At 40.9% G+C, this 72,089-nt stretch overlaps 1 protein-coding gene across 1 annotated transcript; it reads right to left on the bottom strand.

Moving 5' to 3' along the window:
* Nucleotides 1-22,899: 22,899 nt before the first annotated feature.
* Nucleotides 22,900-64,707, bottom strand: SLC30A8 (solute carrier family 30 member 8). The gene is made up of 9 exons (XM_045162757.1): nucleotides 64,637-64,707; nucleotides 53,264-53,429; nucleotides 44,821-44,845; nucleotides 41,363-41,540; nucleotides 36,700-36,852; nucleotides 32,202-32,352; nucleotides 29,740-29,845; nucleotides 24,328-24,466; nucleotides 22,900-23,158 (listed from the first exon to the last, which is right to left on the bottom strand). The coding sequence occupies exons 1-9, from the start codon at nucleotides 64,705-64,707 to the stop codon at nucleotides 22,900-22,902; spliced, it is 1,248 nt and encodes a 415-aa protein (XP_045018692.1).
* Between the last annotated feature and the right edge of the window lie 7,382 nt (nucleotides 64,708-72,089).

Genomic DNA, 72,089 nt, shown 5'->3' with positions numbered 1-72,089 from the left:
TGAGCAGATTAAAACTTCAAACAAGCCATCCAAGATGGAAAATTCTGTATGTACCATTCTATCTTGAAATCCCATAAGAAACACCCTTATTAGTGGCTCCTCTGCTTTAGGAGCCTAAAGTGCTGCTCAGACCCTGACACCGGGAGAAAGGCCCTCCATTTGAAGGCTACAAGTCATGATTTGGCAGGAGGACAGGATGACAACCATATCTAATGAGGGTCACCATGCCCCTGTCTGTTCTTCACTGGTCCCAAGAGCCCTGGGGTGAAGTTGTCTATGCTCTCAAAGGATAATATTAAAAATCGACTCCCAAACAGGAGCCTGTATGTTTGTACAGGAAGATATATCATATGTGTGTTTATATACTTACAAAATGGATTATTATGAAAAGGAAGAGTATCCACAAGAAACTCACCGAAATCCTGCTTCCTGCTGACTTGCTAGTTGGTGGAGCTAAACTTTTAGGAAATTTAAAAAGCACACTAATTTGTGAAATAGACAGCAAGGGCTTCCATGTGATTCTCAACTATAACTTCCAATTTACAAGTCTTTCATCTGTCTTCACTTATTATCTTCCCTTTTCTCCTTCAACATTATATGAACCACAACATTCCCATCAGCATGGAGATTCTGAAGAATTGCCTGAAGGCTTCCCTAAGGAGTACAGAACCATCTATTCAGATATTTTAGGGTACTTTCAACCATAGGACAATGGTGTCTGGACACATGCCATATGTCATATCGATTGGTGAAATCCAATCAGCTCATGATCAACTTGAAATAATAATCGTAGTACGTATTAATAACAGTAGTAGTGGTAGGAGTAGTAACAGTGGTAGTGGTAATAATAATAGTAATAGTAGTAATAATACTTGCCAACATCTTGATCATTTTATACACATTGTCTCATTAAATGCTGTTGACAAGCTATAAGACAGCGCTTTTAAAAATAGAAGAAACTGACTTCTAAAGCCATGTAGCTAATACATGGCAGAGGCAGAATTAAACCCAGGTTCAGTTATTCATACTCTTAACTGCTTCTCCATGTTTTTCCTTGAGAGACAAAGATCAAGCTGATTTGCATGTTGCACAAGTGCTAGACTGAAACCCTGGACCGAGATTATTGGCGGCTTTACCCAGAGATGCTCAAGCTGCAGCTCTTAGGGACCCAACAGTCACAGGCAGGCAGAACACAGATAAAGATAAACCATACACCCGGCATGAAGCCCCATCACGGCGCTTAGATCATGCCTGGGAAGAAAGACACATTGGAGGATGTGGAAACTTGAGAGAGGCTGACTCTGAGTGGAAAGTATTTTGAGAGCAACCAGAACAAAGGAGCAGAACAGAGTGACAGGTGACATGCAGCAGAGGGCATGGCTCCTTACCAGGAATGTGGCATGGCCAGGTCAGATGCCATGCTGTTAGCCTTGGGCGCTATCAGCACTCAGATCATTGTAAGTCACAACACCCCTAAAATGTCAACTTCTAATTTGAGTTCATGCCCATCAGACTTTCCTTTATAGCTGTGATTGTTGTTCACTAGGCCAGGTGGCTGTGTAGAACACAGGTTAACCAACCTTGTTATTATTTTTCATTTAAATAATTCCTGCATACTTTATATTAGATTCAATATATTTCCGCCCCTGGCTTCTGTCTTTGAAGACTATAGAATCTAGTGGGGAGTTAGACACATAAATAGCTACTAGGATCTATAAAACATGTTAGAAGCAGTGTAGTTGAATTTTTTTAGAACCACTTTATTGAGTTATGGTTGACATACAAACAGCTGTACATATTTAATGGGTACAACCTGATGAGTTTGGAGGTAAGTGTACACCCATGAAACCATCACCACAATTTATGCAGTAAAGCTATCTATCATCTCAAAAAGTTTCTCCAAAGACTTGTAATAACAGGTGCATATTGATAAACTGAAAACTGTATTTATTATTATGTAACACAGGGTACCAACCGTAGCCAAATAGCATTTATTTATTCATTTATTCAGCCAAAATATATTTCTCAGGTCTCTGTTAAATGTCAGATATTGCATTCATTGCTTGTATATACTTACAGTCAACATAGGGTAACATGGAACAGATATTTTTAAGGTCTATATTTAATTAATGCTACAGAGAGAAGTTCAAGAAGCTATGGGGGTGCAATATGGGGGAATCTACACCAGGCCTAATTGAGTGTCGTTTAAATCAAGACTTGGCTGAAAATTTAGCCCCTTTTTCATGAGAAAGAAGATAAGAATCTTCCAGGCAGGGAAATAGAAAATGCCAAGTCCCTGAAGGAGAAGGCTGGGATGAGTAGAAATGTGGCTGAAATAAGAACAGAGGGAAAAAAGAGGTACCGGGTGAGGCTGGAGACAAGGGTCATGGAAGACATTGTCAACTGTAGTTTATCCTATGGTTGACAAAGGAGTTTATTCTAAGAGCACTTTATATATGTTAACTCTATGGGTGGTAATCTGATCTTCTGTCTTTTGTACTTGGGGAAGCTCATCATTAGAAAATTTCGGTGAGAACTTGGATTTACACCGAAGCAGTCTGGCTCCAGAACCCAGCTGAACTTGACACGACCTGTAATGATTAGCTTTGTGTTTCAGAGAAGAGTGCATGGGTAAGCATGTTCTATACATCAGTCATATCAGTTGGATATGTGAGTGAACAAGAGTAGACTCAGATTTCAAGAAGAAATTACTGTTCATCTATCTGCCTTGAGTACATAAAGCTAGAGGAGACCTTTTGACAAATGCAACCATCACTGGCCAAAGTACTTTCTGTGTCTATAAGACATTTTGCACTTAAGAGACTCTGCAAAAATAGGAGTAGTCCATATTTCAGAACTTCCATTAAGCTGTCATACACCTTCTCTGCATTTTCTGCCTTATAGCAAACCTTGGATTAATAACATTTTCTATACTTAGTGAGGGTTTCCCCTCTCACCTGCCCAACCATCCTGTGCTCTGCTTCCACTATCACAGTCTAATAATTTTAATGTGAGCTGCACAAGATCAAACCCAGATCTTGGGCCCTTGAGTAATTGTGAATCATTTAGCAACTGCAAGCCCATCTTTAATGAAGGCTGGAAAGGATTGAAAGTTTTGAGCTTTTCTTTTCCCCACATGAACTGTGCCATAGAGTAGTGATAATCATTCTGATAAGCAAATGTGCCTTTTCTGAAATTCTAGATAAAACTCCTCCCCACCCCAATACCTGAGTATGAGAAATTGTAAATAAAAGCTAGTCATTTAATTTTGTTTTGTGTATTTTATATATATGATAAAGTTGAGACACTATAGATACTCTATAGATGTAAATATATTTTAATTAAGCACTTCAGGCTATTGAAAGTGACTGGTTTTCAAAGTGTGTTTTTCAATAAGTAATACAGTCACTCAAAACAATTTTCCACCCATCTCACTGAAACATTATGTATATTTATATCCAAATACATATATATATATATACACACACCTATGTACATAAACCAGAGAAGGCAATGGCACCCCACTCCAATACCCATGGATGGAGGAGCCTGGTAGGCTGCAGTCCATAGGGTCGCTAACAGTCGGACACGACTGAGCAACTTCACTTTCACTTTTCACTTTCATGCATTGGAGAAGGAAATGGCAACCCACTCCAGTGTTCTTGCATGGAGAATCCCAGGGACGGCAGAGCCTGGTGGGCTGCAGTCTATGGGGTCACACACAGTCGGACACGACTGAAGCGACTTAGCAGCAGCAGCATGTACATAAACAAAATTCTAGTTTCTCATTCTTTAAGTAGAAAAATTGAGGCCATATTCAAGATCAGTGAGTTATTTAGGTCATTCAGTGTTTTCAAGAATGTGTGGGTTGCATTTATAATTCTATAGCTAATGACCCTCAGTAATACTGTGAGTATTATTCAACAGCTGCTAAAATTTCCTCTGAAGGTGTATGGTCATCATCATCACCATTATGATCAGTACAATTGCCTTTTTCAAATGAGGCAGAATTCACTACTCCTCAGGATAGTGGGTCCAGAAGAGAGAATGCAAAAAACGAAAAAAAGCATTACTTGACTTTCTTCACTTCTAGTCTACTCACCTCAATCCCACCTTGTCACCTCACCGAGAAATTTTGCTTCTTTAATGTTAAACAAGGGAACTGAAGGCCATCTCTCTCTCTCTCTCTCTCTTTTTTTTTTTTTTTGGCCGCACTGTGCAGCATGTGGGATCATAGTTCCCCAACCAGGGATTGAACCCTCACCCCCTGCAGTGGAAGCACAGAGTCTTACCCACTGGACAGCCAGGGAACTCCCTGAAGTCCTCCTCTTGACCCTCAACTCAGTTTTCATGTTATTTATGTAGCTATAACAAGCTGGGGAGGGGCATAAAGTTTTAGAGCGTGCATTTTGGAATATCACAAACATGGGCTTGAATTAGTTCTATTATGTGTTAGCTTTGGGAAGTTCATTTATACCCTCTGAGCTATTTCCCATCTGTAACATGGAGGTTGGGCTTCCCAGGTGGATCAGCAGTAAAGAATCTGCCAGCAGTGCTGGAGACCCTGGAGACTTGGGTTCAATCTCTGGGTTGGGAAGATTCCCTGGAGGAGGGCATGGCAACCCACTCCAGTATTCTTGCCTGGAGAATCTCATGGACAGAGGAGCCTTGAGGGTTACAGTAAATGGGGTTTCAAAGAGTCGGACACGACTGAAGCGACTGAACACGCACGCATGAACAACATGGAGGTTATCATACATACGTCATAAAATTTAGCTGACAGTCAAATAAGAACATTTATTTAATTTCTCAACCCAGTACCTGACACCTTGCCAGGCCCTAATAATGTTATTATCAACGTTATTGTCAACAACGTATCACTATTGTGACTATCCTTTAGAAAAGGTTAACCGTAGTCTCTCCTTCCAGCCATCAATTCAGTGTCTCCAGTCCTTTCTCCAAGACTCCTGAACCGACATGCCAATTTCAGGCTGTTAGTGCAGACTCACTGAGCACTAAGATGGGGTGGCATTTGTGGGGCACAGAAGGAGGTGGGGGCAGCCTCTCTCGCTCTGAGTGAAGCTGGAACATGAAGCTGGCTGGATGTGTGGCTGAGGGTAGCACAGCCAAAAAAGGCCATCTGGACCAGTGCAGACAGGGCCTTCAGGAAGCCTGTGGGGCCTCTGACTAAACCAAGTTATTTGGCTTCTAATCAACTTAATGTTAAAATTCTCCAAGCCCTCCTGTCTGAGATGCTAATTCCTCCTAAAGAGGTGTGTGATGTATACCGAAGCCCACATCAATCAGGACGGTGATTTTTCTTCTGCTTCACTTCACTCCTGTCAGCTGGACTGATTCACTGGAAAGTAGAGATTTTCCTTTATAATAAAGCAAAACCCTAATTTGAATAAACACTGCTGCCAGACCCTCACTTTAAGAGCCTGAACACGTTTGGGGTGGGGAGGTGGTTTGTGGCTTTGTCACTCCAATAATACTTCTCATAGAATAGATGCCAGGTTCGTTTTCTTGTTAGGAAAGTGGTCAAGCTTTTTTGAGCCAACCGTACCTTCTGGAAGCACCCAGCCCTTGACTTCCAAACCTTCTAAAAATTGTCTGAAGGTCAAGAGTATCCTGAATTCCAATGTAACATTAGTATAGAAGCTGTCTCCTCCAACATGTTAATTAGTGATAGAATTCTATTTTAAGTCACAGAATGCATCCTGTAATTACTTTCTTAACTTCATTACCTGCTTCAGCCAGGTATATGGCATTCAGAGATGTCTAATTGTGTCAACATTCCCACAAGTTAATCAAGACCTTCCAATTAGAACCCTGTATTATAAAGTTAGCCTCTGGTGCTAGGGCAGGGGGAATTTGAGATCAGACACTCTACCTCATTTTCCATTGCATCACCTTGAGTTCCCCAGATACAGGGCTAGGCATATAAAACTGCTCAGTCAATGTTTACTGAAATGATAACAGCAGTTGCCACCGGAAGATTTATTTCTGAGTCTCCATGGATTTGCAGCCTTATGATCAAGTAGCCTTAAAGGAAGATCTCAGTAAGCCATTCTCTGCAACTCAGACAAGCAAATAGTGTGTATGTGTGGGTTTTAGGTAGATTGAAGGTTGGAGAGAGGAGGCAGATATACTCTTGTGGAAAGAGATAAATCTATTATATAATCTCTACAATATAGTGCCTATAGTAATTGCTGCAGTTAGTAATAATAATAATAGCTGCTGATTATATGATGGTTTGGGGCTTTGATATGCAGATGATACCACCCTTATGGCAGAAAGTGAAGAACTAAAGAGCCTCTTGATGTAAGTGAAAGAGGAGAGTGAAAAAGTTGGATTAAAGCTCAACATTCAGAAGACGAAGATCATGGCATCCGGTTCCATCATTTCATGGCAAATAGATGGGAAAACAGTGGAAACAGTGGCTGACTTTATTTTTGGGGTCTCCAAAATCACTGCACATGGTGATTGCACCCATGAAATTAAAAGACGCTTACTTCTTGGAAGGAAAGTTATGACCAACCTAGACAGCATATTCAAAAGCAGGGACATTACTTTGTCAACAAAGGTCCGTCTAGTCAAGGCTATGGTTTTTCCAGTGGTCATGTATGGATATGAGAGTTGGACTATAAAGAAAGCTGAGTGCCAAAGAATCAATGCTTTTGAACTATGGTGTTGGAGAAGACTCTTGAAAGTCCCTTGGACTGCAAGGAGATCCAGCCAGACCATCCTAAAGGAGATCAGTCCTGGCTGTTCATTGGAAAGACTGATGTTGAAGCTGAAACTCCAATACTTTGGCCACCTGATGTGAAGAGCTGACTCATTGGAAAAGACCCTGATTCTGGGAAAGATTGAGGGCAGGAGGAGAAGGGGATGACAGAGGATGAGATGGTTGGATGGCATCACTGACTCAATGGACATGAGTTTGGGTAGGCTCTGGGAGATGGTGATGGACAGGGAGGCCTGGCGTGCTGCAGTTCATGAGGTCGCAAAGAGTCGGACACAACTGAGCAACTGAACTGAACTGAACTTAGGGCTTCGTGAGTGGCACTAGTGGTAAAGAACCTGCCTGCTGGCGACGTAAGAGACGTGAGTTCGATCCCTGGGTCAGGAAGATCCCCTGGAGGAGGGCATGACAACACACTCCAGTATTCTTGCCTGGAGAATTCCATGGACAGAGGAGCCTGGTGGGCTACAGCCTATAGGGTTGCAGAGTCAGATACGACTGAAGCAACTGAGCATGCAGACATGCACATGTGACGATTTACAGTTCACCTCTGATATCCCATTTGGTCTCCATAACAACTGAAGGGAGATTCTTATTCCCATCTTAGTTATGGGGAGATAGCACTCCAGAGTTAGCTGTGAATAATTTACAGAACACAATTGGCTCTGTTGATGGCTATTCCGATTAACTTACTTCCACCTATTCCCGTCTGCTCCCTACACTCCTTTTCCTTAAGGGTGTGATCAGAGATCATGAGCCATTCCTATGTTTTAGAAGTTGATGATGTGAACTTGGGCAAACTTTGGGAGATGGTGAGGGACAGAGAGGCCTGGCGTGCTGCAGTCCATGGGGTCACAGAGTCGGACACAACTAGGCGACTGAACAATAACATATTCCATAATCATTCATTTGACAAACTATCCCATGATTACTTAGATGCTAGGCACAATGATAGTTTCTAGGGGAAAATAAAAAGCTACCATGGGCTTCCTTGGTAGCTCAGCTGGTAAAGAATCTGCTTGCAATGCAGGAAACCCCAGTTCGATTCGTGGATTGGGAAGATCCACTCCAATATTCTTGGGCTTCTCTGGTGGCCCAGACGGTAATGAATCAATGCAGGAGACCTGGGTTCTATCCCTGGGTCAGGAAGATCTCCTGGTGATGGGAACAGCTACCCACTCTAGTATTCTGACCTGGAGAATTCCATGGACAGAGGAGCCTGGTGGGTTACAGTCTATTGGGTCGAAAAGAGTGACTTTCATTTTAATATAAAGATAATTGCTTTTAAGGGACTCAAAATCTAATTGGAAAAGTCATAATTATAAATAAATATTTTTGTGGAATGTGATAAGTGCCTACAAACAGTCAAACAAGCAAGGAAGGTAGATGAACTAACTTTCTGAGAGAATAAGGCAGAAAAACATCAGATTCAATCTTTGGCAAGACTCTGGAGGATGATTAGGAGATTTTGTTGTTTTGGTTTTCTTCCAGTTTTATTGAGATATAATTGACATATAATATTTTTAAGTTTAGGGTGTATAACATAATGATTTAACATATGTACATGTTGCAAAATGATTACCACAATAATTTAGTTAATCTCAATCATCTCACATAGTCACTTTTGTTTTCTTATAACGAGAACTATAAAGATCTACTCTTTCAGCAACTTTCAAATGTATAATACATTATTGTTACATATAGTCACCCTATTGTACATTATATCCCCAGAACTTGTTTGTTGTATAACTGGAAATCTGTAGAATATGATTTTTTTAGGAAGAGAAAAAGGGAAGGGAGGGCATCTTAGGGAGGGAAATGAGCCAAAGCCCAGAGCTGTGAACTGTGATGGCCTGCTCATGAACAGGTGAGATGCTCAGTGTGTTACAAGTACAGAATACTTGTGAACAGTGATAATAGATGAAACTGGAAGGTGAAATCAGACCAGACAACCTCAACTGAGCAGGCTAGTTTTTAACCCTGTGTGAGATTAATATATTCAGAATGTAGTTTCTTAAAAGGCAATAAGGTTTGTAAATAATAAACTTCACAGTTCCTTCTCTAGAGAAAGGCCAAGTTGTCCCAGACCAGGTATGGATAGGCTGTGGGCCTTGAAGTCAATGGTGGGGATTGTATGGGTACTATGACTTTTCCTTGGTGGTTGCATGGAGAAAGGGGACAGCTCCTACAGACCCAGAAAAGGAACTCATGCCTTAAAATTCACACACACACACACACACACAGTAAGCTAAACACCACACTCAGGGAACTACAACCCATAACCAGTGTCAGGAGGGTCATTAGGTAGAGGTGGGAGCCAGGTTGACTAAATGACTAGTGAATCTCCATGATCCTGAGACGGATCTCCCCTCCAGAGCTTTTGTGCTGTCTGCCATCAGCACCATTTAAATAAGATGGTAATAAAATAAAGGCTTCCCTGGTGGTGCTTGTGGTAAAAAACCCGCTTGCCAACACAGAAGCCATGAGGGACTCAGGTTTGAGCCCTAGGTCAGGAAGATCCCCTGGAGGAGGGTATGGCAACCCATTCCAGTATTCTTGCCTGGAGAATCCCATGGACAGAGGAACCTGGTGGGCTACAGTCCATGGGGTCAAAAACAGTCAGACACGACTGAAGCGACTTAGCATGCACATACGGGTGTGATAAAATAAACCCATACTTGGTTTTATTTTTCCCTGTTTCATTTTATTTTCACTTTTAAGGCATATCTGTGTCTGTGTGTGTTTGTATTTTTAAAAACAAAGCATTTCTTTACAGGGATTTTTTGATACTTGGTAAATCTTTGATGAATTTGTTTGAAAATGTATTTTGCCAAAACAACAAAGCTGCAGAATTGTAGCAAACCACTTTTCTGCTCAAATGGTAAAGAATCTGCCTGCAATTCAGGAGACCTGGGTTTGATCCCTGGGTTGGGAAGATCCCCTGGAGGAGGGCATGGCAATCCACTCCAATATTCTGGCCTGGAGAATCCCATTGTCAGAAGAGCCTGGCCGGCTACAGTCCATAGGGTCACAAAGAGTCGGGCACGACTGAGCAACTAAGCGCAGCATACACAGCACGTTTCTGCTGTAATTCCTCCTTCCATCCAATGGAGGTCTTCCCTTTGACTAAACTTCCAGCGTTTCTCCCTGCGGTGTGCAGGGCTCTGTCCAGCTGAGCCCAGCATGCCCCTCTTCCCCTGGCCTTATTTTCTTTTCTTCAGACACGCCCAGTTCTTCCTGCCTCGTGCCTTCACACATGCTGCCTCCCCTTCCCTCCACCATTGTGCATGACTGGCTCCTTCCTAACATCTGGGCTAAGCCAGGGACCTACATAAAGGTCCTACATGATCATAAAGGACCTACATGACCACCCTGTGTAGATATCCCACACCGGTCAGTACCATATCATCTGCTTTTATTTGCTTCTTGCCACTTGGCACCATCTGAACATGTCTTATTTATGTCTTTATTTCTTTATTGTCCATATTCCCTACTAGAATATAGGTATCATCATCATCCCTGGATCCTCATGTCTACCACAGAGCCTGGCACATCCTAACTGTTAAAATCACTTTAAATAAACAAGTAGATTAAAAAGCAAAATCAGTTTTAGGGTGACTTAAATTCTGCCCTACCCTGGCATTAGTATTAAACTGCTCCAATTTCTATTGGCTTTGCTAGTAATGGAGGGAAATGGCCATCTGTTACTGTACTTGCATCAAGTTATTTCAATGTCCTCTATCCAAGATATGTGTAACTTATGAATCATTTTACTCTATTATCCTCAACCTCCTACCCTTCTGTCTACTGTATCCCATTCTCCATCCCATGTCCCCAATTTCCCAGTTTATTCTATTTTTGTGCACAATCAGATCAGATCAGATCAGTCACTCAGTCATGTCCGACTCTTTGCGACCCTATGGATCATAGCACGCCAGGCCTCTCTGTCCATCACCAACTCCCGGAGTTCACTCAGACTCATGTCCATCGAGTCAGTGATGCCATCCAGCCATCTCATCCTCTGTCGTCCCCTTCTCCTCCTGCCCCCAATCCCTCCCAGCATCAGAGTCTTTTCCAATGGGTCAACTCTTTGCATGAGGTGGCCAAAGTACTGGAGTTTCAGCTTTAGCATCATTCCTTCCAAAGAAATCCCAGGGCTGATCTCCTTCAGAATGGACTGGTTGGATCTCCTTGCAGTCCAAGGGACTCTCAAGAGTCTTCTCCAACACCACAGTTCAAAAGCGTCAATTCTTTGGCGCTCAGCTTTCTTCACAGTCCAACTCTCACATCCATACATGACCACAGGAAAAACCATAGCCTTGACTAGACAGACCTTTGTTGGCAAAGTAATGTCTCTGCTTTTGAATATGCTATCTAGGTTGGTGATAACTTTCCTTCCAAGGAGTAAGCGTCTTTTAATTTCATGGCTGCAGTCACCATCTGCAGTGATTTTGGAGCCCAGAAAAATAAAGTCTGACACTGTTTCCATTGTTTCCCCATCTATTTGCCATGAAGTGATGGGACTGGATGCCATGATCTTCGTTTTCTGAATGTTGAGCTTTAAGCCAACTTTTTCACTCTCCACTTTTACTTTCATCAAGAGGCTTTTTAGTTCCTCTTCACTTTCTGCCATAAGGGTGGTGTCATCTGCATATCTGAGGTTATTGATATTTCTCCCAGCAATCTTGATTCCAGCTTGTGTTTCTTCCAGTCCAGTGTTTCTCATGATGTACTCTCCATATAAGTTAAATAAACAGGGTGACAATATACAGCCTTGACGTAGTCCTTTTCCTATTTGGAACCAGTCTGTTGTCCCATGTCCAGTTCTAATTGTTGCTTCCTGACCTGCATACAAATTTCTCAAGGGGCAGATCAGGTGGTCTGGTATTCCCATCTCTTGAAGAATTTTCCACACAGCCAAAGGCTTTGGCATAGTCAATAAAGCAGAAATAGATGTTTTTCTGGAACTCTCTTCCTTTTTCCATGATCCAGCGGATGTTGGCAATTTGATCTCTGGTTCCTCTGCCTTTTCTAAAACCAGCTTGAACATCAGGAAGTTCACGGTTCACATATTGCTGAAGCCTGACTTGGAGAATTTTGAGCATTACTTTATTGGCATGTGAGAGGAGTGCAATTGTGCAGTAGTTTGAGCATTGTTTGGCATTGCCTTTCTTCGGGATTGGAATGAAAACTGACCTTTTCCAGTCCTGTGGCCACTGCTGAGTTTTCCAAATTTGCTGGCATATTGAGTGCAACACTTTCACAGCATCATCTTTCAGGATTTGGAATAGCTCAACTGGAATTCTGTCACCTCCACTAGCTTTGTTCGTAGTGATGCTTTCTAAGGCCCACTTGACTTCACATTCCAGGATGTCTGGCTCTAGGTCAGTGATCACACCATCGTGATTATCTGGGTCGTGAAGATCTTTTTTGTAAGTTCTGTGTTTTCTTGCCACCTCTTCTTAGTATCTTCTGCTTCTGTTAAGTCCATACCATTTCTCTCCTTTATCGAGCTCATCTTTGCTTGAAATGTTCCTTTGGTATCTGATTTTCTTGAAGAGATCTCTAGTCTTTCCCATTCTGTTGTTTTCCTCTATTTCTTTGCATTGATCGCTGAAGAAGGCTTTCTTATCTCTTCTTGCTATTTTTTGGAACTCTGCATTCAGATGTTTATATCTTTCCTTTTCTCCTTTGCTTTTCGCTTCTCTTCTTTTCACAGCTATTTGTAAGGCCTCCCCAGACAGCCATTTTGCTTTTTTTGCATTTCTTTTCCATGGGGATGGTCTTGATCCCTGTCTCCTGTACAATGTCATGAACCTCATTCCATAGTTCATCAGGCACTCTATCTATCAGATCTAGGCCCTTAAATCTATTTCTCACTTCCACTGTATAATCATAAGGGATTTGATTTAGGTCATACCTGAATGGTCTAATGGTTTTCCCTACTTTCTTCAATTTAAGTCTGAATTTGGCAATAAGGAGTTCATGGTCTGAGCCACAGTCAGCTCCTGGTCTTGTTTTTGCTGACTGTATAGAGCTTCTCCATCTTCGGCTGCAAAGAATATAATCAATCTGATTTCGGTGTTGACCATCTGGTGATGTCCATATATAGAGTCTTCTCTTGTGTTGTTGGAAGAGGGTGTTTGTTATGACCAGTGCATTTTCTTGACAAAACTCTATTAGTCTTTGCCCTGCTTCATTCTGTATCCCAAGGCCAAATTTGCCTGTTACTCCAGGTGTTTCTTGACTTCCTACTTTTGCATTCTAGTCCCCTATAATGAAAAGGACATCTTTTTTGGGTGTTAGTTCTAAAAGATCTTGTAGGTCTTCATAGAACCATTCAACTTCAGCTTCTTCAGTGTTACTGGTTGGGCATAGACTTGGATTACTGTGATATTGAATGGTTTGCCTTGGAAACAAACAGAGATCATTCTGTCATTTTTGAGATTGCATCCAAGTACTGCATTTTGGACTCTTTTGTTGACCATGATGGCTACTCCATTTCTTCTGAGGGATTCCTGCCCGCAGTAGTAGATATAATGGTCATCTGAGTTAAATTCACCCATTCCAGTCCATTTCAGTTCGCTGATTCCTAGAATGTCGACATTCAGTCTTGCCATCTCTTGTTTGACCACTTCCAATTTGCCTTGATTCATGGACCTGACATTCCAGGTTCCTATGCAATATTGCTCTTTACAACATCAGACCTTGCTTCTATCACCAGTCACATCCACAGCTGGGTATTCTTTTTGCTTTGGCTCCATACCTTCATTCTTTCTGGAGTTATTTCTCCATTGATCTCCAGTAGCATATTGGGCACCTACTGACCTGGGGAGTTTCTCTTTCAGTATCCTATCATTTTGCCTTTTTATACTGTTCATGGGGTTCTCAAGGCGAGAATACTGAAGTGGTTTGCCATTCCCTTCTCCAGTGGACCACATTCTGTCAGATCTCTCCACCATGACCCACCCATCTTGGGTTGCCCCACGGGCATGGCTTAGTTTCATTGAGTTAGACAAGGCTGTGGTCCTAGTGTGATTAGATTGACTAGTTTTCTGTGAGTATGGTTTCAGTGTGTCTGCCCTCTGATGCCCTCTTGCAACACCTACAGTCTTACTTTGGTTTCTCTTACCTTGGGCGTGGGGTATCTCTTCACGGCTGCTCCAGCAAAGCGCAGCCATTTCTCCTTACCTTGGACAAAGGATATCTCCTCACCGCCGCCCTTCCTGACCTTCAACATGGGATAGCTCCTCTAGGCCCACAGTAGGAGAGGAATTTACACTTATTATCTGGGCTAGCAAACTTGATACTATGCTAAGCATTTTATATGCATGATCTCAATGCAGTTTACTTTAAACACCTTCCAAATTTTGTCAGGTCCTACAAATTTGCATTATAATCACCTTCGGGGTTATATCCAAAACAGTTATTGCCCAAACCTATGTCAAACGATTTTCCCTATGTTTTCTTCAAGTAGTTTTATAATTCTTGATCTTCCCTCTAAATCTTTAATCCATTTTGAGTTGATTTTGTACACAGTGTGAAATGAAGATACAATTTCATTTTTCTGCACATGGATCTCCAGTTTTCCCAATATCATTGATAAAAGAGACTATACATTCCAAATTGTGTGTTCTTGGTACCTTACTGGAGATCAGTTGGCCATAAATGCATGGATGTATTTTGGGGCCTTTATTCTGTGGTATTGGTCTATAGTTTGTTTTTATGCCAGTACCATATTGTTGATTCCTATTGTTTTGTAATATATTTTGAAACCAGGAAGTGTAATGCCTACAGTTTTGTTTTGCTCAAGATTGTAATTCATTTTTTTCAGGGTCTTTTGTGGCTCAGTATGAATTTTAGGATTTTTTTTCTATTTCTGTGATAAACTGCAATGAAATTTTGATAGGAATTACATTGAATCTGTAGATAATTTTGAGTAATATAGATATTTTAACAGTATTAATTCTTCCAATCTATGAACACATGATACATTGCCATTTATCTGTGTCTTCTTCAGTTTCTTTCATCAGTATCTTATGGTTTTCAATGTACAGATTTTTTTTACCTCCTTAGATAAATTTATTACTAAGTATTTCATTCTTATATATTCCAGCACTAACATTCCAAGCTTATCTAATCCTCAAGTCATTGCCCAGTAATTTCTATTGTACAGTGAGAAGCACTGATACCTCAGTAATTGGAGAGAGAAATGAAGTGAAATATTTTAGAGCCATCAGTAAAATTTCATTAGGAAATGGGGCTGATTTCATGATTTGATTGCACCTGAGCAATGCTTCTATAAAATACATTTTTTAAGGAAGAATGCAGATATGTTTACTTCTCAGAGTTGATGTCTAACATATGAGTATTAAGATGTTTTTCAGGACCTCTGAGGTTTATTCAGTCATTTCTTAATCTTCGATATAAGAAAAGTCTTCTAGATTATGTATCTAAGCGATATTACACTCCCTTACACTATGGCTGGTGTGTTCGATCAATAAATATTAGTAAAATCAGTTGAAAAAATGGATTACATGAGTTAATAAATTAATGAAAAGTTTCAGGGTGGAATTAGAAGTTTTCTTTAAAATCTGTATACTGAAGTATATATTGTGCAAATGTTTATACCCACATAAAACACCATCCATAGTTGGAGTATAAATGGTAAAGTCTAGGGTGTTTAAAAGCTATCAAAATAATATTAATTATGATAATAAGAAGAAAAATAATTGCCCCTCTCAGAATTTTCTCTTTAGTCAACATTAAAGATGATCTCATCTCAAGATCCTGAAAAATCTTCTCCATGGTTTTCTGTTTATAAAGGAAAGGTGATTGAATGGAAAAAGAATCTGCTTCTTACTTATGAATTCAGGGCTTACTGAGCCAGGTGAATCTGAACTGTCCTTTCCTCATCCAAATTCATACAAGGTGCTGAACTCTATGAGACAGTATAAACCAGAAAAGGAGGCTTCATCTTTTTGGGCTATTAATTATTCATAGAATGTATTCTGCTAATGAAATGTCAACACAGGGTACTCATATTTTTCTGGTTGTGGATTCTGCCATGTCAGAGACACATTTGGAGTGGAGAGTGGGACAGTAACAGAAATAAAATCCCAAGTTCAGGCCAAAGAAAATCCCCTATTCATCACTGCAAAAAATAGGAGAGGGGATGGGAAAGAAACAGGGAGTTAGTTGATGAAATTCCTACTGAATTCCATTTGAAAAATGCAGTTCAACTCCAAACAAAACCCCCAAATCACATCTGATGCTGATTTTATTGTACAGGTTAACTCACCATGCTTTACAATATCTTCAGAATGGCTGGCACCCTTGCTTCTGTAATAACCCCAAACACTCTGAAACTCTACAGGTCTAGGGACATAACATTTGATGGTGCCACTGGACTGTGTACACCAATCATATGGTTTTAATGGCTGCAAATAGGACAATTATGTTTTCAGCAAATGGGCACCCCTTTGAGGAAAGGAAATGTAGGGCAATTATATTGATACATTGTCCCCTGGGGCTTTCTTGACACACCTGAAAAGAGTGCAATTCAGCTTGACATCTCTCAGCACTTCCTGGCCTTTATGGCCGAAGAAGCTCAAGTGTGTTTCAGTTTTTAACAACTGTCAAGGGCTACCATAGATTCTGACCACCAATGTCTAACCCCCACTGGGGCTTCATAGCAATGACCAGCATGTTCAAAAGTGCCTCTGATTCTTAGATCACCTTTGATCTCTCTTAGACCAATCCGCTCCTCAAATGTGTTCTTCCCTCCATTAAAAGACTGAGAGTGGACATGTATGTCCTCTCAATACAGTCCTGATTGGTGTCACAATAAATATTTTCTGTCATGATTTTAGTGATCAAAAGATGACGACTTAATCCAAACTCTCTTTTTCCTCATTTTGTCTTAAACATACATTAACATTTTAAAATAGAATTTAAACAGGTGCCCAGTAACAGAATGACAAACGTTAAGTGTGAAATCTGAAAGTTAGGAAACTGAACCACATATGGTCACCTTCTTTTTTCCCTTAACATCCGCCTGCGCTGGACTGTTAAGTGGTTTCATCACTGTCAGGCCAGGCAGGACTTGTAAAACTGGGGATGTGGGTAGTCAAAGCCAACATTTGCTTGGTGCCTTTAATGATTTCTGTAATTAGTCATTTAAGCAGATTGCCCTGTGATCCCAAACAGGGAATACAGGGAGATGAGCTGAGAAAATGATTTCCTGAAGGTATTTGAAAGCTAATTGTGGAAAATGAGGTCTGTCTCTTTGCAGGGTTCTCTGGCTCCCATTTCATTGGGTGGGGATGGCGCTGGAGAGCGACATTCTCCAAGAACCTATAAAATGTGTATGCCCAAGCACACTTTTTTTTTTTTTTTTTGATACTAGAGTGCTAAAAGCCTTTGTTGGCTTTCCAAATTTAACAGGTAAATATGTAAAATAGATGACCAGTGCAAGTTCAAGGCATGAAGCAGGCATCCAAAGCTGGTGCTCTGGGACAACCCAGAGGGATGGGGTGGGGAAGGAGGTGGGAAGGGGGTTCAGGTTGGGGGGACACCTGTACACCCATGGCTTATTCATGTCAGTGCATGGTGAAAACCACCACAATGTTGTAAAATAATTAGCCTCCAATTAAAATAAATTAATTAATTTTTAAAAATTTAACAGGTAAGTAAATGATCCAAATACGGCAATGACAATTGAGACCAGCAGAAGGAAATGCACCTAGCAAGAGCAAGTCTCAACTCCCTGAGAGAAAGAGACACCAAAAAACCAAGGAAGTGATGTTTCATAGGAACAGGGTACAAGGTCTGGTCGGGGGAGGGGTCCTGTGACTGCCTTCATGGAACTGGACAGTTAAACAGTGCTAATAAATGCACTCGGAATGCCTCATTCAGCTTTTACTTCAAAGATAAAAGTAGAAGTTTTCAGAGCATGTCAGAAAGGGACTTAACTATTTTAATGATTCCAGGACTCCCTTACTAGGTAACGCTCTCTCAGATAAGCCTTTATCTCAGCAAGCCTCAATCACTCCCTGTGAGAGAAAGGGCTGTTTAATTCTCACCAATAATTTGACCACTCTCTTGCGGGAGTATGTTGATGACTCAAAATCTTTTAAAAGTTGGCATGATACGAATTTCGGTGACATATACATACAGACTCACTTTGTACACAACAACAGTAACAGTTAAGATACTGAGTGCTAACTACCCGCTATACACAAATCCAACCTCTGAGTCCTTATTTATGAAATTCTCATGCAACCCAATAGGGAGGTTTTACTGATCAGGAAACAAGGCCAGAGCATTTAAATCACTAGCTGGAGGTCACGGAGCTAATGAAGGGAAGGGCTAAGACTCAGACTCAGGCAATCTACAGAACTGCTGTTCAAAGGATAAGCATTCTTTCCTTCATGTCCTTCAGCATTCCCATTTTCCATCTGTAACCAAACATATGGAACACATACATTTCTTTTCTGGGCCCTAACCTCACCACGGAGCCCTAGGTAAATCTTGACTGGTTACTGGATAACAGTGAAGCATAGTAAGGATGGAGGGTGGCAGTGGAGTTGGCTATTTTAGTATTCTGCAGAATAAAGCCTGTTGCTTTGAAAGACATGAAAGATCATTAATGTTTCAGTAGCCAGAGAAAATACCATGCACTAAGTAAAGAATTCTACTGCACTGTTGCAGTCAGTTCAATGGCCTGGAGTTCTGACCATGCCAGGGAGGGGGGCAGAGAGAGAGGGGGAGACCTTGGGCACTGATGCCTGGCACATGAAATCCCCTGGTGGTAGCTGCTCTTTCATCTCAAATCCTTAAAAACCCCACTTCAGGTTGTCTTGACTTTAACACAAAAACATCTACCATCCAGAATTTTCAATCTAGTTGACTAAAGAAGGAGAATTTCAGGGAAAGAGCAGAAATGGCTGGGAGCCTGAGGCGCTGCCTTTGGTTAACATACAAGTCCATCTCCCTTGGGGTGACCTGGCATTCGATGTATTTGTAACATAGAATTGAATATTAACACAATTTCAGAGAAAAGTGGAGCAGACAGTGCCCCTAGAACGTGGGTGCTTGCCAGGTCGTCTATCCGTTAGAGCTCCGTCCTGTACAAAGTATGGAAAAGCAAAACCACACGGCAGCCCTAGAGACGGGAGACTGAGTTGGCGTGCACCATTCCTTCTGTTTCGAGAGCCAGCTGAGGCAGAAGCCACTAGGAACCCCAGCACCTCTCGTTCTGGTTGCCTAAGCTTGTTTCCCCAGGTGGGGGGCATGCCTGGCCGTCTCCACGGAGCAGGGCGAGCCCTCAGCAGAATGCTAAGTAGGTCTTTTGGCGGTGTGGATTGATTTGCAGAGATGGCACACATGTGACCTCCTCAGTCAAGGTCAATGTTTCCTTGGCCCTCAGAATTTCAGAAAAACACAAACGTAAATAAAAAATAATGACAAGGCCCCAGAATCATTGCCTCAGCAATTATTAATGCCTGCCAGGTTTCCAGCACCCTGACAATGTCAGAAAAATCATCAAAGGCAGAACTCCTGTTCTCTTCAATGTTAATAATGATAAAGTACCAAAAATTACATTTTTAAACATCACAGAGTTGATCGTTTTCTTTGCCACATATATTCTGCTTTTCAAATTAAAAACCAGCAGGAAAACACAAGCATGATTTACACGTAGCTTTTTTTTGTCTAGAAGACCTTTTTCTTCATCTGCCTGGAGAAACTTCCTATATCATTCAAACTCCAGTGTGGCTGTCAGCTTAATGACGTGAAGTCTCAGTTGCCAAGCCCACAATCCTCACCACTCTGTGCTCCCTTCCTACCCCATCCACATGGTTGCAACTTTAGATATCATTGTAGGTTCCTGGGTGTGTGTCTGAATCCCCCACTTAGTGACTTCCTTTGGCTGAGGCTCTTCTAGACTGTTCTTTAGAATCATCTCTGGGTATGTTAAAACATACAGAAGTTCAAGTTCCAAACCAGACCCATTGAGGCCTGCACATCTTTACTTTATGATACTCTCTACAGGTGAAAGACATGCAGAGAATAATAGCAGAATACAAATCAAAGTTCCACATCCTTAAAATCTGAAGCAGGACCCAGTAACCCAGTGAAGTGCCTCCCGGTTTAGAACGCACTGCTCCAGCTGGAAGCTGAAGTGAGACTTCCCTTTCCTTTCTACTGTTTGAATCTTGAAACCAGCACATTCAGTTCTCCCTGGGCAAAGACAGAGTGGGCTGGGGAGGAGAGATGGATGGCCAGATTTGCACAGAAGGCCTTGGCCTGACTTACCTACTCAGCTCTCTGCTCAGAGGGGTTGGAAAAGGAAAAAAAAAAGAAAGGAGAGAAGCGTGACTGGCCTGGAACAAGGAGACACTTTTTTCTGGGTTTATCTACCAAAAAAGCAAGAAGAGAAAAAATGAGATTGTGTGTCCATGGCAGTAGACACAGGAACCCTGTCTAGGAGAAAACCACAGCCCAAAAAATGTTCTTGCCTCAGATGAGTCATGTTAAATGCTCCTGTCCCCTTGTTGGAGAGTCTGGAACGTGCACAGAAGTGGACCTGGCATGTAAGGAGCAGCCTCAGATTACTTCCTCTCATCCCACTGACTTCTGGTCAAAAGGCACTTTTAGCGGTGCCTAAAGTGCCACTTCTGAGTCATCCTGAGTGCCAAGACCTCCATGCCCCAGTCAACTGCCATTTTCCTTTTTAGTCTGTGTGTGTGTGTGTGTGTGTGTGTGTGTGTGTGTGTGTGTGTGCTGGAGAGTGCTTGCAGTAATTAGTGGGTAGAGCCCAGGGTTGCTGCTCAACCTCCTATGACACACAAGAATAACTTTCTGCCATTGTGTTGTAACAGTCCATCCACAACAAAGAATGATCCAACCCCAAATGATGATTCCTATGGTTGAGAAACTCTGGATTGAGAAGAATATCTATGGAGCACTCAATTTTTACCACACAAAGAACCTGTTCTTTACATTTTTACCCCACATAGTTCTAACAGAAACCCATTGATGAAAATATAATTCCCATTTTCAGATGAGGAATCTGAAGCTCAGAGAAATGGAATGGCAGTGGAAGGTCACAGATCTGGAAGACAACGGAAGGGACTGACCAGATTTCTCATTCCTTCTAACGTTCATTCCTTACCACAGAGTCCCCTGTTTCCACCGCCTCGCTCCTCTGTCCCTTTCATGTCCCACGTCACTGGCATGACTCAGGGTCTCCAAGGTCGAGGTTGGCCCACAACCACTTCCAGTTCTTTAGGCTTCCTCTTTCTTTAGCAGACTCCTGCGTGGACACAGTACTAGTGCCTCCTAAGACAGATGTATTACAGAAGCACCTGTCAGGCCTTTACTTTTAAACACAGCAATTTGTTCATCTCATTCCTCTGAGGAACATAGGCTCCTCTTTTGCAGGCACTTCTGAAATAACAGCTGATTGTCAATGCGGATTACTTGATCAAAAAGAAACAGCCCCCCCACCCCAACCAAAATAAAGCAAAAGTGTTCAAAGAGAAAGCATAGATGGGATTTTGGTCAAAATAGATCTGGTTTAAGCTACTTTCTTACTTGGACTTGCTTATTTGTCCTGCCTTTTTAAAAACTCTTTTAGCCATGCCATGTGGCATGTGGGAATCTTAGTTCGCTGGCCAGGGATTGAACCCTTGCCTCCTACATTGGGAGCACAAAGTCTTAACCACTGGACCACCAGGAAAGTCCCTCTCCAGCTTCTGGTCCTTCATATTCTTTAACTCACTCTTTACTTAGTACATTCTAGCCACAAGGACCTTCCCCAGTTCCTCAGATGCACCCACTTCTTTCTTCAGGGTGTCCCCTCATTCTCTTGCTTCTTCTGGAATGTGCTTCCTTCTACAGTGCATTTGGCTTTCACTTACTTCTTAGATGCCATTTCTTAGAGACACCCTCCATGGACCTCCCCAACCTCAGTCAGCCCCTCTTCTTTCATATCCCTTGCTGCTATTAGTAGTATATTCTTGGTGGTGTTTATTAGTGTAATGACTGTCTCTTCCCAAAGGGGAAAGACTTCTGTGAGGGCAAAGAGCATGTCAGCTTGGTTTACTGCCCATAGCCTGTGTTGAAAAAGATGTTTATTTTTTTTTTTAATTTTATTTTATTTTTAAATTTTACATAATTGTATTAGTTTTGCCAAATATCAAAATGAATTCGCCACAGGTATACATGTGTTCCCCATCCTGAACCCTCCTCCCTCCTCCCTCCCCATTCCATCCCTCTGGGTCGTCCCAGTGCACCAGCCCCAAGCATCCAGTATCGTGCATCGAACCTGGACTGGCAACTCGTTTCATACATGATATTTTACATGTTTCAATGCCATGATTCACTTAACCTTTATGGCTTTATCTATACAATGATGGTATTAATTTCAACTTTTTAAAAGTCATTAGAATGAAATATGGAGAAGGAAATGGCAGCCCACTCCAGTGTTCTTGCCTGGAGAATCCCAGGGACGGGGGAGCCTGGTGGGCTGCTGTCTATGGGGTCGCACAGAGTTGGACACAACTGAAGAGACTTAGCAGAATGAAATAAGGGGACATATCTAAAGAGCCATGCATGCGTACTTGTGTGCTCAGTCATGTTCGGCTCTTGCAACCCCATGGACTGTAGCCTGCCAAGCTCTTCTGCCCATGGGATTCTTTAGGCAAGAATACTGGACCTCCAGATTCACTTTGACCCCTGATTCGGCTCTCCTTACTTTTGCTTTTCATGTTTTGGAAAAATTTTTGTGACTCTTTCCTTGCCACTGATTCCTGGTAAGACTCCTTCCTGAGTTTGGCTTTGCCCATTCAGCCTGGGGATGCATTACTGAAGGGAGGTGAACTTTCTATTACCTGTGGTTACAAACAGCTGTTATTTCAGCCCCAGCCAAGAATAATCTATACATACATTTCTAGAATGAACACAGCTACCCATGAATGGAGAATCCAATTGACTGATGAATCTAAGCACGTTTTCATTTATGGTGGATGGAGCTACAGTGTGCATCATACTGTATCATGAGTTTCTCAGACTTCTTCTGTTGGTTTCTTAGAAACTGTGGAGCAGCACGCAGTGGCCTGTCAAACTTGGGGAGCTGGCAGAGCCACTGGCTAGCCCTGAGGGTCTTCGCATAAAAGGCAGGCGGGATCCTGGTCGGCTGGCAGCTCCATCTGAATGGTGAGTGAGTGCACAGGAAAGCGACTGCTGAGGACTTTCTCAATTTCTCTCCGAACCACCTGGCTCTCCCGGCTGGCTGCTGTTGATAAAGAACTGAGAGAGATTGGCACTGATTGCACACACACAGGCGACGGCTCATCTCCGGCTTCAAGTACTTTGTCTCTGCTGCTGGGGTAGGGCCCGGGCAGTGCACTTGAAAGGAGCCATGATAGGTCTGACAATCAGCTACACTTATACAGACGCGGCTGCAAAGCGCCCTGTTACTATGGGAACTTCCTGCCCACAGTCCTCTCTGGGGTCTGGCGTCCTTAGGGGCTGAGTGTGACAGAGGAGATAAGCCATGAAAAAGCCAAGTCAGAACTACTGTTTCTTATACAGCCCTGCTCACTGGCTCCCTGGGTTCTCTGAGTTTTCAGCCTTATAGATAATCACAATTTATCTCAAGGATGGTGACAAGAGCCAGGAAACATTTAGAGCAGCAGCCCTCTCTGCTGTCTTTTTCTCTTTTCCCAAAAGGTATCAGGAGGCTGTGAAGTTCCCTCCATAGTAACCTGAGTGTTTACTAGATCCTTCCATTTGCAGTGAAATATTGGTGTAGGGGAGGCTGTAAATTCCCTGCAGCCAGACCCAAGCCTCTCAGCTGAGATGAGGATGTCTGAGAAAGCACAGTCCTCCAATGACTCTTCCTGTATCCTGCCTCTAAGTAACTTCATGAGTTATTTCTCAGCAGCCTAATATATCATTCTTGGTCTGAGCTGTCTCCCAAGCCATTGCCCATTTTCTCAGCCCTAGGATGTATCATGAGCAAAATCACCTTCTACTTGACAAAGTAGTTTTTAGGGTAAACCTCACATCCCAAGAGTTATCTCACATGGTTACAGAATTGCTAACCATCCAGTAATGGAACCATCATTAATTCTGACTAGTATATCTTTTACCTTTTTGGAATCTTAAGGATGGGACCTGTGTCTCCTTCACCTTTCTCTCTTTGATGCTAGGGTAAAACATCTCACACACTAAAGATAATCAGTGAAGGTTTCTTGTTAAATTCATTCCACTCCTTTAACCAATAGGACATCAAGTCAAACAGAATTTAAGACCTGGAAGCTTGGGTGGCTTTTTATCCTTTTATTCTACTCTCTAAACCTCTACCTTTGACCTCCAGGGTGGTCATTAAGTAGCACTGTTGCCATGATGACATTGGCACGGGGAAGGGGGTTTCAAAGGCCCTTGGTCACATAAAACACATTACAATTGTTATGGCATGCAACAGACACTCAGGGCTGCTCTACCAAGAGGAGGGAAATTATTGACGTTATAGGATATGACTGAATTTTTGTCCAGGATGTTTACAAACTCACTGGCCTGCAGCAACGTGAACAGAGAGAATCACTTGGTTCATTGTTAGCGACCAGACATGCAAACTGTGCGCAGACACCACCCCATCCACTGCTAAGGTGAGCTCTTTCACGCCATTGTAGCTCAGGTGCTTTGGCACACCTGCCAAGAGGAGAGAACAGGAGGCCGGGGTTAGTGGGTTATCTCATGAAATATGGCTCAGTGCAAAGATTAATTGGGGCTGCAAAGTCCTTACTAAAATACTACCTTGCCCTCTCCATCTATGGTTTCTCTTTTCAAATGTTTATGAAAGCAGATTCACCTGTTTTTGCCATCAGCCACAGGTTCACAAAGAGCATTTGCAGATTTTACTCTGCAGCCATCAAGACAGTCATCACCCTTCACTTCCAGAGTGTATTATTTCCCCCAATTACGTTTGTAATTATCTGGAAAGCAAAGTGAAATCACATGGGATTTGGTATTGAATAATCTTAGGTTGGCATTCTGACCACAACTATTGTGAATTTTACCCAACACTTGGAACTTCTCTAATCCTCAGAATATTTGTAGTAAAATAGGTATAATAAAAGCAATATGTAGTTAACAGAGTCCTTTGGGGACTCTGAAAACATATCAGAAAAAATCTGTCCTTTGTAAACTCTATTGCTATACAATTGTTAGTTATCCAACCAGTCCCTTAGCGAACTATGATAATAGGAGATCCTAATGTTATAATACCCTTTCATTATTCTGTCTGTAGAATTTCTATTATTTTAAGTACATTATTAAGGGTTTACTATTCAAGCCACAGAATGTAGTAGTTTGACTCTCATCATTGTTTCTAGAGGAATAGTGTGGGACATGCATGAAGGTGGGGAGTTTGGCAGCCAGTCAGCTATGTTTTAGGGCTGAAGGAATTGGAGTGTCTCCACCTGGAGATGGGAAGGTGAAGGGAAGTAGAATGATCATTTTCAAACATTGCAAGGATTGTCACATAGATGACAGGATTTGAAAATATAAAGGCGCTTGCTTTGGCTGGCTACAGAGAGAAAAACCTAGTCAATGGTTGGTTAAAATCATAAAAAGTATCAGGTTGATATAAGAATTTTTTGAAAATCAACTCAATTAGCACCACAGTGGTAAAGCCATCTGATGCGATAGGTAAATCTCTGTCAACTAAAGATGATCCAAAGAGGATTCCGTAGAAAAGTTTTCTAAGGATGAACATTTTTTAGCTTCCACTTCAATTATATACATACAACATAAACACCTGGTGTGTTGGTTGTAAATAAATATGCCTTGGCTCCATTAAAATTCTCCTAAAGAAAACATCTCTGGATGAGGCTCTGAAATCCATATGCTTTCAGAGTGGCTCTTGACCTTGGATGCACATTAGTGTCACCAGAGATTTAAGAAATCCCAATGACCAGGTTACACCCAAGACCAATTAAATCAGATTTTCTGGGGATAAGACCAGCATCAGCATTTTCTTAACTCATTTGTTGATTCTAACAGAGCCAAAGTAAAGACCCATTGTACAAGTATTTACAAGCTACTGGGCACCACTACTTTGAAGTGGTTCTCAAGCTTGCCTACATGTTAAAAAAAAAACATCAAAGCCAGCTTCTATTAAATCTGTCAAGATCTATCAAGATCTCTGGGTCTAGGGCCTGGGCATAAGTATTTTTCAAAAGCTTCTCAGATGATTGTAATGAGCTGCCAGTTTAGAACCACTTTCTTAAAGGGAATAGGGAATCCTTAACCCTCCTTTTTCAGGATTTAAGAACCTTGCTTATAGGGATTCCCTCCTTGGAGCTAACTTAAAATTCAGTACAGTTTGAGTTTAGTTTTATCCCATTTTATATCTTTTCATAGAACAAACAGCTGGTCAACATGATTTTTTACTCTATGAGCGCCACAAAGCTCAGGGTACTAGAAACAAAGAAATTCTTGTCTCAGATTAGCCATAGAATGTGCATATAGTCATGGGTGAAAATGTTACACAATAATAAAATAATTAATAATATTAGCACCTTTATTGAGAAGCTACTATAGGCCAAGGTTTGTGCTAAGCACTTTCTAGTAATGATCTTATTTAATAGTTATAAAACTTAAAGATCTAATCAGTGTTAGAACTGTTTAGAGAAGAAAGTGGGAGTCAGAAGGGTTAAGAAGAATTTGTAAGGCCATATGGGTAAGTGGGATGCCAGACTCTAAGATCCCTCCTCTAGGTGTGAAGTCTTATGTAAACACTAGACCCCAGGTATTGTAACACAAAGGTGACAATTATGCCTAATGTGTCATCCCTGGAGAGTTTCCTTTGACCTTCTGCTGTCATTCATCTGGGACTCTTGAGATGAAGTCAAGATCCCACTCCTCTTTTTTCTCTTGCCTCCTTTTATCACTTTACTTTTATGGAGAATGCAAGTCTACTCCTATTTATTTTCCTCTATGAAACAGTACTGACAAGCAAGAGGACATGTTCCCATGGACCTCAGTGTTCATCACATCCTAGAAACCTTTTTCTTTCTGATGGAGAGCCTGCAAAAATATTAATGCATCCAGAAAAATACCCAAATTAGTGTTCAAAAAAATAATGACCCAGGCTAATACGTATATGAAAAATCACTCACTAGGTTTCATAATTAAAGATTCACATATACAATCAATAAGATATAATATAATCACCTATCAGATTAGAGGAGAATCAACAGTTTGATAATATCCAGTGATGGTGAGGTTGGGAAGAAATGAGCACTCTCATACACTTGGTGGGAAAAAACTAATATGGTCTGTTTGGTAGAAATGACAGTATCTATCAAATTTTAAAAGGTCCATAACTTCTGAAACAGCAATACATGTCTAGGAATTATTCCACAGATATAAGTGCTAAGAATATAATTGAAGCATTATTTGTGATGTCCATCAATAAGCAAGTGGATGCTAACAATAGAATACTTTGTACCCATGAAAAAGAAAGAGGTTATCTATGTGTTTACTAATATGGAAAGATTTCTAGTTGAAAAAAACAAGGTGCAGAACAAAATACGTGTATAATCTTGTTTGTATGAAAAAAAGACATATACACATACACTATACACACACACACACACACACACACACTCATGTATATAGACACACATATGTATACACATATTTAGGGTTTCCCTGGTGGCTTGGTGGTAAATAATCTGCCTGTCAAGCAGGAGACATAGGTTCAATCCCTAGGTCAGAAAGATTCCCTGGAGATGGGAATGGTAACCCACTCCTGTACTCTTGATTGGGATGGGGTTGCAAAAGAGTGAGACACAACTTAGCAACTAAGTAGCAACAGCATACACACGTGTGTGTGTGTGTGTGTGTTTTATTACATATACATATATGTGTAAATGCATAGATGTTTTTGGAAAGATATATGTCACCTTTTACCTTATTAGTAGATGTTAGGCTTGAAGAATAAGATTGAGAATTTAAAGGTGAAAAAATGGGGAGACGTCTTATCATTTTATGCCTTTCCATTTACATATATATGTGTAATATCAGAGAAGGCAATGGCACACCACTCCAGTCCTATTGCCTGGAAAATCCCATGGACGGAGGAGCCTGGTGGTCTGCAGTCCATGGGGTCGCACAGAGTCGGACAGGACTGAGCAACTTCACTTTCACTTTTCACTTTCATGCATTGGAGAAGGAAATGGCAACCCACTCCAGTGTTCTTGCCTGGAGAATCCCAGGGACAGAGGAGCCTGGTAGGAGGCCGTCTATGGGGTTGCACAGAGTTGGACACGACTGAAGCGACTTAGCAGCAGCAGTGTAATATGGGTTTCCCTTGTAGCTCAGCTGGTGAAGAATCCACCTGCAATGCAGGAGACCCTGATTCAACTCCTGGGTTGGGAAGATCCCCTGGAGAACAGATAGGTTACCCACTCCAGTATTCTTGGGCTTCCCTGGTGGCTTAGACAGTAAAGAATCAGCCTGCCATGTGGGATATCTGGGTTTGATTCCTGGGTTGGGAAGATCCTCTGGAGGGCATGGAAACCCTCTTCAGTATTCCTGCCTGGAGAATTCCATGGACAGAGAAGCCTGGCAGGCTACAGTCCATGAGGTTGCAAAGAGTCAGACATGACTGAGCAACTAAGCACACACACGCACACACACACATATATATTTAAATTTTATCAAGTACAAGTATTATTTTATGCTAACCTAATTTGAAAACCTAATTTAAAAATAAGTATATTCCATGTAGGAGTTACCTGCCTATCTGATAGGACTTTCAATAATTAGCTACACTTTTCCTTACATAAAAAAAAAGATAATCATGAGAGAAGAGGTGTACTGAGAGAGAACACTGAATATAGTCATCCTAAATTGTATATGCGTTTGTCTCTTTTCGATAGCTTCTGTAAAAGCAGCAACAGCTGCAGCTCGGCACTCAGCCCCCAGAACAGGAGGTGGAATCATCTGGGACCTAAACAAATACACTGTCCCCTGCCAAGCGAGGGCGTTCACTTGTTACACAAGGACTTTCGACTCCATTTCCTGTTTCGCTGTGGTCAGCACCATCACCTACCAATGATTACAGTGCCGGCCGAGAACAAAAGCCTTCATGTGTCCTCTGCAGTGAAGGCTAAGCTAGGCAAGGAGGAACTGTTGCGAAGGCAGCTGCCCTCTGAGACTGTGTCCACCTTCTATCACAGTGTGCTGGACAGAAGAGAGCAGCTCAGCTAACATCTGGGTGTTTTTGATCATCTGAATGTTTGATAGGATGCAAACCTCTAGCTGTGATTGGATTTTCCAAGGACCCCTCCCCGTGCCCTCGTGGAGGAACCCCTAAAGTGATATGAAAACACTAGTCCAGTGGTTCTCAAAGTACGGTCCCCAAGGCAGTAGCATCAACATCTTGTTAAAATTCAGATTTCTCAGGCCCCATGCCATCCAGGCCTACTGTCTCAGGAACTGTCCGGTGGGCCTCACAGTCTGTTTTAACAGCCCCTCCAAGTGGTTCTGATGCCACTAATGTCTGAGAACTGCTGGCCTAGTCTAACAAGCATTTTACCTTTTCAGTATCATAGTAGTTATAATGCTGCCCAAAAGAGTTACACAATCTTTCTTAGGTAATTTCCATATATTTAGGAATAAATGTATCATTTTGCTGTTTCTCCCTCACTGTTTGTCTCTAGTATTTGTACATATTGCTTTTATACTATGCCATATGATATGATAGTTGCTAGAGAAGAAATAGAAGCCAATTCTTTTTTGTTTATTCCCATATGAATAAAACTCATAGTACTTGGATTCATAAAAATTCCTTCTAAGTTTACATTTTCCTTATAATGCAGGCTCACAGTGAGCATGCCTTGAGGTCATTTCCTTTTGTGGTTATAGGGAAGAGAAAACACACATGCTGGAAATAATACGAAAATCACTCCTACCTTCCATGAGTAAGATGGAGAAGTCCTTTAAGAGAGTGACGGTGCTGGCCAAAACCAGGCCAGAGAAGATCAATGTGCAGATCGGGTCTGCCATCTTATACTCTGGCTAGGGAAAAAAAAAGGAATTTCAGTTCATTGAATCCAGGCCTCCCCTGCAGAAAGTCTGATTGATAAAGTAAGTAAAGCCCCACGCTTCCTTCCTTTCCTGTCACCCATTCACCCTCCTGACACTTACCATCCCAATCAGAGACAAGGCTTCCTAAAGACATAATCCTTCTTCTAAGCTTTCAACTCTCAATGACTAAAGAAAGGGAGACCGTAGGACATGTTCTCCTTACAATTTAAGAGGGAAGGAGAGGGATTTTCCCAGTGGTCCAGTGGTAAAGAAGCTACCTTCCAGTGTTGGGGACTAAGGCTTGATCCCTGGTCAGGTAACTAAGATCCCACATGCCATGGAGCAACTAAGCCCACACAGCACAACTACAGAAAGCCTGCTCACTGCAATGAAAACCCAGTGCTGCCAAATTTTTTAAATTAATTTATTTATTTTAATCGAAGGCTAATTACTTTGCAGTATTGTGGTGGTTTTTGCCATACATCAACATGAATCAGCCTCAGGTATACATGTGTCCCCCCTTCCTGAACCTTCCTCCCACCTCCTTCCCCACCCCATCCCTCTGGGTTGTCCCAGTGCACTGACTTTGAGTGCCCTGCTTCATGCATCGAACTTGCACTCTATTTTACATATGGTTGTATACATGTTCAGTGCTATTCTTTCAGATCAGGAAAAGCCAGTGCTGCCAATTTTTTTTTAAATGAGGATCAAAAAGAAGAGGAGCGATATCCTTGAGTGCTCCCTCAAAAGGCCTTGTTTAATGTCTCTCAAATTAATAGAAGTAGAGAGGATGGATGAAAATATGCACGCATGGGCACAGCATTCAGTGACTTTTCAGCCTTAATTATGATAAGAAAGGGAATCATCTGCTCAGAGGTTGCATGTGACCAAGGTACAGCCAGAGCTTGGTCTTGGCAGACTGGGTCAGTTTATATCTTTCTCTCTTAAGTATGTTACAGACTCAAGGTAGGCATCTTTGATACAGTCCAAAAAGTATACACTGAGGCCTCATTCTCACGCCCTCTCACCACTGGAGCCCTTGGCCTCAGGGTGAAACATTTGCTATTCTGCCCTTGATGAAGTTCTGTGCCACAGAAAACTCTGTGCCCCATTACTTCTAAAAAACTCGGCCAGGGGGACCTTGATAAGAGTACTCTCAAACTCTACTCACCTGTACAACTTGAACAATTTTGCCTTAAGCTTAAAGCTTTCAGTGAGGATTTCCTCAGTTGAATTCAGACATGTCTTTGTAATTTTTGTTCACATGTTTTAGTTTTTTAGTAAAACAATAGAGTCCCTGCTAAATGGAGAGTCATGATGCAAATGGACAGAGATAAATGTCCCTCTCCTCCATTACCTGCCTGCCTGTACCTCTGGCCTCACCCACCTCTTCTAGTTCTTGTAATTACCAAACAGAGAGCTATAGTGAATATTTGTTTAGGGTCAGAGGCTCACCCAGATCTACTCCAGGTTTCCATTAACTCAGTTCTTTTGGGAAAGAAGTTCTCTCCCTCCCATTGTGGAAGAGTCAGTCAACGGCTCTACCCTCCCCAGCCAAGCAACAGATACAAGACCCAATCTACATCAATTGGGTTCCATTTCCCGGAAACATGAATTTTCAGCAGAGTGACAAGAAGAGGAAAAAAAATTAGCTGAATCACATTCATTTCAGGCTTCCCAAGTGGTTCAGTAGTAAAGAATTCACCTGCAAATGCAGGAGATGTGGATTTGATCCCTGGGTTGGAAAGATCCACTGGAGGAGGAAATGGCAACCCACTCTAGTATTCTTGCCTGGAAAATCCTATGGACTGAGGAGCCTGGTGGGCTACAGTTCATAGAGTTGCAAAGAGCTGGACACCACTGAGTGAGCATGCACACACATGTACATTCATTTCAGCATGGTGCCTGGGATAGAAGTTGGATAGTTTCTGACATCTGAATACCAAAAGTTTCCCTTATTTCTACCTTGCTTTCTTAGAGGAGTACCTCTAATAAATTTCAGTCAGTGAATCTATGTTTTGCTTAAGTGAGCTAGAGACCTTTTCTGTTGCTTGTAACCTAAGAACCCTAAGTTTTTCATGGTCCGGTTGCTGTCCACCTTAACCCCAGGACAAAAGAACTGCTTTCTTAAAAGACTGGCAGCCGTATAGTTAAAGACATAGCTCTTATGAATTTGGAAAATCTAAGGTTTCAAGCTTTGAATGTTTTGTTTGTTTACACCTTGTAAAGTAATTTGTGTAGGCAAATCGGCAGTCCATCCCCATTTAAAGTAATAATGGAGGGCCAGATCATGTACCACCTAATCTATAAAGTCACTGGAACAGTGAGTTGACTCCGATATACTCACCTTAAAGTAGATAATAAGCGTGCTGGTTAACACACCAATGCTCTGAAATAGATCTCCAAGGGTATGTACAAAAGCAGCTCTGACACTGGCATTGGCTTGCACTTCTTTGTGATTGTGGGCAGGGCATTTCTGGCGTAAAATCACACTTAGTCTGAAAGAAAAAACAATGTTCTTGGCACACATGAGATTAACCCTTAAAAATCTTTGCAGTATCATGTTGACAACAGCCTGTGTTATCCAAAATGGCAATGGATTGAAACATTGCTGCTTTATAATGGACTATTTTGGAGTAATTTTGAACACAGGGGTATCACAGAATTTAAACATTTTCACACAAGGACAGACATTGAAGATTCACATCAGTTTTCTCTTTCTAATTAATGCTGTGCTGCGCTTAGTTGCTCAGTCATGTCCGACTCTTTGTGACCCCATGGACTGTACACTGCCAGGCTCCTCTGTCCATGGGGATTCTCCAGATAAGAATACTGGAGTGGGTTGCCATGTCCTCCTGGAGATCTTTCCAACCCAAGGATCGAACCCAGGTCTCTCACATTGCAGGCAGATTCTTTACCATCCGAGCCACCAGGGAAGCCCAGGAATACTAGAGTGGGTAGCCTATCCCTTCTCCAGAGATCTTCTGACCCAGGAATCAAACTGGGGTCTACTGCATTGCAGGCAGATTCTTTACCAGCTGAGCTACCAGGGAAGCCCAGTTAATGCTACTGTGTTTCATTTTAAAACTAGAGAGTTACATCTGTTAGGTAAATGCCAAGTATTTAACAATGAGGTGGGGAAATATCATTTATCAAGGGTCCACGGAGCTAGACTTAAAGGTGAGCTTTGGTGGGAGCTTAATTAAATGTGCTGGTTTCAAATGCAAAAAGCAGCAGAAAGCAACACAACAAAATAAGCAGTGAATTTCATCAAGGTTGAATTTTTTAAACTTTTATTTTACTAGATTTTATTCATTTCCACTAGAACTTGAAATGTGAATCACTCCCTAATGGCCAATGATGAGAGTAATGTGCTTGTGTAAATATGTAGCTATTTATCAAAACTGCAATATATTCATGTATATAAATGTTTTATGTTTGTATAACATATTGCAAAATTTAACGTCTCTAATCCAATTCCAAGAGATTAGTGGTAGGCTTTCTAAATTATGTACCCAATTCTGTTTATCTACAACTTTAGGAGTAATATCTCTTAACGTTTTGCCAAGAAACACTTTCTGAGCATTTTGGAACAAAGGTGTAAAAAAAATAATTTTTCAGTGCCACATACCCCAGTCTGTTTGCAGGTAAAGTGTCTATTAAATCTCAGGCCATCGTCACAAAGCAGAGTGACTTCTATTCATCAAGATTTGACCATTACATAATCTAAAAGGTTTTATATTGTTAGTGTTTGAGCAGAAATTCACCTTCTATTAGAAGCTACCATTTAAAGTTCTTCAGACAGCCATGTATGCCTGGCATTTTCTAGGCCTGCCATGTATGCTCATTCCATTGTCATTCATTCTTTTACTCATTTTATATTAAAAAAAAAAAACTTATTTAGGGATTTTATATGCCAGGCACTGTTAAGTACTTGGAGCATAATGGTGAAAACAGACATGGCCCCTCCCCATTATAACTTTAAGTATGATGGAGATGGCGGAGCTTCTAAAAAGACACACATAAATGGAAAATTCTAATTATACTAAGCCTATTAAGAACTGGTGCTACAGATAGTACAACAAGGGAGTCTGATTTAGTTAGACAGACAAAGCAATTGAGTTGGGTTTGAAAGGTTATACTAGAGTTAAATGGGCTAGGAGAGGAGGAAATGTTTCAGGCAGAGAAAACTTAGCCTTAAGGCTCTATCAATAACCTTCATCCTAGAATCCCTTAGCAACTTCTGTTAGAACTTTCTGCCCTGATTTTGGGCTCCCAAGGAATAGATTTATTCCCAAATTATGGTTCATATATCTCTGTAGTCAGACAATGCAGCATCTAGCACTTGAAATCTGTAATCCCAGTTCTCTAAGTAAACGTTTTAGTCACTCAGGGTGTTTATCCATAAAAATTACCTCCTTGTGCAGGGAAGTCAGTGCTTTTCAATTCCTTGGTCTTTGTAAGTATGAAAATCACCTGCAATGTTAGGCTCAGAGTTTGAAAGCAGTTGCAGTAAAAAGAAGATGTGGATGGTATCTGTTCAGAAAGTCAGCCTCAGTCATCAAGGTGCCAGGTTTATGTGGTAGTTAACTGGTGCATTTTCATCTTTAGGCAGCATGGACACATCCTATATGACAACGACTCTTGGGAAATTATTAATATTTTTATTGTTACTGCTGTCCTGGGGACATATTGTTCTTATTATGCAAAGATGATGACAGTCAGCAGGACATGTGGCCTGGCTTATTTGTCTCCTAGGACACGACTGAAGCGACTTAACAGCAGCAGCAGCAGCAGCAGGAGTGATAGACTTGTATTGATCTCTCCATACTTTTTATCCCACTGCCAATGTGAAATGCATTTTCAAGTGAACTGGGTGGAATTAGGGATCTCATCAGTGACAGCAGATCAAATACCACTCTTCTGATTGTTAATCTTAAAGATTTTGAGCAATGGGTCCCAAACTAAGAAGTAAGGAACTGAAGCAGGTACAAGGTCAGGATATGAGAGTACCTAGAGGAGCTTATTCAAAGTATGCATGCTCAGATTGTCCTCTAATTCCAGGGACTCCTTTATACCCTCTCTTAAAAAAAAAAAAAAAAAAAAAAAACTGTTTAAAATGCCACTCTACTCTCACTGTCTTCTTCACTTTTATGCGTGAACCTACCTGATTGCATATATTATGTTACATTGCAAGACAGGTGATACATAGATGGTATCTGGGTTTCCTGTTGCTGCCATAACAAATTACCACAAAGCCTTTGTGGCTTAGAACAACATAAATGTATTATCTTATAGGTCTGGAGGTCAGAAAGTGGGCAGGACCGCATTCCTTCTGGAGGTTCCAGGGGGAATTCATTTTCTTACCTTTTCCAGCCTCTAGAGGTCACTTCTGTTCATTGACTTCAGGCCCTTTCCTCCATCTTCAAAGTCAGCAATGCACCATCTTCTTTCCCCTCTGACCTTATGCTTCCCTCTTATAAGGATTTTTATGGTTATGTTGAGCCTGTCTGGATAATCCAGGATAATCGTCCCATCTCAAGATCCATCCTTAACCACATTTGCAAAGTTTCTCTTACCATGTAAATTGACATATTCAGGAGTTCCAAGGGTTACAATGTGGAAACCCCTGAGGGGTCGTTATTGTGTCTACCATAGATGGTAGGTAGGTAGGTAGGTAGATAGGTAGATAGATAGATAACAGAGTTTTAAGTAAGGTTACCCCAAATCAGACTATCAAATAGGAAAGATAAAATCAACCAAAAAGGGTCAAAGTCCTGGCCTCAATGCCCCATTGTCATGAGTAATCAAACAGTTCATCTAAGAAGACCAGACCAATATGGCAATGATCAGATGTCCTATGAGAATGATTCAAGACTGCCTGGATAAGAGAATGAACCAATAGATGGAAACTAAAGAGAGAATTTAGCTAACTCAGTTTAAGGAAGAATTTTCATGCAGTCATAATGATGCAAAGATAATATAGGTTGCTCTTGAGAGAAATAAATTCCCTGTTATTCTGTTAAAATATATATAAAACTAATGACCATTTGGGCTTCCCTGGTGGCTCAGAGGTTAAAGTGTCTGCCTGCAATGCAGGAGACCTGGGTTCGAACCCTGGGTTGGGAAGATCCCCTGGAGAAGGAAATGGCAATCCACTCCAGTACTTTTGCCTGGAGAATCCCATGGATGGAGGAGCCTGGTGGGCTACAGTCCATGGGGTCGCAAAGAGTCGGACACAACAGAGCAACTTCACTCTTCACTCAATGACCATTTTATGGGAATATTGCAAAAGGGAATTCAAAAGTAAAAAGGGGCTGAAGTAAACAAATTTATGATCCTTTCCAACCCAGGTCTCTGGGAACCCATAATGTGTTCATGTAGCAAAAACAGGAGAGGGGTACGTCACATCCCACGTGGAACTCTCACACTGTTTGTGTGAGAGAGTAGAATGGCTAGAAGCTCAATTCTGGGTTTGGTGGATCTGTTTTCAAATCCTCCTCTGCACTACCTCATTGGAAATTTATTTAACCTTACTGAGCTTCAATTTCCTAATCTGTAAAGTATTTGTGTTGTGAACATTGAGCTTGATAATGTAAATCAAAAGATCTTAGCAGTCTCTGGCACACAGGAAGCATTCAAGATGGTAGCTTTAGAAGAGAAGATTAAAATGCATGTTAACTAGCACAAGCAGCCTGCTCTTCGGTCGTAGAGCCATTTGACCACTCTGTCAGGTCTCTACCATCCTCACTAGTGGAGGAATTGGAAACAAGCAATAACAACAACAAAACCCCCACAAATCTCTGTCCTGATAAGCTTCATGGGCAGAGTGCAGGGCTACTTACATAATGTTGGCTGCCACTGCACAGCTCGAAACGATGATCATCAGAGTCGCCTGGATCTGGTAATTGGGGTACAGCAGGCGTTCACATGCCAGGTGCACCAGCACACCTGTCACCACCCAGATGCACAGGATGGATAGCAGGGCCCAAGGATCTCTAGGGATACAAGCACAGAGACACCCATGCACAAAGAATCCGAGAACCACCTTAATCTCCCCAGGACTCATAAGACATTAATGCTCCACCTCCCCACCAAAGAAAAGAGGCCCCACAGTACTTCCCTTAGTCATTTACAAAGCAGAAGTGTGGATGAATTTTAGTACTAAGATGAGACACTTTCTTGTTGCATTCATAAAATACTAGTTCATTATGCTCCATATTACTAAGTAATTTTCAGCAAAATTTTAAAGCATATTAATTGCTGCCTGCCCTTGCTGTTTTCCTGAGGGATTTTAATTTAAACAGGTGCTAAAATGATTGAAAGTTATTAAGAGATGAAATAATGAGACACAAAGGGTAAAATGTGTTTAGAAACTCTTAATTCTGCCATAAAACATTTACAACTTGCCAGCGCTGTAAAATAGTAAAAAGGGAAGGTTTCAGAGGCTTAATGAAAATGAGTTTCATTTGCCAACCCAACATACTATAAATACAGAGGCAAACTCCAAGGTATGTCAACACTCTAAATGCATATTATGGGCAAGAGTAAGGAAGAAAAGTATCAGAATAAAGGCATTTGCATGACTATTTAAAGATAAGACAGTGTTCAAGCTTTCCACTGAGCAAAGCATGCTTGCTTACTTAGAAGCTCCTTAAGCCTCACCTTGATCTTTTCACTCAACCTTTTAGATCAGTTCTAAAACCCTACAGTTCAGTTCAGTTCAGTCGCTCAGTTGTGTCCGACTCTTTGCGACCCCATGAATCGCAGCACGCCAGGCCTCCCTGTCTCCGGTGAACTCCCGGAGTTCTCCCAGACTCACGTCCATCGAGTCAGCGATGCCATCCAGCCATCCCATCCTCTGTCATCCCCTTCTCCTCCTGCCCCCAATCCCTCCCAGCATCAGAGTCTTTTCCATTGAGTCAACTCTTCTCATGAGGTGGCCAAAGTACTGGAGTTTCAGCTTTAGCATCATTCCTTCCAAAGAAATCCCAGGGCTGATCTCCTTCAGAATGGACTGGTTGGATCTCCTTGCAGTCCAAGGGACTCTCAATCATCTTCTCCAACACCACAGTTCAAAAGCATCAATTCTTTGGCACTCAGCCTTCTTCACAGTCCAACTCTCACATCCATACATGACCACAGGAAAAACCATAGCCTTGACTAGACGGACCTTTGTTGGCAAAGTAATGTCTCTGCTTTTCAATATGCTATCTAGATTGGTCATAACTTTCCTGCCAAGGAGTAAGCGTCTTTTAATTTCATGGCTGCAGTCACCATCTGTAGTGATTTTGGAGCCCAGAAAAATAAAGTCTGACACTGTTTCCACTGTTTCCCCATCTATTTCCCATGAAGTGATGGGACCGGATGCCATGATCTTCATTTTCTGAATGTTGAGCTTTAAGCCAACTTTTTCACTCTCCACTTTCACTTTCATCAAGAGGCTTTTTAGTTCCTCTTCACTTTCTGCCATAAGGGTGGTGTCATCTGCATATCTGAGGTTATTGATATTTCTCCCGGCAATCTTGATTCCAGCTGGTGCTTCTTCCAGTCCAGTGTTTCTCATGATGTACTCTGCATATAAGTTAAATAAACAGGGTGACAATATACAGCCTTGACCTACTCCTTTTCCTATTTGGAACCAGTCTGTTGTTCCATGTCCAGTTCTCACTGTTGCTTCCTGACCTGCATGCAAATTTCTCAAGAGGCAGATCAGGTGGTCTGGTATTCCCATCTCTTGAAGAATTTTCCACAGTTTATTGTGATCCACACAGTCAAAGGCTTTGGCATAGTCAATAAAGCAGAAATAGATGTTTTTCTGGAACTCTCACTCTGTGAGTCAGTGGTCAGCCACATCCCATAATTTTGACCCTCCCCCCTTTTAAGTAGAGTAATGTAACATTTCATTTCCCAGACTTCAGTTATTTACATACACAATTTATGATTTTTGCTATATCCACATGCCCCCTGTCTCATTGGCAACTTAGCACTCTACTCTTTTATTGAGGTATGGTTGATGGACAAAGTTATATTAAATTTCAGGTGTATGAGATAGTGATTCAAAATTTTTTAAAGTTATATTCCATTTATAGTTATTGCAAAATGTTGGGTAGATTCCCTGTGCTGTATAGTATATCCTTGTAGCTTATTTAATGTATAACAGCTTGTACCTCTTAATCTCCTATCCCTATCATGCTCCTCCTCCTTCCTTCTCCCCTACTTTGTTTTATTTTTTAGATTCCACATATAAGTGGCATCATATAGTATTTTTCATTCTCTGTCTGGTTTATTTCACTTAGTAGAATGTCCTCCCTGTCCATCCATGTTGATGCAAATGGCAAATTTCCGCTTTTATTATGGCTAAGTAGTATTCCATTGTGTGTGTGTGTGTGCGTGTGCGCGCACGTGCGCCCATCTTATCTTTATCACCTCATCTGTTGATGGACACTTTAGGTTACTTCTATATCGTGGAAATTAAAATATTGTTGCTATGAACATTGGGTGCATGTATTAACATTATCTTTACCTAAACTCATTTTTTATACTTACCTTCTTCCTAAACAAAGTTATCCATGAAATTATATGTTTGATGTACTAGTTGATTTTCACCTATATGTCTGTGGCTGCTGCTGCTAAGTCACTTCAGTCATGTCCGATGCTGTGCGACCCCATAGACGACAGCCCACCAGGCTCCCCCGTCCCTGGGATTCTCCAGGCAAGAACACTGGAGTGGGTTGCCATTTCCTTCTCCAATGCAAGAATGTGAAAAGTGAAAGTGAAGTCGCTGAGTCTTGTCCAACTCTTAGCGACCCCATGGCCTGCGGCCCACCAGGCTCCTCCATCCATGGGATTTTCCAGGTAAGAGTACTGGAGTGGGGTGCCATTAGGTGCTGCCTAATATGGTAGCCATCGATCCAATGTGGCTGTTTAAATTTAAAGTAAAATTAAATATCCAGTTTTTCACTAGCACTAGCCACATTTAAGTTGCTCCATGGCCATAGTGTACTATCTATTGTACAACATTTCTCTTGAAACAGAGAGTTCTGTTGAGCAGCCCTGGCCTTCTGGAGTGTCAGTTCTCACTGACCTCCGTGGCCAGGAGGAGAAAGTTCAAGTAGCAATCTAAATTCTGAGTCCTCCCTGTGTTTACAAAACAGCTTTGACCAATGGTATCAGAAAGGGTAAAATACATGTAAAAATTTATGAGGATCAATGATGGGTACTCAGTCAAAGGTACATGTTTGCCAAATGTAGCCCTATTAGGGACTGAAGAGCATCTTTAACTCACAATGTCACCAAGTCCTTTTATTGATGTTTATTTCCTCAATTCTCCCTCTCCCTCTCTTTCTCTGAATGTTAAAGGAAAGACAGTGCAAAACACCTCTGATGATAAATTATTTGGCATGAAATTGTTGTTATTGTTCAGTCAAACCAAATCATGTCCAACTCTTTGCAACCCCGTGGACTGCAGCATGCCAGGCTTCTCTGTCCCTCACCATCTCCCGGAGATTGCTCAACTTCATGTCCTTTCCGTCAGAAATGGCACTCAACCATCTCATCTCATGAAATTAGAACTTTCTATCATTCTAAGCGTGAAAAACCACAGTTCATAATCATCAGGCTACAACCTGTGGTCTGCGTCTAGTGGCACCTTTTAGTGAAGGCTGTCTGTGTTAGCATGTTGGCCAAAGCCCTGCCCTCAGGTCTCTTTCACGTTGATCTTCTCAACTGGTGTGAAAATATGGAGTTGTAACTCTTAGTATAAATGATTTTTACATTCATCCAGAAGCTCCTCTTATTCCTCTGACATAAGAAATAATACAAAGGAGGAGAAGTAGAGAGGCAGTATGTGTTGAAGAGATGGGTGGACTGTAAAAATGAGCCACAGTAAAAATTTGCCAGACTGTAAAGCCTCATCATGCCTGGTCCCCTTCCTAGACAAGAGCAAGCCACCACCCATCAAAGACCCAGCTCTAGGAAGAGATGAAAAGTAAACTTTCCTCCCCTCTTCCTCCTCTTCCTTCTCCTTTTCTTATGGTTGTTGATGGTTGTTTAAACAAGATATCCAGCTGAGCCATCCACTGAATGGCTAAATGCCATGTGAACTGGAAAGTCCATATTCTATTCCCAACCCCTCTATGGGAAGTTCTTCAGTCTTTCCAACTCTCTAGGCTCTCTGTGCTTGATTTTGCAAAATGTCAGAAGCTTCACCCCACCCTCTCTCCCAGATGCCAAGTCGTTTAATGAATAACATCGTGGCTGTTACCACACACTGAGATTCTTGGGCTGAGGTGGCTGCTAAAATGACGCGCGTGTTCCTGTTGCCCCATCGGTGCAGAGGTAGCCGCCATGAATCTGGCTATTAGTGGCGTTAGCACTGAGAGCACACAGCCCCATATGCATGTCTATTTCACTCTGTGCACCAGAGGTGTGCCTCTAAGGGATTTTCAAACAAAGCTTTGCTTCACCCCTTCCATTTTTGTCCTTGATTGGACTCTGCAGCATTACTCTGCCTCGATGCTCAGTTGATGAACTATACCTGCTCGGCGCCATCCAAAGGTTAGCTGCTTGGAGGGGGGCTTTGATGACAACCACAAGGAGAAGAGACTGAGCAGGAAACTGGTCAGGTCAATTAAGAGATGGGCAGCATCCGTGATGACAGCAAGACTCCCAGCAAAGTGCCCACCTAGGGGGATACAGAATAGGAAATGGGTTAGGGCCCCACGGTGCCACCAGATCATATGTGTACTAACCACAGTTTGGTGAAAACGCCTCAGACTCACAGAACTGAAGACGAGAAAGGGTCTTAACTTGGATATAATCTACGTTGTTTTGACAAGTAAGGAAACTGAGACGGAGAGGGTGAGTAGAATTTGAACATGTAGAAATGAATTGCACAAGAGAGGCCATTCCTGGGAGAGCTAAAGTACAGAGATTAGAAAGTGGGGCACATTTGAAGAACATTCCAGTTAGATTGGGGCAAAAGGATTCAAAAAGGGAAGTATAATAGGATGACACTGGAGAGGTGCAGGCTGGATTGAAAGGGTCTCCAGACTGAGGGCCTGGACTTTGTCTGTAAACCGGATGACACAGTCCGGCCCACTGATGTGTTATTGTTTGATGTGTAATTTTACCGTAGTCTTCACTACTTCCTTCTGCTCCATTAGTTTATCTTAACCACCTGGGCTTGAAATGAATATTGGGGAGGAGTAAGAAGAAAAGACAGGCACCTGCCAATGAGATCCTTTTAACAAATGTTTATTCTATATTGGAACATAGTTGATTTACAATATTGTGTTAGTTTCAAGTGTGCAGCAAAATGACTTAGTTGTTCACATACATATACCTATTCTTTTTCAGATTCTTTCCCCATATAGATTATTATGGAATATTGAGTAGAGTTCCCTGTGCCATACAGTAGGTCCTTATTGATCATCTATCCTATATATAGTAGTGTGTTTATATTAATCCCAAACTCCTAATTTATCTCCCCCTGGCTTCCTGGTGGCTCAGACAGTAAAGCGTCTGCCTGCAACACAAGAGACTCAGGTTCAATCCCTGGGTCAGGAACATCTCCTGGAGAAGGAAATGGCAGCCCATTCCAGTATTCTTGCCTGGAAAATCCCATGACAGAGGAGTTTGGCAGGCTACAGCCCATGGCGTCTCAAGGAGTCAGACACGGCTGAGCAACTGACACACACACCTTCCCCCTTGGTAGCCATAAGTTTATCTTCTGTGTCTGCAAGACTGTTTCTGTTTTGTAAATAGGTTCATTTGTATCATGTTTTTAGATTCCATGTGTAAATAATATCATATGATATTTCACTTTCTCAGACTTATTTCACTTGGTATGATCATCTTGAATGCAGCAGCAATCCAGTAAAGCATAGGAAGGGAACCCAGACCATAGGAGACCCGCCTTGTTGTCTGTTTGGTTTGTTCCCTGCACTCCCGTTTAGTTCTCCATTGAGAAAAGACCTCCAACCTCTAAAACAGAAGTCAAAGAGCAGCTTTGTCTTTTCTCAAACAGGGCTTGTTGCTTGAGTGCGATAACTTTTATTGCTCTTGTTCCATCTTCCCAGCAAAGCGCTTCTGCTGATGGATTAGTCCTCCCGAAGCTGTTTATCGCCCTGTGTATTGCAAAGTGGTGGAGTCTGTCAGTCATCAGCCCCTCCATCATCAGACTCACCTTGTCTCAACTAATGATTTTAAAAAATTACATATAAGGTTCATAATTGCAGTAATCCCCACAGATTGCTGGCTCTAGCTGTAGTTAATAACTGGTTTGTCAAAGTTTAATGGTCTGAAGCAAAATCATCTTCAAGCTTGTTACTGAGCCGTCAGGGCAAAAATCGGAATGATTCATTAGCCAAAAAGCAACATTTTGCTAACAAATCAGTTGTCCTTCCAATTATCCTCTAATGTTGCTCTGTCTGCCAAACTTGGGCCTGATAATAAAGCTGTGTTAATAATGCATTATTTCTTCCCAGAGGAATGACTACATGCAGATAAGCAGCATGCTACAATCTTAGCAATGAGTGATGGTGATGATTCTGTATGCTGGGCTAAAATCGTAGCTTCAGTCAAGGAAATGACATCTTATAGGAGTTCTTCCACAGACTCAGCCAAGTCAGGAGGCACCCGGGAAAGAAAAAGGACTTACTTTGGAAGAAGCATGTTTGTATGGAGACCCAGGAACTGAGAACCATTTTACAACCATCTGAGCTTCTTATAATAACAGTCCAGAAAACTGTGGGCCCTCATTCTGAGTCTTATGGAGTAAATTGTTTTTAAGAGGTCAGCTTGGCTGAACTGGCATTTGCTTCTGAAAGCGTGGGGATATTATTGACAATTAATTGAATCATCCCGCCTGGATGTACGGAGCCCTTATGGTGCACAGTGCAGGGGCAGAGTGTACAAAGATAAACAAAGTGAAACGAAGCACAGGCCCTCTCTGCAGTGATCTCATCGTTTGATGCTCACTGTCCAGAAGACAGGCGACATGAGCAAAGGGATCAGAAAGCCACTGTCACTGGGAGCCCTGAAGAACTTTCCACAGAAGGGATGAGTAAGAACTAACTAGAAAGGAAGTGTTTTTCAGGAAGCGATAAGAGCCGGAACAAAAACAGAGAGAATTGAAAGAACAGGGCACCTTCGTTGAAAAGTAAAAGGGGTGAAACTTTGCCAACAAAGGTCCATGTGGTCAAAGCTAAGGTTTTCCCAGTAGTCATGTACAGATGTGAGAATTGGACCGTGAAGAAGGCTAAGTGCTGAAGAATTGATGCTTTCCAATTGTTGTCCTGGAGAAGACTCTTGAGTGGTCCCTTGAGAGACTGCAAGGAGATCAAACCAGTCAATCTTAAAGGAAATCAACCCTGAATATTCATTGGAAGGACTGGTGCTGAAACTGAAGCTCCAGTACTTTGGCTACCTGATGCAAAGAGTTGACTCATTGGAAAAGACCCTGATGGTGGGAAAGATTGAAGGCAAAGGGAGAAGTGGGTGGCAGAGGATAAGATGGTTGGATAGCTTTACTGACTCAATGGACATGAATTTGAGCACACTCCAGGAGATAGTGGAGGACAGAGGAGCCAGGCATGCTGCAGTCTATGTGGTCACAGAGAGTCAGACACGACCTAGCAGCTGAACAACAACACCAGGAGGGGTGGAGTGTTGGAGGAATAATGGGCAACGAGACAGGAAGGGTGGCTTGGGCCCATTGTGAGGTGTCACACATCACACTAAAGGACTTGAATGTTATCCCGTGGGGGAGAGGGATCTTTCTATGATTTTGAGGCAAGGTTATGCCATGCTCAGGTCTGTATTTAAGCAGGAGATCTTTGCCAGTAATAGGGAGGATGACTCGGAGCCAAGAGAAGCTGAAGGTTAAGACACAGCAGGAATAGCCAAAGGGAATTGCAATACAGGCATGAAGCGAGGCAGCAACAGTCATATTCCTGGAGTACTTGACACAGTGTAGAGAGCGAGGCACTGAGAGAGAGCAATGTAGGAGAGGCGTTAAGGACTGCGTCCTGGAAACAGACTCTTCTAGGGCCTGGTGGGTGGAAACGACCTTAGACAAGCAGGGGAGATGTTGGGTCTGGGTCTCATATTCACCTCAGATCTGGAGAGTTCATGTCACGCACTCGTGATGTTCTTCATGAAGAGCAGAGGCATGCTGACAGGATGGAGAGAACTGAGTGTTCATCTGACAATTGCAGTCTTGTGTCCTAGAACTAGACTACTCCCAGTATATGTTGTTAAGTCATATTTTAAAAATTGTTTATGAGTAGCATTATTACCCTATATATAATGTTATGTCAGAAATTCATGATGTCATTGTTTTAAAAGTATGTCACACACATCACAGTTTGCTTTGGCACATTTTCTTAAATTTTTAGTACCAGGAACCTCAAAAAATATAAGTAACCTAAGCCACTAAGACACTCTGGCTCTAGTACAAAACAGGTACCCTTATTAATCAAGCTTGTGGTTGTCACACCACCCAGCTTTGGCTTCTCTTACTAAGAGAGAATTTTTTCTGCCTCTGAGATACTTCCCATCTTCCCCAGCCTGCTGCCAGCTCTCTATTCCTGTCCAGCAAGCTAGTGCTTCCTCCATCCTTGCTTAACTCTTAACAGCCCTACCTCAGGATGTCTTTTCCTGGCCACTCTCATTTTCTTCCAGAAATGGCCATACGTGAGCTTACTTCTGTGGGGTCTCTGTGTCTGTATATCTGTCTTCTTAAATACAGGTGCATATTAACATTTACAGTATAACCCTGCTTAATGGCCTTTCTACAATTAGGACCTTTCACCAGCAATCAGAAAGTATTCCAATTCAGTAGGTTCAGAGGCCCATTCGCAGTGGACACGCTGATGCTTGTGGCCTCCTTTAATTCCTTCTTCCTATCTGCTCTGTACCCTGTGGCCAGTTCTTTCTCTAAACACAGCTCTATGACCTTGTTCTCTCCTGTTTTAAATGTCAGTTACTCCCCAAGGCCTCCAGAATAAATCCAGATTCCTCAGCCAGGCTACTCAGACTTCTGGAACCCTCAACCACCATTCTAGTTTCATTCTCCACTAACCATGTTGTACCGCGTACCACTGCCTCAGGTTCTCTCAGTTGTTAACATAAACACCCAATGCAAACTACTTCAAACAGCAAAGTGATCGTTTATTGGCTCAAATAACAGAATAAATCTGGGTGGGATTGGATCAGGTACAGCCTAACCGTAAGGTTCAAAAAATCTTATTGGGGCTCTGCTCTGGCTCCAATTTATTGGTTTTTATTTTTCTGCTGAAGACAAACTTTCTCCCTTTCAGCAAAAAAAAAAAAAAAAAAGTGGGTCTCTGAGTTTATATCATTTCAGCATAGTGTTTTAAAGGAAAACGAGAGAGCTTTTTCCCAAATCTCCTTGTATAAAGACCGAGAGACCCTGATTTATCCAGCTTGGCATCTCACATCCCACTGGCCGGTGAACTTGCAGTGCTGGGGCCAGAAGGACCAGAGCTGCCACCAGGACAGTAAGTATGAGAAAACCTTGTTGGACAGGTAATGCCAGTCCAGTGCAAACAGGGGCACCCAAATATAGCTACACATCAGAATCACTTGACTTGCTTTGTAAGAATACAGATTTCTTGTCCTGATGCTGACCTACCCACTCAAAATCTTTCCAGGTGAAGCTGATATTTATGATCTCCTGGGCCACATGCAAGCCCCTGAATGTGAAAGGCCCTTCTCATCTCCCTCTTTGCCACCTTTCAATTCCTACTCATCCTTCAGGGCTTTGTTCAGACCCACATCCTGCAGGAGGACCTTCCGGATTCCCAAAAGTCATCTAATAACACTACTTGTTTCCTCTGACTTGGTCAAAAATGGTTTTAGAAAGGCGGTGAGCTGTGAGTTGGGGTCTTGAATGATGGTCAGGGTTTTGACGAGTAGAGAGAATGAGAGGGCTTTTCCATATGCAAAGTTTAAAAATAAAATAAAATAAAAAAAAAAGAAATGACATTAAAAAAAAAAACCAACAATAAAATAAATAAGCATAAGCAAAGGTTACAGAGACCTTAAAGTGCAATGATTATTTTGCATAGAATGAATAAATAGCTGAAACAGAAGAAACGTCATATAGGGAAGTAGTAAAAGTAGAAGATTGATAGTTTGGCAGCCAGATGGTGGAATAACTTGAAAGCCAAAGTAGAATTCTTCACTTTGTCCAGGATGCCAGAGTTTTCCAATGCATTGATCTCTTTTCACTCGGGGCAGTCAAGTAGAGCTTAACACAGAGAAAGCCCTGGAGTCAGCCTCTTTCTGCTGCAAGGATACTTGTCAGTTTATCTCTGTGCTCAGGAAAATTTCCTGCTCTTGCCGTGATGGGGAAAAGGTTGTGAAGGACTGAAACGGCTAAGGTGAGCCACTGGAGAATTTTGAAGACAGAATTAACACAAAGAGAGCAATGTTTTAAGAAAATTAGCTCAATTTCAATACAATTCAAATTCCAAATGATTTTCTGTCAGTAGCCATTGAATTCCTTTACTGACACCATCTCTTTCTTCTGACTCTAAAGCCAGATTTGAACTCATAGACTAATTATTAGAAATGAGAAGGAAAGGAGATTGATTTGCTTTCTCAAAGTGAGTAGCTTCTCATTTCCCCTCTAAAAATATGTCATTTTAGAAACAAAGTGACAGGGCCTGGAAAGGTACAAAGAGGAAACTGAGTTTTGTGAATGAAAGACCATCTCATTCCAGAATATTAATTAGACATCACCCCGGGAGATTATGTGTCTGTTCTCAGCATCCACATGATTTCAGGGCAAAGAAATAGAATAAAATTGTGGAGAAAACAAGCCAGTTTATGCATCCTGCGAGGTGTGTTCACATGGGGGTGGTGTGTATGTGTGTTCAGTCGCCAAGTCATGTCCAACTCTTTGCAACCCCATGGACTGTGGTACGTGGTACCAGTACTTTATCTGTAAGGCTATGAATTTCCAGAATGTCACTTTTTCATATCATGTTTCAAATGGATTCTGTTTTTTAGATTTTCCATGTTGTTGATCTCTTATACAAGCAATTGAAAGTTGTGTACAATCTCATGAAATTTCCTTAATAAAAAAGAATGCCTCTCCAGTATAGATATCAATGGATTTCCAGAAGGAGCTTTCCAGATTGGAGCTGCTAAAAGTAACTTCTTGGCAGCTCTATCAAGTTATTAAGTCATTCATTCAAAAGACTTACCCTGGCTCTAGAAATTATATGGCATTAATTTTTTAAAATTTGACTAGAAGGTTATTTACCAACTCTGGATTCATCTTGAATTTGATTAAGGGTCTAGGCTCTCTTCCCTGATGCTGGGAAAGATTGAGGGCAGAAGGAAAAGAGGGTGTCAGAGGATGAGATGGCTGGATGGCATCACCAATGCAATGGACATAAACTTGGGCAAACTTCAGGAGATGGCATCCTGCAGTCCATGGAGTTGCAAAGAGTTAGACACGACTGGGTGACTGAACAACAACAACAAGCTCTCCTCAAGTTTTCTAGTTTCCAAAAGCTATGAAAGTCTATGTGTATAGGTCAGAAGACTCAATAGCTTGAAGAAACAAATTAATTCTGATTGCTTGCTATTGTAGTACAAAAAAATAGCTTAGCAAATTCTCCTTTAGCCTTAGATGATTATTAATTTAGCAGCCATTTGGGATAATAAAGAGAAAATGAAGCCAAAATATCAGTAAGAGAATGTAACAAGTAATAGTGGTAAGAGAGGTATTGAAAAATGAAACTGTTAGTTGCTCAGTCATGTCTGACTCTTTATGACTACCTGGACTGTAGCCTGCCAGGCTCTTCTGTCCATGGAATTCTCCAGGCAAGAATTCTGGAGTGGGTAACCATTCCTTCTCCAGGGGATCTTCCCACCCCAGGGGTCAAATCCAGGGATCAAACCCAGGTCCCCCACATTGCAGGCAGATTCTTTACCATCTGAGCCACCAGAGAAGCCCCAAGAGTACTAGTAGTTTATGGCAAAAACTATATAGGTGGTTTATAATGTTATTTTAAATTATTTTGGTAAAAACATTATAAGATAACATAGCATACCAAAACCTTTAGATTGTTCTTGACTATACATAGCTTTGTTATTAATAAAAAAAGGATATAAATATATTAAATAAGAATATAACTTAAGATATTAAAAGATCCAATAAAGACTAAAGCTCTGACAAAAGAAACATAGAGGAAGTAAAAATATTTTTAAAGCCAAGGATTGTGAATTAGAAAACAGAAGGAAAATTAAAATAATATATTCAATAAAAATATTTACCAATAAAATAAATAGACACCTACTATATGCAGGTCAGGAAGCAACAGTTAGAACTGGACATGGAACAACAGACTGGTTCCAAATAGGAAAAGCAGTACGTCAAGGCTGTATATTGTCACCCTGCTTATTTAACTTCTATGCAGAGCATATCATGAGAAATGCTGGGCTGGAAGAAGCACAAGCTGGAATCAAGATTGCCGGGAGAAATATCAATAACCTCAGATATGCAGATGACACCACCCTTATGGCAGAAAGTGAAGAGGAACTAAGAAGCCTCTTGATGAAAGTGAAAGAGGAGAATGAAAAAGTGGGCTTAAAGCTCAACATTCAGAAAACTAAGATCATGGCATCTGGTCCCATCACTTCGTGGGAAATAGATGGGGAAACAGTGGAAACAGTGTCAGATGTTATTTTTGGGGTCTCCAAAATCACTGCAGATGGTGATTGCAGCCCTGAAATTAAAAGACGCTTACTCCTTGGAAGGAAAGTTATGACCAACCTAGATAGCATATTGAAAAGCAGAGACATTACTTTGCCAACAAAGGTCTGTCTAGTCAAGGCTATGGTTTTTCCAGTAGTCATGTATGGATGTGAAAGTTGGACTGTGAAGAAAGCTGAGTGCTGAAGAATGATGCTTTTGAACTGTGGTGCTGGAGAAGACTCTTGAGAGTCCCTTGGACTGCAAGGAGATCCAACCAGTCCATTCTAAAGGAGATCAGTCCTGGGTATTCTTTGGAAGGAATGATGCTAAAGCTGAAACTCCAGTACTTTGGCCACCTCATGAGAAGAGTTGACTCAATGGAAAAGACTCTGATGCTGGGAGGGATTGGGGGCAGGAGGAGAAGGGGATGACAGAGGATGAGATGGCTGGATGGCATCACCGACTCAATGGATGTAAGTTTGAGTGAACTCCGGGAGTTGGTGATGGACAGGGAGGCCTGGCATGCTGCAATTCATGGGGTCGCAAAGAGTCGGACACGACTGAGTGACTGAACTGAACTGAAGTTAATATTAAGGAAAAGTAGTAAAAATATACAGACAGTATTAAAATGAGAAAGGAACTGGATTAAAGAGAGTACCAATATGAGACTATCATGTTCCATTGTATGATAATAAATTTTACAATTTCTGAGATGAATCAATTTAGAGATTTATAAATAACCAAAATTTACTCAAGAAGTAGAAATTTTTGATATGTCCATGAATGAGAAAGAAGCTAAAATATATCAAAAGATTATATCCAAGAATGTCTCTGAAGTCAGAAAATTTATTAGGGAGTTCTTAAAAAGGAAAGGATAATTTCAACGCCATATAAACTTTCAGCTTTTTTATATAAAAAGGAAATTATTAAAACTAAAATTTTCATTTCAATATGCATAATTCAGATTCAAAAACCTAGAAAAGTAGTTCCAAACAGAAAGCTATAGTTAAATTTCAATGACGAAAAAAGGTATAAAAATCCCCAAAAAAGTATCAGTGACTCAGATTGAGCAATGCATTGAGAGGATGGTCCACCAAGTCAAGTTCAGAGGCACCATATGGGAGCCTGAGAACATAAGCCCTGGATTCAAACTGCCTGCCACTGATAGGTATGTTACTAAAGTCAATACTTTACTCTTTGTGCTTCAGCTTTATGGTCTATAAACTGCAATTTATAATAGGACCTATCTCTCAGGAATGTCATCAAGGTTAAGTAAGGTACTTCATAAGCACTCATCGCAGCTCCCAGCACATAGTAAGCATAAATAAATATTAGCTGTTGTCATCATAATGTCAGAAATGCATGGTGATCTCCTAATACAACGCACATCGACAATAGGCCAAACGTTTTAAAACAGAATGAACTTAACAGGTTTTTGATAAAAGGCAATACTCATCCTTGATTATTTGTTAACCATTAAAAAACTAGGAGGACAAGAAGAATACTTTGTTAACATAATAAAAATGCTTAACCCCTCAGGAAATATTTCACTTAACAGTTAAATAGTTGAACATATGACTTGATTTAACATATTATTTAACATGATAAAAATATGAAACATACAGAAGAGAAGTAACTATTGAAAGCAAGGAGAAATAAACATCTTTGAACAAAAGAGGGTTATCTCCTGGGATGGGGAGGAGGGATGACAGGAACAAGGAAAATTAACTGAGATACATTTGGAATGGCAGTAGTTCAAATACATTATCGAATTCAAAGTGAATATACAAAATGAAAACTTTCCAAAATACAATAAGTAATGATCTACAAAGTAGGACGTGAGAAAAGGGAGACCTCACTGACCTCTGGAAAGAATAAACGAAACACACAAAACTGCTATAAACCTTGCAAGAAATAGATTGGCCATGTCTTTAAACAAGCAAACTAAAACCACAGAACCTTGAAGAGAGATGTAGAGTATTGGGGTAAATGGGGAAACATACTGTATTCCCAGAAGGAAAAACTGAGTATATTAAGAAGATTTGTGTTCCCAAATTAATTCATATACAATGAAATCATAATTAAATTTTGAAGGAAGCTGAACAAAATTATTTTCATGTTCAATTAGAATAATAAACAGGAGTGAACAGCTTTATATTTTTTTTCTGTTAAAGCATAATGAGGGAAGAACAACAGACATTACAACATGTAAACCTACATTAATATGTTAACTGCCAACAGATCAGCAACACAGGTCAATAAAACACCTCAGAACCGAACTCTATTAAGTTCAAGAGGGAGGTGATATATGTCTACTTATGGCTGATTCACGTTGTTGTACAGCAGAAACCAATGCATTGTACAGCAATTATCCTACAATTAACAATAAATTTAAAGAAAATAAAAAAGTAATATGGACAAAAATCAATGGAAGAAATAATGAACTATTCCATAAATGATGCTGAAATCTTGGTTAGCTCGTTAGAAAGAGAATTTTCAATCCTGAGAGCATATATAATTTCATATCAATTTAAAATTAAATGTGAAAAATTGAACAACACAGTGATATTTATCTTCTCCATAGATAGGAAAGGCTTACTAAGCACTAAAATAGTGGAAGACTACTATAATAAAATAAATCAGTTCAAAATGAAATGTTTGATAGAATTACCTATATAAAATTTGAAACTTCTCTAAGGCAAACCAAAAATTAAACCAAAATTTTAAAAAAGTAAATGACAAATTAGAATAGTGCTTATAACAAATGTAACAGAAGTTTAAGATCCTAATATATAAAGAGCTCCCAGAGATCAATATAGAGAATTACAAATTATCTGACAAAATACAGATCACTAATACATTAGCAGAGGGAAATAGAGATCACTAATAAACATGCAAATAATATTAACAGTAACAAAGGAATGCATATTAAAATAAAGCATATTCATCTATACATTAGCAAAGATTTTTAAAAGATTGAAATAAATTCTAGTAATGATTTGGAGAGAGTCATTCTGCAAAGGTGGCAGACCCAGGAATTGTTTCAAGCTTTCTAGATAGCAGTTTGACAACGTGCACAAAGAAGTAATAAAAATATTCATATTCTTCAACTAACAATTTCCACTTTCAGGAATCTCTTTGAAGGGATAAACCAGAAAAGCAGGCAGAGTTTTATCAAGATTTTTCACTGTATCATTGTCCATAAGCAGGAAAAAAACTCCCTAAATTTCTAACAATGGAGAGATGGTTATGAAAAATCACAAGAGCATATTATAGAATATTTTCAGGCAGAGAAATGTTTTTTGAAGATTATTTGATGGCATGGCAAAAAGCATTCAGCATGCTCTCAGTTATATTTTAAAAATGTGTGAGCTATGAATAGAAAATATACTGTACAAAAATACTCCATAATGTTATTGGCTCCATAATACTCCATAATATTATCATTCGATTGTGGGATTTTGATGAATATTATTTTGCTTCCTTCTATTTTCCAACTTATCTACAATGAGCATATTGTTACTTTAAGTGTACAGAAAATACTCAGTCTCTTTTTAAAAGAAACACTTTAGACAACCCTCCTGTAATGATGCGGGGGTTTCATTCGCTTGTTTAATTGGAGACGTTTTGAGAAATACCACGACCTCTGCAATCATGAAAACTAAGCATACTCCTGAAGCAGCGCGGAGCCTCCACTCGGCACAGGTTTGCTCCTGCGCCCTGTCCTCTGTGGCCTTGCGGTTGTGGTGGCAGTGATGGATGGCTCCTGCCTCCAGCTCCTCTGGCTTTTCTCCACGACACTGATCTTTATTCAAGGGTTTCTGCTGGAGTTCCACGCTGTGGACAAGTTTGACAGAAGCAAGAAGTGAACATGGTTGCAAACAAACTTCTCACTGACAGCCCTACGCATTCTCAGAACAGCTATGAGGACATTTGCTGACTAGCTCGGAACTTAGAATTCACAGCTCCTTCCAGGTGAAACATCCAGTGTAAGGAACAAGCAAGACATTCTCTTCTGAATTCTCAGTTTCAAGAAAGTTTTGTTTTTATATAAGCAAACTCATATTTAGTGACTCTTTACAGTCCCTTGGACTGCAAGGAGATCCAACCAGTCCATTCTAAAGGAGATCAGTCCTGGGAGTTCTTTGGAAGGAATGATGCTAAAGCTGAAACTCCAATACTTTGGCCACCTCATGAGAAGAGTTGACTCATTGGAAAAGACTCTGATGCTGGGAGGGATTGGGGGCAGGAGGAGAAGGGGATGACAGAGGATGAGATGGCTGGATGGCATCACCAACTCAATAGATGTAAGTTTGAGTGAACTCCGGGAGTTGGTGGTGGACAGGGAGGCCTGGTGTCTGCAATTCACGGGGTCACAAAGAGTCGGACACGACTGAGCGACTGAACTGAACTGAACCCCTGATTAGGGCTTTGCAGGTGACTCAGTGTGTGAAAGAATCTGCTTGCAATGCAGGAGACACAGGCAGATGCAAGTTTGATCCCCGGCTCAGGAAGATCCCCTGGAGGAGGGCATGGCAACCCACTCCAGTATTCTTGCCTGGAGAATCCTGTGGACAGAGGAGCCTGGTGGGCTACAGTCCATAGGGTCATAGGCATGACTGAAGCAACTAAGCACTCACACACACCCACAGCTCTAATTAAGAGATAGCAAACGAGGGACTTCCCTGGTGGTCCAGTGGTTGAGAATCTGCCTAACAATGCAGGGCACATAGATTTAATCCCTGGTCCAGGAAGATTCCACGTGCAGTGGGGCATCTAAGCTTTCGAGCTACAACTACTGAGCCCAAGCACCCTAAAGCCCATGCTCCACAACAAGAGAACCCACCGCAACAATAGAAGCCACCACAATGAAGAAAAAAAAAAAAAAAACATACGCACCTGCAACAAGGAGTAGCCCCCGATCGCTGCAACTAGAGAAAGCTTACACACAGCAAGGAATACCCAGTGCAGCCAAAGATAAATTCATTTTTTAAAAGAGATCAAAAAAAAAGGAGAAAGGAAGCAAATACATTTTGATCCATTTCCTTCCCAGCTACTTCACTGAAAAGATTTTGGGCACTGCTATAAATTTAGAAAGGGGCAGTGATGAGATTATTATTATTATTAATGAGTAATGTGTGTATGAGCCAGCCTGGTGATGGAAATACTCACTGTGGCATGCCATCACTGTCTTTCTTCCCAACAGTCACATTGTTAATAGGTTATAGCACTCTTTCCTGCTGAGTCCATATGGACCTTTAACACAGCTTTGTAGAAATCTCTACCGATCTATCAAAATTGTAATTAGAGTTTGTTGTTGTTGTTCTTTAGCCGCTAAGTCATGTCAGACTCCTTTGAGACCCCTTGGACCATAGCCCACCAGGCTCCTTTCTCCATGGGATTTCCCAGACAAGAATACTGGAGTGGTTTTCCATTTCCTTCTCCAGGGGATCTTCCCAACCCAGGTATCAAACTCACATCTCCTGCATTTGACAAGCAGATTCTTTACCACTGAGCCACTAGGGAAGCCCCATGAGAGTTAAACCTACTTGTACTTCCCAAGAGACAGTGCATTTTTGTTCTATTCAAGTATAAAGAATTCATAGAAATATGAAGCCATTTATAGAAATATAGAATTTCACAGATGCAAAGATTGTGGATGACATTAATCCAGTGCCACAGAGAGGAGCCTGTTGGTTACAGTCTATGGGGTCACAGAAGATCAGACACAACTGAACAACTAAACAACAAACAACACATTTCTTACTGAAGTAACTAGGATTCAGAGACTTTAAGTAATTTCCTGAGGTCAGATAGCTGGGAGGTGGCAGAGCTGGGACTCCAAACTCAGCCTTGTTTGCACTGTGCCCACATTGCCTCTCTATCTAAACATCAGTACGCTTAAAACTAAAGTTTACCTCCACAGTCATCTCGAACTACTCAGGCTTATGGTTTTATTAAACTTATTAGAAGGCATTAATAAGATTCTTAGAAGAACTTGCATTCATGGCTTTGAAAGGCATAAAGATAGAAATAAATTATTTTCCTCCACTTGAAGAGTTACTTCATTGGTCTTATCACCATCCAGAAAAAAGATCTGATGGTTTTGGCTTAAATGATATTTATGATTATAATTCTCAGTTCAGTTCAGTTCAGTTGCTCAGTCATGTCCGACTCTTTGCAACCCCATGAACTGCAGCATGCCAGGCCTCCCTGTCCGTCACAAACCCCTGGAGTTTACCCAAACTCATGTCCATCGAGTCAATGATGCCATCCAGCCATATCATCCTCTGTCATCCCCTTCTCCTCCTGCCCCCAATCCCTCCCAGCATCAGAGTCTTTTCCAATGAGTCAACTCTTCTCATGAGGTGGCCAAAGTACCGGAGTTTCAGCTTTAGCATCATTCCTTCCAAAGAACACCCAGGACAGATCTCCTTTAGGATGGACTGGTTGGATCTCCTTGCAGTCCAAGGGACTCTCAAGAGTCTTCTCCAACACCACAGTTCAAAAGCATCAATTCTTCAGCGCTCAGCTTTCTTCACAGTCCAACTTTCACATCCATACATGGGCACTGGAAAAACCATAGCCTTGACTAGACAGACCTTTGTTGGCAAAGTAATGTCTCTGCTTTTCAATATGCTATCTAGGTTGGTCATAACTTTCCTTCCAAGGAGTAAGCGTCTTTTAATTTCAGGGCTGCAATCACCATCTGCAGTGATTTTGGAGCCCCCAAAAATAACATCTGACACTGTTTCCACTGTTTCCCCATCTATTTCCCATGAAGTGATGGAACCAGATGCCATGATCTTCATCTTCTGAATGCTGAGCTTTAAGTCAACTTTTTCACTCTCCTCTTTCACTTTCATCAAGAGGCTTTTTAGTTCCTCTTCACTTTCTGCCATAAGGGTGGTGTCATCTGCATATCTGAGGTTATTGATATTTCTCCCGGCAATCTTGATTCCAGCTTGTGCTTCTTCCAGTCCAGCGTTTCTCATGATGTACTCTGCATAGAAGTTAAATAAGCAGGGTGACAAGATACAGCCTTGACATACTCCTTTTGCTATTTGGAACCAGTCTGTTGTTCCATGTCCAGTTCTAACTGTTGCTTCCTGACCTGCATATAGGTTTCTCAAGAGGCAGGTCAGGTGGTCTGGTATTCCCATCTCTTTCAGAATTTTCCAGTTTATTGTGATCCACACAGTCAAAGGCTTTGGCATAGTCAATAAAGCAGAAATAGATGTTTTTCTGGAATTCTCTTCCTTTTTCTAGGATCCAGTGGATGTTGGCAATTTGATCTCTGGTTCTTCTGCCTTTTCTAAAACCAGCTTGAACATCTGGAAGTTCACGGTTCACGTATTGCTGAAGCCTGGCTTGGAGAATTTTGAACATTACTTTATTGGCATGTGAGATGAGTGCAATTGTGCAGTAGTTTGAGCATTCTTTGGCATTGCCTTTCTTTGGGATTGGAATGAAAACTGACCTTTTCCAGTCCTGTGGCCACTGCTGAGTTTTCCAAATTTGCTGGCATATTGAGTTCAGGACTTTCACAGCATCATCTTTCAGGATTTGAAATAGCTCAACTGGAATTCCATCACCTCCACTAGCTTTGTTCATAGTGATGCTTTTTAAGGCCCACTTGACTTCACATTCCAGGATGTCTTAGCTCTAGGTGCGTGATCACACCATCATGATTATCTGGGTCATGAAGATCTTTTTTGTACAGTTCTTCTGTGTATTCTTGCCACCTCTTCTTAATATCTTCTGCTTCTGTTAGGTCCATACCATTTCTGTTCTTTATTGAGCCCATTTTTGCATGAAATGTTCCTTTGGTATCTCTAATTTTCTTGAGTATAATTCTAATTATCATTATATATTTTTCTGAATAAAATAGCATACATATTCATTATAGAAAAACTGGAATTACAAAAAGGTACAAAACAGAGGGAAAAATCACTAATAAACATACTTCCAAGAGACAAATATTATTGATAGTTTTTGTTTAGCTTTGTAATATATAAACGCACTTTTTTAACTTAGTTGTAGCTGTCGTTCACTCACTAAGTCGTGTCCAACACTTTGTGACCCCATGGACTGTAGCACACCAGGCTTCTCTGTCCTCCACCATCTCCTGGATTTTGCTCAAATTCATGTCCATTAAGTCGGTGATACTATCTAACCATCTCATCCTCTGCCACACCCTTCTCCTTTTGCCTTCAATCTTTCCCAGCATCAGGGTCTTTTCCAGTGAGTCAGCTCTTCACATCAGGTGACCAAAGTATTGGAGCTTCAGCTTCAGTATTAGTCCTTCCAGTGAATATTCAGGGTTGATTTCCTTTAAGATTGACTGGTTTGATCTTGCAGCCTCTCAAGGGACCTCTCAAGAGTCTTTTCCAGCACCACAATTTGAAAGCATCAGTTCTTCAGCACTCAGCCTGTTTATGGTCCAACTCTCACATCCGTACATGACTACTGGAAAAACCATAGCATTGACTAAGCCCACTAGGGCTTCCTTGGTGGCTCAGATGGTAAAGAATCTGCCTACAATGCAGGAGACCCAGATTCGATCCCTAGTTCAGGAAGATCCTTTGGAGAAGGAAATGGCAGCCCATTCCAGTATTCTTGCCTGGATGACTCCATGGAAAGAGGAGCCTGGCAGGCTATAGTCCACAGGGTTGCAAAGATTCAGACATGACTGGGAGACTCACACTTTCACTTCTTTGACTATACAGACCTTTGTTGGCAAAGTGATGTCTCTGCTTTTTAATATGATGTCTAGACTCCTCATAGCTTTTCTTCCAAAGAGCAAGTGCCTTCTAATTTCATGGTTGCAGTCACCATCCACAGTGATTTTGGAGCCCAAGAAAATAAATCTGTCACTGTTTCCACTTTTTCCCCTTCTATTTTCCATGCATTGATGGGACTGGATGCCATGATCTTAGTTTTTTGACTGTTGAGTTTCAAGCCAGCATTTTCACTCTCTTCTTTCACCTTCATTAAGAGGCTCTTTAGTTCCTCTTCACTTTCTGCCATTAGAGTGATAATACTGCATATCTTGAGGTTGTTGATATTTCTCCCAGAACTGTTGATTTCAACTTGTGATTCATCCAGTCTGGCATTTCATATGATGTACTCTGCATACAAGTTAAATAAGCAGGATGACAATATACAGCCTTGATGTACTCCTTTCCCAATTTTGAACCAGTCAGTTGTTCCATGTCTAACTATGGAACTAAGCATGTAACTGAGCATCTTCTAACTATTTAACTTCCTGTTAAATAGTTAATAGTCTAACTTCCTGTTTCTCAGGAGACAAATAAAGTAGTCTGGTATTCCCATCTCTTTAAGAATTTTTCAGTTTGTTGTGATTCACTTTTTTCTTCGAGTCCATATTAATTAGAATGTTTTTCATTGCAAGTACAGAAAACAAAGCTCATGCTAGGTAGATCAATACATGGGAATTATTAGTTTTTCAGCTGAAAACATCTAGAGGCATCAGGCCTGATTTATCAAAGCTCCAGAGCCATTGCTCTGCAGTTCTCTACTACTCTTACCGCAGGCTTAACATTTATCATAAAGTGGAACAGTTGCCCACAGTAATCAGGACTGTGTACTTGTATTTTCTTATACAGGGAGAAAGAGTGTTCATTCTCCCAACTGCTAAACAGGAGTCCTGAGTTGCGTGCTGATTTGGCCAGCCTTTAAAGCCAGAGGAATATGGATGGGCTAATTGGCTTAGACCTTGTTACAGCCAGAAGACTAGTTAAACCCAACCACACTGACTCCTAGAGCTGAGAGTGGGGTAAACTCTACCCAGATCACATGACTGCAACTCAGTGGGGGTGGGCTGGGGATTCTACCAAAGATACAGCTTTGGGACCTAATTTTTAGCTGTATATATTATTAACATTTTCTCAATTTAATAAATATTCTATGTCATTAGTTCAATATAGAGAACATTATATTTAGTATAGATATGTCACAATACTTCCTAAAATTGAATAATTGAATCTTCCAATTATTTGCTTGTATAAGCTCTGCTGTGATTCATATCCTTATATTTAATCTTTACTTAATATATTATTATTTCCTCAAAATGTAATCCTGAAAGGGGAATTACTTGGTTAAAGAATATCTACATTTTAAGGAATTTCATGTATGTTGACAAATTGGCTTCAGAATGCTTTTGCTGGTGATGTTAATAGCACTCAGGATTTTGAAGAATTCTAAGTAATCTAATTGGAATAAGAACCATTGGGCAAAAGACACATATAGTTCCTATATCTATAGATTTTCACCTTTGTAATGTTTTACACACTGATAATTAGCAACCATATAGCATAGTAATGTTAGTCACCAATGGTCATTGACTCAGCGGAGCCAGAGAACTAATAGGAGAGCATGGTGGAGGTTTGCTTTTTCTTTGTGCTGAGAAGGCAGTGTGAGACGGACAGGGTCACCGAACGTTCTGGCATTGTTCGTATGATCACTGGTTTACTTTGCTTTATTTTCTGTTTTGCATAACCTTGTAGGCAGAGAAAACCAGGTGGTGAGTGAACTTACCTTGGAGCATTTTTGAAGGCAGAGCATGACAGGACTCCTACCAGAGGCACAGCCTGTGTGCAATGCCACAAGAGGAAAAGTGCACAAAACCTGGCCAGTTTTTACTTTTAATGCTGCTACCTTGTCCTAGACAAGGACAGGAGCTGAGATTGTTTCTTGAAGCAAGAAAAGCCAGAAATCCAAAAGTGGTACTGAAATTGGATGTAGTGTGTTCATACATGTATATGTGTGTTTTATCGGGAGAGGCAGGAGCCCACCATCTTCACTGAACTCCCCAAAGGGTCTACAATTCCAAAAGAAGTTAAAAACCGAAGTTAAAATATATTCCTCATCGTCTCATAAGACCAAAGTGATCTAACTATCTCTAGACGTAGGACAGGCCCTCAGTCTGAAAGTGATGCAAATTCTAAGAATTTTAAAACATAGGTTCTAGAAAGCAAATGCTAGAATATATAAAAAAATGGAATGTGAATCTGTCAAGGAGTAAATCACCAGAATTCCCACCCATTCAAATATGGCTGAGGCTTTGAAGAGCAGGAGCAATAGGGTGGAGCAAAGAAATTTACTGAAGTATCAAAGAGAAAAAAAAAGGCGGGAGAGGGGGAGGTAGAAACAGAGAAGAAAAATAATGAAACATTAGAAAATTTGACATCAGTAGCCTAGAACTTTGAGTTCATCCCTTTAAAAAGGAATTAAAGAGTGGAGCTTTATTTTGTGACCTTGGAGAATCATTTTTATTTTTTAAATTTGTGTCTTATTTTCATTTGGTTTTAGAGGTTAAACGTTTTTGTTTCTATACCTTTGAAGTGGAACTGGTAATATTGGGCCGGCCAAATAGATTGTTCAACATTTTTGGCCAACTAGATAATTTTTTAACCTCTTATGTATACGTTGACTACATAAAATCACTTTGTTTTTGTACTTTAACATTACTTTTCCCAAGAACCTCAAATAACTAGTCTTGTTGGGAGAGGAAATAAAAGCTTAGGTCCCACCATGGCATTTCCACCACTTCATGTATTCATCCATTCAACAAATGTATTGCATGTCTATCATACATCTGCCCCATCAAAGGTGATAATGATACCATGTCCTTGATACAAACAAAGCTCTTGATCTAAGAAGCTTTATGTCCTAGCAGAGGGGGGACATGGCAAACCAGCCGACAGTAACAGAGGCCGTGTGGTATCATGGGCAGTGACTGGGAGAGGAAAGGTTTAAAAGAGTGGTATATGGGAAAGTTCAGACTATAGATGTAAGTGTATTTTAATTAAGCACTTCAAGCTATTGAGAGTGACTGGTTTTCAAAGTTTACTTTTAAATAAGTAATATAGTCACTCAAAACAATTTTCTACCCATCTCACTGAAACTTTACATATATGTCTATTTATATCCAAATAGGCTGCTTCCCTGGTGGCTCAGTTAGTAACGAATCTGCCTGCAATGCAGGAGACTCCAGTTGGATTCCTGGGATGGGAAGATCCCCTAGAGAAAGGATAGGCTACCTGCTCCAATATTCTTGGGCTTCCCTGGTGGCTCAGACAGTAAAGAATCCACCTGCAATGTGGGAGACCTGGGTTTGATCCCTGGGTTGAGAAGATCCCCTGGAGAAGGGAATGGCTACCCACTCTGGTATTCTTGCCTGGAGAATCCCCATGGACAGAGGAGCCTGGCGGGCTACAGTCCATGGGGTCACAAATAGTTGGACATGACTGAGCAACTAATCTGATATCCAAATAAAGCTTCCCTGGTGGTTCAGATGATAAAAAATCTGCCTACAATGCAGGAGACCCAGGTTCAATCCAATCCCTAGGTTGGGAAGTTCCCCTGGAGAAGGGAATGGCACCCACCCCAGTATTCTTGTCTGGATAATCCCATGGACAGAGAAGACTGGCAGTCTACAATCCATGGGGTTGCAAAAGTCAGACTGGACTGAGCGACTAACACACCCTCAAACAACCATCACCACAATCTAATTTAGAACATTTTCATCACCCCAAAAAGAAATTCCATACCCAGTAAATCCCCGATCTTCTCACAGACAGTACTACCTCAAGAAACCACTAGTCTACTTCCTGTCTTTATAAAATTGCCTATTTTGGATATTTTCTACAAAGAGACCCGTACATTATGTAGTTTTCTCTCATTTAGCATAATGCTTTCAGGGTTTATTCATGTTATAGCAAATATCAGTACATCAGCACTTTATTGCTTTGTATTTAGTGTGTCTGCAGGAGAGTGGGAGGGGAGGGGGACAGAATTCACAAACAGGAGGTGTGAGTCCACATCCCAACTCTGCTATAATCAGACATCCAGCCTTAAGAATGGTATTTATTCTCTTTGGAATTCCCTTTCCTATGTGGCAAAATGAGGGATTAGGATAAATAATGTTATGTGGGTTCAAGTGTCTTTGGAATTTTTTTGTTGTTTTTGGCAGCACCCATGTGGCTTGTGGAATCTTAGTTCCCCCACCAGGCTCTAACCTTGGGAGAATCAGGCCATAAGAACAGAGAGCTACATGTCTTTCCCTTAGAGGACTGATACTACCTCAGCTAAAAGTTTCCTTGGCAGTGAAGACAAGGAGTCCTATAGGTTCTATTGTTTCTCTTTGAAAAGAAAGTAAAAATGAGCTTGACAGTTTTTATCATCACTGTATCCTGAAAACTGTACCCATATATGAGGTGAATGAGACCCTATAACCATAAACAGTTGCTTTATTTGCATCACAGAGAGCTAAATGGTCTATTTTAATGAGAAGGGAAATACTATTAATTCCATCATGTAGAAATGCTCTATTAATAGTGTCCATAGTGTTAACAATTTGTTGTTTAAAATTTCTGCTGACCTAACATGAGGCTTTATTGTTTATGATCTCAATAAATCACATCTAATATTATTTTCCAAGAAAAAATAATTCTTACAATATGAGATAATGTGCTAGATTCTTTATTGTATATATATTTTTAAATTTTATTTTATTTTTAAACTTTACATAATTGTATTAGTTTTGCCAAATATCAAAATGAATCCGCCACAGGTATACATGTGTTCCCCATCCTGGACCCTCCTCCCTCCTCCCTCCCCATTCCATCCCTCTGGGTCGTCCCAGTGCACCAGCCCCAAGCATGCAGTATCGTGCATTGAACCTGGACTGGCAACTCATTTCATACATGATATTTTACATGTTTCACTGCCATTCTCCCAAATCTTCCCACCCTCTCCCTCTCTCACAGAGTCCATAAGACTGTTCTATACATCAGTGTCTCTTTTGCTGTCTCGTACACAGGGTTATTGTTACCATCTTTCTAAATTCCATATATATGCATTAGTATTGTATATTTTTTAAGCAAAGTTATAAATATCCTAAGGAAAAGTCCCTTTGCAGTTGCTCGAATATTTGATGCTATCAAACACAATGCCACTACTCTTTGGAATATTAATTTGGCTTCATGAAATGCACAAAAATATTAAACATACTATTGTGGGTATGTATTCTCTTAAATTCCACTCCTAATACAGATTCTCATTCATTTATCTATGTATTCTGAGTACGTTTCTCTTGGACTGAATTCCCCAAACGCACCAAAATCTTATTCTTATTTGCCTCTATCTTTACCGGGAAATTACCTCAATCAGGCAAACTTTTGTAACCCTACCTTCTATGTAGGGTTTCCCTAACTTCACTCTAACTCCTTTTTCTTTTTCAATTCTCAGTCTATCACTGCTGAAAAGCTTTCTCTGGCTCCCAAAGTCCAGCAAAGACCTAGGTTCCCTTGAGATATTCTTACTGAATGCTCCTAGAATAAACACATGCCATTTTGTAATTGCCTATTTCTCAAACACATTCTACATTAGACTCAAACTTTCAAGAAGACAGAGATCTGTGACTAGGAATGTTTTTGTTTTCATTATATATCCAGATGTGTTCAATCAGTAATTGCTAAATAAGGGGGAAGTGAATGAATACACTGTGGAAGATAATAAAAAGAATTAGAGCTAGGTAGAACATTAAACTCAGCTATATTTATTCTAGGTGTGAATATTTGATAATGATATTATATAATTAAGCAAACAGCAATTAAGATTAGTGTAACCACAATTTGCCACATAGCTGAAAAAAACCTTAATTCTTTCTAAATATAATTTACTAAAATTTACCATCTTAAAAGTGGGAATAATTGAGGGAAAGAAAGGTAAACACATTAGATTGTATATATCAATTTTTTTAGAAAATCTACAGATAAAAATATATTAATAAGATGTATCCTTCTTGCTCTCAGGATATGTAAGGAATCAAATCAACTGTACAGAGTATGACCTTTTCAGAATATAAGTTATACAAGTTGATCAACGGTTGATAAAATTTTGCAAAATGCCCCCGGGTTGCAACAGCAGAAGTCTCCAAGTCTGAAGCAGTAGGATCTAGGGACTTTGTGAATATTCAAGACACAGAAAATTGTGAAGCAGAATCAGATGTCTATTACCTGTCTAGTGTGAAGGCGTACATCTTGGTGGCTTTGTCATTCACAAGGTAAGTTCTTTCAAGAAACTCCATGGTGGCCAGGATAAAAGCTTTGGCTGCTGTTGTTACTGTTGTTGTGTCAGCGACTACTGCTCTTTAACTCACTGTCCAGTTTTGGAAGTGAAGCAGCATTACAATTATTCTCACACTTTCCAAAGGAAAAATGAAAAGACTTCCGGGATTACAATAAGAAGCCTCCCACATCAATGTTCTTGATAGATCTGCTAAAATTACACTCTGTTTGAAATATCACCTGGCCTCATTCTCTCACCCACAGAAACTTGTTTCCTGCAGGTAGGAACATATGGATTGTGTGTGTGAGTGTGTGTGTGTGTGTGTGTGTGTACTTCCCATGATACCTGATTCTGTTGTGCTTTCTGGGAGGTAGAGGAGCTCAAGGGTCAACTACTAATCGCTGATGTAGAGGGTTGGTCTGCAGAGCACACCTGAGTGAGCTGCAAACAGTGACCTTCTGATACTACTATTCCCCCCTCTCTTTTCATTTTCTTTTTCTTCAGTGGGGATGTCTCTCTTGGAACCTAAAAGCATTTCTCCTGGGATTTAGTTCTAAAATGCCCTCTAAGCAGCTGTCACGATTTACTTCTCTTCTCTTCTAGGACCATTTGGGGATTTCACTACTGAAGCGAGGACACGGGTCATTAGTCACTGAAATTTGTAATCTGAAACAGTTCCTGGTGCGGCAGCTTTGAAACCCTTTTGACAGGCAGGAGGAGGGCAGTCTCAGCTTCTAAATAAATAACAGCCCTCAGTCACACAAGAACTAGAATGATCTGTGCTCTGCCTGACCAGGGGGCCCTTGGCTGAGGATAAAAGACTGGCCCAAGCTGATCCTACCAGGCAAACCCATCACAGATCTTAGAAATGGAGTCTTCTCACTTGATCTTGAGAGAACTTCAACCCCCAAATTCCTGTGAATTGACCTTTTATTTCATGACAAAGAACTTTCCAAATAAGAGAAAGGACCATGGCCCAAGGACAACAGCCTGGTCACACAGCAGACCTTTACGTGTAAGCCAAACACCACCCAAGAACTATGGAGATGCAGGCAGGGGCAGGCGAGGGCAGAGTGGAGAAGAGGGCATAGACCCTCCACCTCTTAGTCCTGAGCTCCTTCTCCCTCTGTCAAGACTAATTCCCTAGTGAGAAAACTCAGAGTGGTGTAGCCCTGGAGTAGCCCAGTGGCCCAGCACCCTGGAGATTTACCCATGTTACTGAGCAGAGATCTCCCACCATTAAATCAATATTATCTCCTGGAAGGAGAGTGGAATTCAATGGCAATGACTATAGACAGTGAGGGGAGAAGTCACCTTTCACTGAGTGGCTGAGGTTTTCTATGACATCTGCTGTAAAGCTGTACCTCTTGTCTCTTTTAAGCTTTGAAACACTCTCCTCTCTAACATGAATTCTAAGGTCTCTTCATGCGGCCCCACTGCCTACCTGATCATTAACTTTGCTCTGACAGATGGAAACCAGAGAAATGGCTCTGGGAGGCCATTTTTCTTCACAGAAGAAATTCTGGGTCTGGTGTTAAAGTATTTCCTTCTCTTACATCCTTATTCTTAACTTTGCAAAATAATGGGTTATTTTATGGAGGCAGAAGTAAGAAACGAGGAAAGAATGACTAATCGATTGTGTGAACCCGTTGCCATACTTTGCAGCTTGAATATTTGTGATTAGTTTCTAGCATATAATAAAAGAAAGAGAATTCGAGTGAATGAGTGTCAAAAAAGTGAAGCAACTACTTAAAACCAGGCTAAAATCCCTTAAAGATAAGTGCCAAGAAAAGGAGATAAGTATTATTCAAATGCAGGAATTAGAGTATTTAGCGATAGCCTTCAACAGAGAAAAAAGCAATCTGGAAGTTTGAGGTTTCACATGATGAGTTTGGTGGCTGGCACGCATACAGATGCACAGATATATTTGTACCTGTTTGTGATTCCATGGGCCTTCCCTAGTGGCTCAGACAGTAAAGAATCTGCCTGCAATGCAGGAGACCTGAGTTCATGATTCCATGAGTATGGAGATATACACATACATGGTTATTAATGTGAATTGCCATGAGAAGAGGATAGCATGGGGATATGTGAGAAGGGCAGAGTACAGCTGATATAGACAGGGTAAGGTGGAAGTGGGAAAAGAGGAAACAGGGATCCAAGTAAAAAAAGGTGAGAGAAAAAATGTATTATATGATTGCTCATGAGTTGAAGTATATAAAATTGCCATTTTTGTAGACCCAGCAGTTTCATATGATTTTACTTAAATATATATGCACATGTGTGTGTGAGTGTGTGTGTGTTTGTGTGTGTTAGTCACTCAGTCATGTCTGACTCTTTGCGACCCCATGGACCGTAGCCTGCCGAGCTCCTCTGCCTATGGAATTCTCCAGGCAAGATCACCGGAGTGGGTTGCCATTTCCTTCTCCAGGGGATCTTGCCCATCCAGGGATCGAATGTGGGTCTCCTGCATTGCAGGCAGACTCTTTACCATCTGAGCTACCAGGGAACCCCACACACATGTAGCCATACTTCTAAAATGCATTGTGTGCATGTGTGACACATTTAAAAATAAAAAGTTAAGTGTGCATATACTTTGAAAGTACTGGGAAATTAGGTAGTATTTTCATCAAAGATTTGTGAATTCCCAAGTACTACCCTTGATGATAATTACTTGACTGTAAATCAAAGCTTCTGGTATAAGTAGCATAACAGCAGGGAATAGTGGATTACAACAAATGAAATTTTCATATTAAAGAAAAGTAAGTTTTGCTGCTATAAATTTAGTTGTAAAGTTATGATCAAGAATTGCATGCATGTTATATAAAATATTCACCTATTGATTATCTTATCTTATAAACCCCTTTTAAACTGCACCATAATTCCCCTTCCTCCAATATGTTGTCAGTATATTGTTTATGAAAAATGTAACCTTTGGCCCACTTAGGCCTACACTGACCACTAGGGGTTAATGGCCCAAATCAGATGCCACTCCACGTGAGTCACAAAATACGTGTTTGGAAAGCAACACAGATCAAAAAAGAAAACCCCCTATCTTGTTGACAGTTGGTTTTGGTGGGCATTTTGCTGCGTATCCCAGTTTCCTAGGCAACTGGCTTTCAAACCATCCTGAATTACAGGTTGTCCTCTCCGCCCACTCTCCATCACAAGCTTGTAGCAACTGAAGGGGCAAAATGCAATTTATAACAGTTAACTCTGGGAATAAATATTCTATCAGCCACAAGGACATAACTGACACAACCAAAGATCTGGTTCTGCTCCCCAATGCTAGCTGTTGTCAACAAAAATTTCTTAATAGGATTTTACACGTGGTAGCTAACACATCTGGAAAAATAACTTACACATGTGTCTTACACATGGTTTGCTATTTTACTTGCAGAAAGGATGTGTGTACGCAAAAGCGCTGTAATCATTCCCTACACACTAAAGTACTGAGTTCTCACAATCTGCCTTCCCCAAATTTAAATTCTTATTTCAGGAATACTTCATGTTGTTTGCATATAACTGTTCTTTACAAAGACATATGAAAATGTGCTTGTTTTTAAATACAAATGTGGATTTTTGCTCTGTCTGTATCCTTGTTGTGTGTAGAGGCAGTGGAATGGAGTGATTTTGTTTGTCTTTTAATTTCTCTTGTCCCCTTGTCCAGACAGTGGCCTACCCCACAGAAACAATAGCTTTGATTTCTGTCACCATTGATTAGTTCCACCTGTTTTTGAACTTCATAAAAATGGAATCATATGGTATGCAGTGTGCAATATTTTGTATATGGTTTCCTTCTCTCAACATAATGTTTTGGGGATTCATGCATCAGAGTGGTTTAACGTATGGACTTTCAAATGCATGCGTGCTAAGTCGGTTCAGTCGTGTCTGACTCTTTGCGACCCCTTGGACTGTAGCCCTCCAGGCTCCTCTGTCTATTCAAATGTATAGACAGACTTGGTTTCGGTTTCTGGTTTGACCCTTTTCTTCTTTCCTTGAACAAGTTTTCTGACTGCTGTGGTTTTCAATTTCTCATCTGTAAAATGACATTATTTAGAATCTATCTTACAGAGGTCTTATGAAGAGTAAAAGAGATACTGTGTATAACAGTACTCCATGTAGTATCTGCCATGTAACCAATTTTATCTAGATGTGAGCTACTATGTAATTGGCCATGTCTAAGCATAATATCTTGGCTGTCCAGTAGAAATTGACCCCAGTCTTAGTAGAGGCTAAGAATAACTCAAGAAATGGAAGTAGAGGTTTCTGGGGAAAAGACCTGGGAACTTGAACCTGCCATTACCTGGATGACTCTGAGTAGATGCCTCAAATTCTCGGGCATGAACTTTCTCAAATAAGAGATTTGTGCCTGCCCTCTCCTTCCCGTGTGGTAGTAGAGTGCCATTCAGATGTGTCCTCAATAAAGAGGACACAACAGGAGAGAAAATGCAGACTCCATCAACATAATCACCTACTAAAGATTCTAGACTTATGCATTCCCACACAGACTGTGAAGGTATTATTTCTAAGTTGGGTAGCATTTGCTTAGCAAGGTGGTTTTATGGTTATTACTACAGTGTGAGTTTTTCAAAAGTTCCATCCAGGAGCTTGTAAACACACTGGAAATTTAATTGGATTGTATTTTAAAGAACATTATGAAAATTTCATTTTACTCTAAAGCGAACGTGTATAAAAAGCATCTGCCAATATTTCATACTTTACTTGAAAATGTACAGAAAGCCATCTGAGTTTTATTTTTTTTCTTGATAAATTGGGACTATGTAATTCCTTGGGCAGGGGAGGGGGTCGGGCATTTTTAATTTTAAAGAGATGAGCTGTAACAATGTTCCAGTGCAAATGCAACTTGTATTTGTTGAGAAAAAAACGACTTGATAAAATATTGATACTAAAACAATAAAAGAAATATTTTATTAAGTGTGATAGATGCAAATAAATAATACAAAAATAAACAAGCAGTGTTTTAGTGGGGAGAAATATTGAGGCTAGGTGGTTTAAATGTTTACGAAGTGTATATTTTATTGATTAGTCTACATGTCTCATGCTTCCTTTTCCAAGTCTTCTGCAACTTAAACTAGTTAACTCTTAAACACACCTCCCAAGTTACATATGATTGTGTCTTGCAAACTCTGGGGCAGTTTTCTGCTGGCTTCATATTCTCATCACAGTGCATGTCTCTCTTCTTTATTTTATTTGCATTGGCAAGCAAGAGAAGGCCCCAAGGACCTAAGCCATGATTTTAAGGTGTTGGAATAAGAAAGGCAAACAAAAGCATGCTTCCTAATATTCCAGCTCTTTGATCTATAAATGCACAGAGCATCACTGAAAACCAAAGCACTGAATTCCTGAATCTAAAAAAAAAGAGAGGGAGAAAGAAAGAGCGCCCTCTTTCATTATCTAGAATGCCTCCATTTAATTTTCATGAGTACAGTTTACTTTGCTTTAGTGAAGTCTTGAGGGGCTGATAATTCGTCCTAGGAGAAGGATTTTCACAGCAAGTCCCCAGATGAATGCCAGGAGAGCAAAGGCACAGCTCATCTTCTCCTCCAAATCGTGAAGCCTGGATTTATTTGACTCGAGGCTGACAAGCCTGCCTCTCAGGAGATAGTCCAGGAGACAAGACAAAAGCCTCCTCAAAGCTTTCCCCTGAAAGACTGAGCCATCGCTTTTTACGTCAAACTCAAAGTGCATCAGGGGACAGCAGCTGGGTTTTCTGCTTGGAAGCGCAACTACAGGGCATCTCAGCTAACTCATCTCTTCTTTTGGCATTAGTGAATTTGCATCCAGTGAATCCACATTTTTAAATGCTTCTAATCCAATTGGAGCAAAGCTCACCACCACTGCCAGGGTAGGAGTCCTTTGAAGTCGCATCCAGTACAACAAGTAAGGCATCGTATTACTTTTTGCACCCCAAGACTCGCTATTCATTCACCCAGATATTGTCAGTGAGAAATGATGGGAATTTCCATTTCCTTCACAGTCAGCTAACTCTGAAAAAGAAGAAAAATATATAATTATAACAAGCTAACAAATAGCACATCATTGAAAAATATTGTCTTTGACAGCAGATTTTTATGTGCCTAAGATAATATTCTCCTTTAGCCTTCAGAATCTAAAACTAAGATTTTTCTCTGAGTTTGCACCAAAATTGTGATAATTCATCATTCACTGAATAAGCATTTCATTTTAAACTTTATAAACATTCAGATTAAACTGCTACAGAAATGATACCCAAGGCAAAGACAATAGCAATTAATGTCCTTTTATAGTTTAAGCTTTATTTATGCAACAAAAGTCAATATGGCAAAACCGTCTGGTGAATTTTTGATACAAGTTGGTTAGAATGGAATTTGTCATAACCTGCATTTCCTAGTCACAAGTTAGTTTCCAAGAGAGCTGGTAAATAGTAAACTCAGATACCCCTTGGCCATACTGAAGGAAATAGAAGGAGAAATGTATTCTATGATTAATGTAATGTCTCAATGAGTACTAACTCTCCATCACTTCTTAGAATCATCATTGTTATGGATGATGCTGCCCGCAAATGGGGAATAGTTCTTTTTTAATTTATTTTTTATTGAGGTAACATTGGTTTAAGCATTATATAAGTTTCGTGTGTACAATATTGTATTTTTTAACATTATTTAGTTAATACTAATTTTGGCTGTGCTGGGTCTTTGTTGTCACAGGAGCGTTTCTCTAGTTGCGGTGAGTGGGGGCTACTCTCTAGCTGTGGTGCATGAGCCTCTCATTGCGGGGGCTTCTCTTGTTGCAGAGCATGAGCTGTCGGGCGCAAGGGCTTCAGTAGCTGCAGCACGTGGACTCAGTAGTTGCGGCTCCCTGCCTCTGGAGCACTGGCTCCATCGTTGTGGTGCAGGGGCTCAGTTGCTCCACAGCATGTGGGATCTTCCTGGACAAGGGATCAAACCTGTGCACCCTGATTAGCAGGGAGACTCTTTACTGAGCCATCAAGGAAGCCCCTAATATTATATTTTTATTTCTGTATATCATATAGCATGCTTATCGCCCCCAAATTTAGCTTTCATTCTGCACTATATAGCTAATTCCACTCTACCCATTCTGTCCTTCCCTGACCCCCTTTTCCTTCTGGTAACCCATACTCTGTTCTCTGTATTTATATGCTTGTTTTCGTTTGGTTTGCCTGGCGTGCTACAGTCCACGGGGTCGCAAAAGAGTCAGATACAACTTAGCGACTAAACAACAACAATATGAAATAGTCATTTCTCCTTTTTAATAAGGACCAGGCCCCCCAACTAAGGTGAGGTATACTGGTTAGTTCTAATATTTGAACATAGTGGAGTCATTGTCTGCCCAAATATACCTTTTCCAATATTGGCTGATCAGATTACAGGCCTCAGG

The sequence above is a fragment of the Bubalus bubalis genome, chromosome 15 (genome assembly GCF_019923935.1).
Source record: "Bubalus bubalis isolate 160015118507 breed Murrah chromosome 15, NDDB_SH_1, whole genome shotgun sequence".
NCBI lineage: Eukaryota > Metazoa > Chordata > Mammalia > Artiodactyla > Bovidae > Bubalus > Bubalus bubalis.
Note: the sequence above shows the minus strand (reverse complement) of the source record. Positions and strands in the feature narration are given on the sequence as shown.

Bases quoted from the DNA above. Each gene is read 5' to 3' on its own strand.
- SLC30A8 (XM_045162757.1), bottom strand. From the start codon at position 64,707: ATGGAGTTTCTTGAAAGAACTTACCTTGTGAATGACAAAGCCACCAAG. The intron at 53,430-64,636 runs GTAATAGACATC...ACTTGTCCACAG, and splicing joins TACGCCTTCACACTAGACAG to CGTGGAACTCCAGCAGAAAC. The intron at 23,159-24,327 runs GTGAGTTTGTAA...GCTCCTTTCAAG, and splicing joins GTTCACGTTGCTGCAGGCCA to TGCACTGCCCGGGCCCTACC.